Source organism: Mauremys reevesii, linkage group 1, assembly GCF_016161935.1.
Source record: "Mauremys reevesii isolate NIE-2019 linkage group 1, ASM1616193v1, whole genome shotgun sequence".
NCBI lineage: Eukaryota > Metazoa > Chordata > Testudines > Geoemydidae > Mauremys > Mauremys reevesii.
The window spans coordinates 224,788,243-224,847,909 of NC_052623.1; the positions used below are offsets into that span (position 1 = coordinate 224,788,243).

General features: G+C 49.9%; 1 protein-coding gene and 1 long non-coding RNA gene across 2 annotated transcripts; one reads left to right on the forward strand and one right to left on the reverse strand.

Annotated features, from left to right (window-relative positions):
• Nucleotides 1-7,854: 7,854 nt before the first annotated feature.
• LOC120404386 (alpha-2-macroglobulin-like protein 1) lies at nucleotides 7,855-46,867 on the reverse strand. The gene is made up of 36 exons (XM_039536827.1): nucleotides 46,437-46,867; nucleotides 45,613-45,796; nucleotides 44,525-44,687; nucleotides 43,363-43,415; nucleotides 42,600-42,620; nucleotides 41,901-42,060; nucleotides 40,951-41,035; nucleotides 39,572-39,686; nucleotides 38,507-38,621; nucleotides 37,546-37,655; nucleotides 36,839-37,006; nucleotides 36,150-36,380; nucleotides 35,434-35,497; nucleotides 34,855-35,000; nucleotides 33,485-33,634; nucleotides 32,697-32,813; nucleotides 30,576-30,714; nucleotides 26,215-26,338; nucleotides 20,907-21,132; nucleotides 20,636-20,762; nucleotides 20,206-20,327; nucleotides 19,561-19,615; nucleotides 18,475-18,558; nucleotides 16,509-16,685; nucleotides 16,199-16,280; nucleotides 15,595-15,751; nucleotides 15,300-15,374; nucleotides 14,583-14,745; nucleotides 12,864-13,078; nucleotides 12,329-12,544; nucleotides 11,009-11,133; nucleotides 10,365-10,455; nucleotides 9,819-9,887; nucleotides 9,420-9,522; nucleotides 9,288-9,329; nucleotides 7,855-8,367 (listed from the first exon to the last, which is right to left on the reverse strand). Exons 1-35 carry the CDS (start codon nucleotides 46,493-46,495, stop codon nucleotides 9,289-9,291), a joined length of 4,332 nt encoding a protein of 1,443 aa, XP_039392761.1. The 5' UTR covers nucleotides 46,496-46,867; the 3' UTR covers nucleotides 7,855-8,367; nucleotide 9,288.
• Nucleotides 8,734-10,679, forward strand: LOC120404405. Its single transcript, XR_005597976.1, has 3 exons — nucleotides 8,734-8,854; nucleotides 9,873-9,911; nucleotides 10,356-10,679. It is a non-coding gene; the product is annotated as an uncharacterized LOC120404405 (long non-coding RNA).
• Nucleotides 46,868-59,667: the final 12,800 nt, after the last annotated feature.

The following is a 59,667-nucleotide window of genomic DNA, read 5'->3' on the forward strand; positions in this document are numbered from 1 at the left end:
CCTGGCCTGCTCACACACAACCTCCAGCATGTAAATTACCCTCAGCTTCCCTTTCCATGGAGGGTTGCTCAAGCAGTCTCAGCTATTCCAATAATCAGTTAGCACTTTCTTGCTCCTTTCTCACTGTCCAGTGATTTCCCCTTGTCAGGGAGAAGGGGAAAGAAAAAGGGGTCAGACTCCTGGCAGCCTGGTCAAGTCTTGCCCACAGTCCAGGCCCTTCCTCTGTGGATTTCTCTGTCCCAGATTATACTAACTGGCTTCCTTTCTGCAGAGTGCCTCTCCTTCACTCTCCCACCGCTTGATTGCCAACCTCCTATTTTAAGCAGGCCCTCCATTGGAGCATGCTCTGCAGCTGCTGAGGGATGCAGCCTTCTTGGCCCGAGTTTGCTCCATCCCTCCCCCTTTAGTTTTAATGAGAGGATCTGTTAACCCCAGCATCTAGTATTTATCAGTTACATTTTTACTGTTACTGCTGGACTTCTGAAATAACTTTATTGCTCAATATAATCAAACATCCTAAGTGAAGATTTTCTGTCTAAAACTAAAGTTTTGTTTTCTAAGCCACTGATGAATTTTGACATTTAAAAAAAATGTCAAGCTATCTGGCATGTTGCTAGACATAAGGATTTAATTAGACTTAGGCAATCTTTATGATTTATTAATTATTTTTCCATAAAGCTGGGGCTAGAATAAATTGTATCATTTAAACAGTGGTACAAACATCTGCAGTAGGAGGAATCTTTGTTACAATCTCATTTTTTAAAGCAGCGCACTGAGTAATAGGCAGTGAAAGAGAGTAACTCTTTTACCATTTTGTTTCAGGGTCCATCTTAGACATAAGGGGTCATGAATGTCCCTCGGCTGCAGTGCCGACAATTTCAGAGCCACCTGCTGGTACTAACAGCAGTGCTACAACTAAATATATGTCAAAAAGTAAATTACCTGTATCAAAATAAAAAGATTTCCTTCATCATCCAGTAAAAGCGTAGATGAGTTTGTAGTCAGGCCCAGCAAATTCCAGCGAGACTCCATAGATGAAGAAATTGCTCAGTTCATTTATGCAACTAATTCTCTCTTTTGTCTTGTCCAGAACAAATATTACATTGACAAGGTTCAATCATTATGTCCTGACTACACTCCACCTGGCAGACATTGCTGGAAAGTTGCTGGATACAGTGTATGAGAACGAAATTGAACAGTGTGCAAAACATATTGATGGGAAATTTGTTAATCTGAATTTTGAGGGGTGGAGCCAGGGCCATCCCTAGCAATTTTGGTGCCTTATGCAGCCCCTGAAAAATGAAGGAGGTTTTAAAAAAAGTCTGTACTGTTTTCTGGTCTGTCGATTGCTGAACACCCCTGGCCCATTTCCAGTGTGTGCGCAACCATTAGTGTTACCCACTACACCAAACATAGCAGATAAGGTGATTTTGGTTCCTGCTGCAGGTGCTCTCAACCCCACATCTGCCCAGCAATTAATTATCCCACTCATCCACCCCTCAGTTCACTCTTCCAGCCCCCAACTCATTAGTTCGTCCCTCACCCCCACAATGCAGCCCCCAGCCCCACCTCTGCTCCTCCTAGGGTTCTTTAGCCTTCTGTCTTCTTGCAGCAGCAAATGGGCACTCTGAGGGCCTAATTTTAGTGGAAATTAGGCATCTGGAAGCTGCTCCAGCCAGCCCACCCCCTCAGCCATCACCCATCCACTCCAGCCCTCCCCCGCGTAGGCCCTTCACTCCCAGTCTGGCCAGGCCTCCACATCTGGCCCCTCCCTGCAGCCAGGCAACTACCTCAGCCAGGACCCTCTACCCTTAACTCCAGCCACACCCCCAGCCAGGTTTCTTGCCCCCAATCCATCCAGGTACTCCCCCAGCCAAGCCCCTGGGCCCTGCACTCCAGTCAAAGCTCTTATTGATTTTAGTGACATTGGAAAAGCTTGATTTTAGTGGGCACCAGGCTTTGTTGATGTCCCAATTTTAATTAAAATCAAGAGGGGTCTGACTAGAGTTGGGGAGTCAGGGACTCAGCCACAGTGTGGGCAAGGGCACAGTTGTGTATACAGCTTGACCTACATAAGCAACCAAGTATGCGACCTCCTAATCATAACTGCATAAGGTGGAGTGAGGGATGGGGGGGGGAAGCAGATGGAGGTGTGATGCTTTCTGAAGACACTGGAGAACATACTTTCACTGTGAAAGACACAACTGAGGAGGGGACAGGAAAAATGTAAAACATAGTCCATGTTACTGTGGACTGTGAATCCTCGGGTGAGGTTCTCTGGCCTGTGTATGCAGGAGGCCAGATTACATGATCACCGTGGTCCCTTCTGGCCTTCAGCTCTAGTAATCAAAATCCAATACATGACCAAGCCAGTTAGGAAGAAATCAAACCAATTTGGTTTGACCCATCTCTTCCCTTAGCCTTATGCTGGGGCCACAGCACTGACTCAGAGAGGAGCGCACCTTTGCTGAGTAACTCATATTACTCCCTGCAGAACTGTGGTTTTTCCCCTCACGTTTTTTACCTGAATGCTGCTTATCTTGTGAAGTGATGAGACCTCAGCCATCTGAGGATGGAACAGTGACAGACATTCACTCCAAGGGATGGCTGAAAGGTGTCCCATTCAGGTAAAGGATATGGCGCATAGACACAGACTCTGTGGGTGCTCTGGGGCTCAAGCACCCATGGAAGAAAAATAGGGGGTGCTCAGCACCCACGAGCCATAGTGGTTCCTCCCCTGAGTTTCGTACCTGAGTTCTGCTCACAGCACATGCCCTAGCCCCAGACTGAGCTTGAGTGTGGAATGTGATAAATTCTGTGCTGCTCCCAGCTTCTGCCCTTGGGCAGGGAGTTTGTTTATAAACAGAGGCAGAGTGATTATAACAAAAGGCTTGTCATTAAATTAAAAAAGGATTGTTAGATGATCCTGAAAGCATTGCCAGGCACTCCAGTTAAAAGATAAGAAACAAAGGGTAGGCATAAATGGTCCATTTTCAGAATGGAGAGAAGTAAAGTGGTGAAGTGGTGTCCCCCAGGGGCTTGTACTGGGCCTAGTGCTGTTCAACATATTCATAAATGATCTGGAAAAAGGATAAGCAGCGAGGTGGCAAAATGTGCAGATGATAACTATCTTGAGTAATTTTATAAGTCCAAAGCTGACTGCAAAGAGTTACAAAGGGATCTCACAAAACTAGGTGACTGGGCAACACAATGGCAGATGAAGTTCAGTGTTAAATACAAAGTCATGCACATGGCAAAATATAATCCCAACTATACGTACAAAACGATGGTGCCTAAACTAGCTGTTACCCATCAAGAAAGAGCTCCATGGAGTCATTTGCAGTACTTTGTGTGACGGTGCCCCCCCATAAGGCTTTATGGAAATATGCTTATGAATATATATGGCATAACTGGAATATGTTCTATGCTACATATGCCATGTAACATATCTATGTAAAGATTATGATCTACTGAATCTATTAATCCTATTTGTATGCATGTATCATTTTTGTATTCAAAGTTATGAATATTGGCCATGTACTGGCTTGATTTCTAAATAACCTTAGTAGAGCATTTGGTCTTCAGCTGGCTAAAGAGAGAGTCTCTCCACCCCCAAGGATACCTGAAAGGAACTGGAACAAAGGACAGTAAGTACAGGGGTTGTGAGCGATTGCTGGACCCAGAGTAGCAGGAGACTAGTCTGTAAAAGGAAGCTTACTGAAACTGGTGAGGTTTTATCTGTATTCAGTTTCTTAGACATAGACTTGCGCGTTCTATTTTATTTTACTTGGTAATTCACTTTGTTCTGTTTGTCACTACTTGGAACCACTTAAATCCTACTTTCTGTATTTAATAAAATCACTTTTTACTTATTAACTCAGAGTGTGTATTAATACATGGAGGGGGGACAGCTGTGCATATCTCTCTATCAGTGTTGTAGAGGGTGGACAATTTATGAGTTTACCCTGTATAAGCTTTATACAGGGTAAAATGGATTTATTTGGGGTTTGGACCCATTGGGAGTTGGACATCTGAGTGTTAAAGACAGGAACACTTCTGTAAGTTGCTTTCAGTTAAGCCTGCTGCTGTTAGGGGACGTGGTTCAGACCTGGGTTCGCAGCAGGCTAGCGGGTCTGGCTCAAACCAGGCAGGGCACTGAAGTCCTAAGCTGCCAGGGCAGGAAAGCAGGGGCAGAAGTAGTCTGGGCACATCAGTTGGCAGCCCCAAGGGGGTTTCTGTGATTCAACCCGTCACACTGTGGAAGCACTATGTTTTCAGCATACTGCAAATTTATAAGAATCCTTCTCACTGTGATGATACAAGTATCATCCTGAACTGCGGAACACTCATTCTCCAGCTCCAACAGACTTAAAAATTATCTCCAGTCAGTAGTGGGACAGACACGATTGAATAATGTAGCTGTCTTTAATGTGCATCAAGACCCTACCAGGGAACTAGATATAAATAAGATTGACAGTTTCATCCAGAAAGCTACAGTGAGATGTAAACTGTAACTGGGATGTTCATGAAGACAGCTTGTAGGTGATTGCAATGATTTTACTATACTGTAATTCATGATAAGGTAATTTTGTAGTTCATAACAATTTAATCATTAAAATGGTAAAGATACCACTGATAGACACCATATTCAATAACTAGAATATGAAAGAAGTGTATAAATATGCTGAAAATGGCCTCTCCCAAAACCGGCAGAGCCGCCTCCCCCCAATACATACACCTCTTCAAAAGCACCCACCAACAAAAACAAAAGTCAGCACCTATGATATGGTGTATGAGAGAAGGAAGGACAGATGGCAAACTCCCTCCCACCACACTGAGCTCTCACCTCTGTGCTCATGCAGCCTACGGGAGTTTTGGAAACCAGAACGCTGCCTCTTTTATACTCACCTACCCCCTGAAATATTCCCCCTCACTCCAGTTGTCTGTTTTATGCTGGGATGAGAGCAGCTGGACCATAGGAGATACCACAGGACAGATTCAGCCTCGCACTGATGCAGGAGTGCAAAATCAGCAGGGCACTGCCTCAGAAACGGGACTGGGCACCCTGAAAGCTATATACAGTAGAACCTCAGAGTTATGGTCACCTTGGGAATGGAGGTTGTCCGTAACTCTGAAATGTTTGTAACGCCAAACAAAGCACAGTTCGGGCTCCAGATCCAACAGCTGACACTCCAGGCCAGGTTTCAGCAGCAGCAGCTGAGCTCCCTACTCAGCACCAGCCTGAGTTTGCAAGGCTTGTCTCCCTCCCAGTGGGTGAATATGAAAACAAAGTGTCCCCCTACTCTGGGAAGGGGAGAAAAACAGCCCGTCCACCTCCCAGCAGGAGGGAGGGGTGAAAGCAGAACAAACCCCAGCGCTGCTCCTGCTCTGGTGGCTCTGGCTGCCTTGGGCTGGCAGCCCCAGTATCTTGCTGTAAGTGGCTGCCCAGTGTGTAGGGGCTGGGGGGGGGGGGTGGAATAGGCAGCCCAGATGTGCCTATCTTTAAGATGCAATACAGGCACAGTACAGTGTTTGAATTTTTATTTATTTATTTATTTATTTATTGGTCTCCTGCTGCCTGATTGGTTACTTCCTGTTTCACATGATGTCTGGTTGACCGGTCAGTCCATAACTCTGGTGTTCATATCTTTGAGGTTCTACTGTACTCCCAATTGCAGTCTACACTGAGCAGGATGCTGAGGGCACAGATACAAATGACCATGACTTGATCACACTTATCCTGTGCAAACAGAATAAAGTCCAGACCAGTAATATATATACTTGATGCTTTAATAGGGCCAATTTCATAAAGCTGAAAACAATTATTAGGGAAATCAGCTGGGAGAAAGAATTTAATTAGAAAAATTTGAATGATAATTTAGGAATCATTTAAGAACACTTTATTAGATGCCCAAAAAGCTGCAATCCCACAATTGAGGCAGAAGGCCATGCTGGTTAAAAACCCACCTGGTTTAGAGAGGAAGTGAAGGCAACTATAAAAAAAAAAATACAAGAATAATATGTAACAAATGAAAGAAAGGGAAGCTGATAATAATGAATATAAAACAGAAGTTAAGAATTGTAGGAAACTGATAAGTGAAGCAAAGGGACACAAGGAGAAATCTATCGGCAGTAGAGTTAATGACAATAAGAAGGTGTTTTTTAAATATATTAGGAACAAAAAGAATTCTGACAATGGTATTGGTCCATTACTAGATGGAAATGGTAGAATTATCCATAATAAAGCAGAACAAGAAGAAGTATTCAGTAAATATTTCTATTCTATATTTGGGGAAAAACAGATGATATAGTCTCATCATAAAGTGATAACACTCTTTCCATTCCACTAGTGGCTCTGGAAGATATTAAACAGAAGTTACTAAATTTAGACATTTTAAATCAGCAGGTCCAGATCACTTGTAGCCAAGAGTTTTAAAAGAGCTGCCCGAGGAGCTTCCTGGACCATTCATGTTCATTTTCAATAAGTCTTAGACCACTGGGGAAGTTCCAGAGGACTGGAAAAAATCTAATGTTATGCCAATTTTTAAAAAGGGTAAATGGGATGACCTGGATAATTACAGGCCTGTCAGCCTGACATCAATCCTAGGCAAGATAATGGAGCAACATATACAGGACTCAATGAAGAAACAATTAAAGGAGGATAATGTAATTAATGCAAATCAACATGGGTTTATGGAAAATAAATTCTGTCCTACTAACTTGATATCTTTTTTTTGTTGAAGTTACAAGTTTGGCAGTAACATGTAATAGCGTTGACATAATATATTTTGACTTCTGGCATTTGACTTGGTACTGCATGATATTGTGATTAAAATACTAGAACAATATAAAATTAACATGCCAAACATTAAATGGATTAAAAACTGGCTAACCTATAGATCTCAAAATGTGATTGTAAATGGGAAATAATCATCAAGCAGGTGTGTTTCTAGTGGGGTCTTGCATGGACTGGTTCTTGGCCCTATGCTATTTAACCTTTTTATCAATGATCTGGAAGAAAACATAAAATCATCACTGATAAAGTTGGCAGATGACACATAAATTGGGGGAGTGGTAAATAATGAACAGGAGAGGTCACTGACTCAGAGCCATCTGTATTGCTTGGTAAACTGGGTGCAAGCAAATAATATGTGTTTTAACACAGCTAAATGTAAATGTGTACATGTAGAAACAAAGAATTTAGGCCTTATTGACAGGATGGGGGACTCTGTCCTGGGAAACAGCGACTGAAAAAGATCTGGGGGTCATGATGGATCATCAGCTGAACATGAACTCCCACATGTGATGGTAAAAAAAGCTAACGTGATCCTGGAATGCATAAACAGGAATCTCGAGTAGGAGTAGAAAGGTTCTTTTACCTCCATATTTGGTGCTGGTGAGACAGCTGCTGGAATACTGTGTCGAGCTCTGGTGCCCACAATTCAAGATGGTTGTTGATAAATTGAAGGGGGTTCAGAGAAGAGCTACAAGAATGACTAAAAGATCAGAAAATAGACTAAAAAAGCTCAATCTATTCAACTTAACAAAGAAAATTAAGGGTTGACTCAATTACAGCCTATAAATATCGACAGGGGGAACAAATATTCAATAATGGACTCTTCAGCCTAGCAGAGAAAGGTATAACATGCTCCAATGGCTATAAGTTGAAGCTAGACAAATTCAGACAGGAAATAAGGTGTACATTTTTAACAGTGGGATTAATGAACTATTGGAACAATTTACCGAGGATTGTGGTGGATTCTCCATCACTGACAATTGTTAAATCAAGATTGAATGTTTTTTTCTAAGAGATCTCCTCTAGGAATTATTTCTGGGAAGTCCTATGGCCTGAGTTATACACTTGGTCAGACTAGATGATCACAATGGTTCCCTTCTGGCCTATGATTCTATGAAATTATCATTGGGAGAACAGAAGTGAATGTCAGGGACATACCAGCAGTGTCAGTCTCACAAATTACCCACAAATTTCCTCTGGGATGACTTTATGGAGCCCAATCAAATACCGCAGTGTCTGGGGTATGTGATTTCCATTTTATTTGTATTCTTTTCAGACTCAAGAAAATTCGCAGATTCAAATGATCAAAAATAATCAGACATATAAAAAATTCACCAGGAAATGGCTACTGGGGTGAGGAACGTTAGCCTGAGCCTAGCCCTGCAATTCAATATGGAGCCCATGGAGATCCCCCACCCACCCAGTGCCAATGCCCCAGCCCCTTGCAGGTGGGGCTGTCGGGGCATCCCTTGTCCCTCAGCCCAGCAAGGACAGCTCAGGAATCCTGCTGAATGGGGGCAGGGCCTGCTGCTGGGAGCACGACTTCCATCCAACATCTTCCTCCCTGTGTGCTGGAACAGAGAGGGGGAGATTACCCAGGAGACAATTAGGGAGGGGAGGGAATCAGAGATAAAATGAGAGTAAAGGAGACTGAGATGGTGAGACTGAAGAGATGATACTGAGCATAGAGAGAGACAGAGAGCAAGAAATTATACCACCCAAATCACCATCCACTCTCTTCCACCTCCACTTAGGAACCCTCTACAAGCCAGTACAAAAAAAGGGGTGTGGGCTTTGCAGTGTGTCTGGAAAGTGAACTCAGCTATTCAGACTCGGGGGTGAGAAGCGAATTCCAGAGCTGTGGGCTCACAATGAAAATACCTCTCTCATTTAATCTGAAGGAGTTCCAGCTCTAATGACTCTGCTCTCTCAGCTGCAGCAGAATGGCCCAGGAAGAGAAATGGGGCTCTCTGGGAGCCAGGTACCAAACCATTTAACGCTTTCTGCACCATGATCTAGCACCATGAACTCCACATGGGAGCACTACTTGGAGCCAAGGTGATCATGGAGTATTGATGTCAGATATGACACACCACGCAACACATGGGCAGCCATGCGCTGCACTACCTGAAGCTCCCAGACATCCCCCATGCACAGCCCCAGGAGGAGCACATTACAAAGGTCTAACACTTGGTAGCAAGGTCCCACTGCTGTCATTGGTGTGGTGCCTGCCCCAGGAACATCCCCTATCAGATGGGGAATACACTAAAGACTCCTCTGCAAAGCTCAATATGACAAGGGAGAGGGAGCCCCTGAGAGCTGGGAAGGCAGACATTTCCAGCACAGAGACACTGGGGGCTGTTCCTAGCAGCAGGAGGGGCCATCGTGCCAACCTGGGGGGGACATTGTGTGAGGGGCACAAAGGCTAGTGCCAGATGCACACGGGGCAGGGAGGGGAGCAGAGAGTCACGTCCATGGACTTCACACCTACCTCAGCTGCAGATGGCGCTGTAATTAGCCAGGGCCTGCTCCTCTGCACAGGGAGACAAGGAATCCAAGTTACACCTGCACAGAGACACCCCCTCCCCGCCAGCCCAGATGCCCCAGCAGCTCAGCAACCCACCTGGCTGGTAGTAGTCATAGACTCTGATGTGTCCTGGCTTCAGGTTGATCACCTCGATCTCCTGTTCCAGTTGCAGGGCATATGTCTGAGTCGTATTGCTCAGCTGAGGGTGAGGGGTGGGAGGGAGGGAGAGGAGAGGCTTTACATTACTTCCCTAAATTTGGCTCCAGAAACTGACTGTGTTAGTTCTGCTGGAGTCTGGGCAGGAATTTAATGAGAATCAGGAACTCAGGTGCTGTGATAGGGTTACCCATGAAAAGCCTTGATTAATGCCCCACAGTCCTGCCCTGCAGCCCCCCTGCTATTCCAGTGCTGGGTGCCCCACACAGCTCTGCCAATGCCCCTCAGTCCTGCCCTGCAGCCCCCTGCTATTCCAGTCCTGATCTCAATCAGACCTACCTGGTCCAAGTAGATGGAGACACCACTCTGGCTCACCTCCGTTTTCCTCACCAGGGGACTGCTCTGCAACTGGGACAGGAGAGAAGATGAAAGGTAATGGCTGAATTGGGTATCTAAGGGGGTGAGGGTGAGAATTCCTATTGAAATGTTCCCCTCCAGGCCATGAGCAGCCTCCCTGCCGGCAACCTCTGTAGCCAGAAAGCAGGTGAGCTCTTATTACCCCTCCCCGAGCCAGGCCCTCCTCAGAGCTCTCACCCTTCATTAGGGCTGATCTCTCCACATGGTCGCTCAGCTCCTGTGGGATGAGGGACAGGGATTTGCCTGGGTCATTGGGACTGGGCTCCTTCTCAAGGCATGTGTCTGGGGTTCTACAGCCAGCTTTCTCCCAGTCCGAGGGAGACAGGGGGTGACATCATCATTCAGGGTGGAGCCCAGGAACCCGTCTGTGGAACCTGCCTCCTCTCCCTGGCTAAGGATGGATCCCACCAGCACTGACTGGATGGGGCCCTTTCACCATGCCCCCATTCTGCTCCACAGGTGCCTTACTGATGTGCGGGAGCCAGAAGCCAGGCTGAATCCGGACAATAGGGAAACCTCCACGATCACCATGTTGGAAGTGACTCTGCTCCCGATGTAGCTGGGCACGGGGAGAGAGGAAGGATGCAGATGGTCAAAGACTCCGTGAGCAGGGGCTAAATGAGGCTATAAATCTTCCTCCACCTCCTCCCTACCCCCTCCTTCCTCCTCATGCAAGCACCAGGCTCTGTACAGTTCCTTGGCATACACGCTTGCTGTAGGAGGGTGTTTAAGATGGTTTCCCTGCTCTGAACAGATGCAGCCTCCCTGTGTCTCCCCGAGCAACTCCCCTCTCTGTATCTCCCCACACCCTTCTGTCTCTAGGAGGATGTTAAAGGGGCACCTTTCCCTCCTTGCCGTCCCTCTACCAAAAAGCAAGTCAACTCCAACCACACTTCCTGGTTACAGCCCCTCCCAGAAGCACCTAGTCCCTTCCTCCCTCTTCCCTCACAGCTGCCAAATTTGCCCTCCACCCCTTCCTGTGCAAAACATGCAGTCTCTCCCTCCCTCCCAGCCACTAAACCCAACCAGCTCTCTGACACTCCCTGATCTGCTCCAGGCAGGGGCTCCGTCCCAGGTCAGCGGTGTATACACAAGGGAAATCTTGAGGTCACCTGACATGGATGCGGATGGTGACAATGCGCATGTCACCCTTGATGCAGTCGATCAGCTGTGTGGTGATGCGCACAGAGAAGGTCACAGAGACCTGTGGGGGAGGCTCATTGTACCTGAGCACCGTCTGCAGAGGAGAGAAACAGGCTGCTACAGAGACTTTTTAGTTGGATCATTTGGAGATAAAGATTTAATAGAATCCTAGATTTTAGGGCCAGAAGGGGCTATTATGACGATCTCATCTGACGTCCTGCATGACACAGGCCATAGAACCTCACCCAGTACTTGCTATAGCAAGGCCATACCTGCTGTTTGAGCTAGAGCATGTTTTTGAGAAAGACAGCCAGTCCGGATTGAAAGAATCCATCCCATCCCTTGATAAATTGTTCCAATGGTTAATCACCCTCACTGGTAAAAATATGCACCTGGTTTCTAAAGTGAATTTGACTAGCTTCAGCTTCTAGCCATTGCATCTTGTTATATCTTTGTCTGCTAGACAGAAGAGCCCTCTCCTATCAGACGTCTGCTGGCCACATGGGTACTTGTGGACTGTGATCAAGTCACCTCTTAACCTTCTCTTGGATAAACTAAATAGATTGAGCTTCTTTAGTCTTTCCCGGCACAGGAAGGCTTCCTAGGCCACAGGCCATTCTTGTAGCTCTTTTCTGAACCTGCTCCAATTTATCAACGTGCTTTTTAAAGCTAACAAGATTTGGACCATTTTTACTAATACCCAGTAGCTGCCCATATACTCACCAGTAAGTCCTCCCAGATCAGAGTGAACCCAACTCATCACTTGGATTCCCTAATCACATTTCATGCTCTTCCACTGGCTCTAGTTACTGCTCAGATCCTTAAACCCCAGACACAACAACTACATAAACCACACATGGGGAGCTGGGCTAGAACCCTGCTGTTTCAGTCTCAGGAACGCAGACCTCTAGCCCAGGAGCTATAGGGGATCTCATCTAGTATAGCTGGGACTAGGGTTCTTCTCCACTAGGGGCAAACATCACACCCACACACAATCTCCAGTTCCCCAAGCACCTTGGAAGCAGTGTGAGACCAGCCATCTTTATGTTTACCCACATTTTGTCACAAGATCACCCTTGGGGGGGCAGGGGTACAGCAGTGGGGAAAGGGATGGTAAGGAAAGCTGCTGTTAGTGAAGACTCCATGTGCCTGAGCATGACCTGGGACCGGGCTGCTGAGTAAGCAAGGGAAATGGCTCTCTTTGACCATGAAAATGTGTTTTGCTGATGAGGCCCTGCACAGGGGCACCCATGGGGACTATGTCCCTCCCCAAAGAAGGGGCATCTCACCTGGGCATAGATGCAGCCGCTGCCCTGGGCCTGCACTGAGAACTCCCCAGGGATTTCCGTCAGCACCGCTTGCTGCAGCAGCAGCCGGTTCTTGTGGGTGACCTGGAACTTCCTCTCAAAGCTCCCCTTGGACTTCACTATCACCTCCACGTCTCCCTTCTCGTTGTACGTCAGGGCCGCGTATTTGGCCAAAGCCTGCAGGGCAACCACCGTGTCCTGGAGAGAGAGAGAGAGACAGTCACCTCGCTGTTTGTATGTGAGACAGAAAGGGGTGCTCTGTGGAGCTAGAAGTGTGAAACACTCAGAACAGTGGGATCTCAGCAATTGAGGGCACTGAAATCAGGATTCATCCCTTCAGTGTACCCCTGCACTCCAGGGCATTAGCTCCAGGATTCATCCTCCCAGTCCCTGCACCCAGAAGCATTCTCACCCCGGAGCACTGATAACTGTCATATTCCCACAGCCACAGCACAGAGACTCTCTCTCCAGTGGGATCACAACCCATCACCTCCCTCAGCAGTCAGGCCTTTGTTACCTGTGTGGAGGCGAAGCCACCATAGGCATTCTGCTGCTTGGTGAGCCAGGCCACAATGCCAGAGGCTATGGCAATGTCAGCCCCAGTGACGTTCAGCTTGGAGAGCAGGGCCAGGAGCACGTAGGACGTCAGCTCCACATCCACCGACTGGGGTTGGGACCACACACCAGCACTGGGTGGCTGGGAGGGGGCCTGGCTCCAGTGAATCTGCCCTCCTGGGAAAGAGGGAATAAAACAGGAGAATAGAATCGTCAGACCTTGGATGGGTTAAGAGTTACTGTGGTGTAAATGTGACCCAGTCAGTCAAACCCTTCACTCTAGTTCCCATAAAGGTGCCCTGGGGTGGCACAGAACACTGGGAAAATACCGCTCAGCTACCTGGGTTACTGTGTGAAAAACCCATCACTGCATATTACACCAGAAGGACCAAGGTTCCTAGGTAAACACCTTGCATATCAAATACCTGCAATTACACACACTACTAGGTAAATACACCAAAACTACCTACATAAGAGGTAAAGACCTCCTAGCTACACAGAGCCTCTGGCCACTACCCAGAGTGCAAGGTGGACAGCCACCCAGGCTGCCAGATAAATGCCCCCCAAGCAGCCACACAGACGAGTAACGAATATGATTCTTGTTCTCTACTCAGTTCCTCTGCCTGGCATATCACAGACCTAGACACACAGGACCAGATTTTCAAAGAACTCAGCTTCCATTTAGGCACCTAAATAAGGGTTTATTCTCAAAAGAGCCCAGCACTTCCCTGTGATAAACTGAGAATATATCTACAATTTACGAATTCTGCTTGATATTGTGAAGTTGTATTATGAAATACTGCTGCATCATGGATACCTATACGTATATGGATCTACAACTGCTGACAGGACCTGTTCAGGTATGCAGCAGACAGGGACAGTGGGGATTACTTAGACCGCATGTAGGTTAAACTTAAAAGCAGCTGCATCCTTAGAAAATCAGTTTTAGCTTTCCCTCCTGAATGCAGGTAGGAAGGCAGGAGCAGTAGAAAGTTACCCAAAAGACAGAACAAAGGACGGGGTTTACATAGTGAGACACACAGAAACAGAGGGAGCCAGACTGGAAGGGGAAGTGTGGGGCAAGAGAGGGTAAGGTCACACAGAAGCTGACTGCATGAGGGAGAGAGGTCACCCACCATGTAACAGCCTGCCTGAATCAGGTGACACCCTGCCTTCCTTCCTGGCCACTGATGGTCCCTAAGGACTGCTAAGGGAAGGGTGAGACATTACAGAAAGTGATGGCCATTACAGTTTCAGATGTTTATTGTTTTTATGATCTTTACTTTCCTATTCAGGCTCTGTAAGCTTAAAATGCCCTGGGGACCCAGGGACCCTGAGGCTTGGATTCCCCTCACAGCAGTTTGATAGGTGGCTTAGAAGGGCGCATCTAGCCAGATCCATGACTCTCCCACTGTGATGCCCATGGCCAGATTTTCAAAGAGCTCAGCTCCCAGCAGACTGGGTGCTTTTGAAAATTTGGTCAAATGCTCTGGTGTGTAAATGGGAGCTGGGCTCTTTCAAAGATCTGGCCCATAATGTCCAGTCACAGCCCAGGTTGTGGGGCCCAGACATAGGCCAGGGGTGGGAGGAGTTGGGGTGCAAGACACATGTTCTGATCTATCACATTCTCCCTGGCATGCTCCATCTCTGTGTGTCAGTCAATGCTGTGCAGTCCTGGTACCTGTTCTGATGGCCTTTTGGTCTAGTTTAGTGAGCAGCTCCTGTGTGCGCTGGGTGTCGTGGGCCAGAGCGAAGGCGTAGGCCAGCAGTGCCTGCGTGTAGGTCCTGGTAATGTTGGGGAGGGCACTAGTGAGACAACTCAAGGCCTTGTTCACCACAGTGCTCTGTGGAGGGAGAAAGCACACACAGGCAATGGCTGCACAGACATACAATCATATACACGTGTGGGGGTACGTGCACACAGGCAGGCTGACACACACAGAGGAACAAGTGCACATGGGTTTGTATGCAAGGGCATATGCTGGCACTTGGGACGATCCTCACACTGCTTTGCCTGGGTACACATGGGTGCCCCTCCACAAATAGCCACCAAATTCCAGGCCGATGCCTTGTACCACCACTGGGACTGTACTGGGATGTTAGTGTGATTACAAGCAACAGGACTCCATCCACATGAGCTCCCTCCCAGTGATGTGCTCCCCATGGGGCACTGCAAGCTGTCCCCAGCAGTGCCCTCCCTGTGGAGTGGTTGGACTTCTCTCCCTACCCCAGCAGTGCCTTTCTCTTGACTGCAGGTGTGAGCTCCTCCCCACAGGAGTGCCTTGCCCATGTCCACCCCAGCAAGGCAGGCAGGCGAGTGAAGTGCCGGCACTGAGCTCTGCAGGACTCAACATGTCCAGAGAGCAGGAGTGGCACGAGGAAGGGCCTTAGTACTCACATTCAGTGCCTCCCCTATTTCCAGATGTGCTGCAGTGATGTAGGCAGCCAGGGGCACCTCCCCATCCACGCCGCCCTGCAAGAAGCACAAACACCCAGAGCTAGGAGAGGGGCTCAAGCAGGATGGGGACCAGTGACCCCCCTCCCTCTCTATAAAGGCCCCTGAATCCCCTCCCTCCCCGGAACTGATCCCCACAAGGGCAGAGAAGGAGGAAGTGTCAAGGAAGCCGAGCTGAGTCAAGCCCCATGGCTGCCTGTGGAGCTCTGTGCGGGGCCTGCAGGTGCCACACCATTACCTTCATAGCCGTGTGGAAGAGCTTCCCCACACTCCTGAAGCAGCCGCTGGGCAACTGGTAGATCTGCAGCCAGCTCAGTGCATCCCGGATGTTCCTGTCATCTAAGAAGATGTATGGCCTGGCCTGCCCAAAGCACTTGGCCACAAACGCTGTCAGCCTGGGGGTAGGGAGAGAGAGCGTGGAAGAGGGGGACGAGGAGAGAGACAGAGTGAATGAGAAATGTGGATAAAAGAGAGGGAGAGAGGAAGGAAGAAAGAGAAAGAACGAGGCAAAGGAGTGAGTGAGGAAGAGGGAGCAGGAGGAGGAGGAGGTCAGTCCTTGGTCAGAGCTCCCCTCCCCATTGTTGTGCCATGTGCTCAGTCCCATTTCTCTGCCCAGTTACTGTCCTCTGTCCCAGAGGCGGCTGCATTCCCATGGCTTGTCTGAGGCACTGTGGGCCTATCATAAAGTAGGAGGGACATGTACAATTCACAGCAAGACACTTATAATTTTCCCCATGCAGCGCTGGGAAGAGTCCTGAGGGGTCAGTGACAGCCCAATCCCCCAGTTCATAGGCTCCTGGCTCCCAGACTGCAGGAAATGAGAGAGCTACCCCAGAACTTACCAAGTGTTACCTTCCTGGTCTATGGTACCAAATGCGCTGTAGGAGCCATCATGGTGTTTGTAGAGCAGCTGCCTCTGGTACCCTGGAGAGAGGTGCAGAAAATTACACTGTCACCCACCAGAGCCAGGGAGAGGATATTTACAGAGTGGTCACTGAGTGGGGGTAATGAAATGTTTACAAAATCATTGACAGGTATTTACATGGGTGCCAGACAGAGGAATGGATTTGAACAGGGTGGGTGCAGGAGAGGGGCTATTGGCATGGCCGGTGCCAGACTGGATGCTAGTGGAGCTGGGCTCAGGGTACTTGCCACTGCGCAGGAATCCCGTTGCCCTCTCCCTGATCTCCGGGGTCAGCTGCCCCGTCTTCTCCAGATACTGCAGCACATAGATGATGGGGGCAAACAGCACCATGTTCTGCTCCCCACAGCCACTGGGCATCTGCACCAGCCGGTCCAGGTTCTGCAGCGCCGTCCCCATGATGTCACCTGCCAAGGCGGGACAAAGCAGAGAAAAACCCAAATGGTGCAACAGGGATAAATCTGATTAGCTGAGCGGCGGGGAGGTTAGTTCTCCTGTTGGAATGTTCCATTATAGTAGGCCTGCACACCTCATAAAGCGGCGAGGGCCATATTACCCCAAAGAAAACAGCTGAGGGCCGAAACCCCCCCAGCCCCACTGAAGCCCCCCCTGAGCGCCGCCAAAACACCCCCCCAGCGCTGCCCAGCCCCCCCGAAACAACCCCCCCAAGCACCACCCGCCCCACGGAAACAAACCCCCCTTCCCTAGTGCCACCCCACCAAAACAGCGGTATTGAACCTTGGTAATATGTTATAGCGAGCCCCTAACGTAGTATAATTAAGGTAACAGAAAAATGTCTTTTTGCTAGAAGTAGTATAAGATCGTCCCCCCACTTTGTAATCAATTGCCCTATTGAATGAATGAGGTGTGAATGAGGAAGGCGTGGGAGGCAGCACCTCCAGACAGCTGCAACCCTTGGAGAGGGGATGGGAGCCCGACCAGATCAGTAGAACAGGTCAGCCACCGACTCGTAGCTCGTCTTCTCAGCCCTCCTCCCCCACTGCCGGCTCACCCGCCCTCCCGCCACTGCCTGCCCAGTCGCCTCCTCAGCACCCCACACCCCTCGGCTCACCTGCCCCCCACTGCCACTGCCCACCCGCTCGCCTCCTCAGTCCCCCGCCCTCACCTGCCGCTTGCCTACTCACCCCTCCCCCGCCAGGCCGCACAGTGAGCCCACGCGGGCTGCATGTTGTGCAGGCCTGCATTATAGCACGGTGATGGTAGCCCCGTCCCCTGGTGGAATTGCAAACTGAAGTATGTTTTTTGCCCAGTCCGTTAGCATGTTCCATTATTTATTGCACTGAGAGTGGAGATGTTGTTCTCACTCTGGTGGAATCTTCCCTTAAAGGGTATTTTCATTTCCTTGGGAGGACTCCATTGCTGCATGGGGTATTTCCACCCAGCAGAATGTTCTGCTACAGTGAAGGTTTATATTTACCCCAGGAAAAGGAATGTTCCATTACACTGGGGGTTATTTTTTCCTCCCACTGCAAATATTCCCAGAGGGTGGGGTGTTTTACATCCCTGATAGAATATTCCATTGTGTGCATGTGTGCGGGGGGTTATTTTACCATTAAAGTAATGTAGGGGCGGGGCGGTACTTTCCCTCTCAGGTAGACCTCTCTCCCTCTCTTTTATCCACATTTCTCATTCACTCTGTCTCTCTCCTCTCCCTTTGCCTCTCCTTGTCCCACCTCCCTGTTGGACTGTTCCATTATAACAAGAGATGGGTTCTCTCACTGGTGGAATGGTCCATTAGATGGGGTGGGGAGGGAGAGGTTCCCTTCCCAGTGTTCAGTGCCTGGGCTGGGATCTGCACTTGGAAGCTCAGTGTCTATAATTCAGACTTTACCGGAACCTCTCAGGGCTGACACCGGGGAGAGGAGACAGGGGGATCAGGCCTTTCCTCGTGCGATGCCCTGGGGTGGCGGCTGCTGCTTTTGGTCACTGCTGGAGGTTCCCACAAGAAGAACAGCCTCTCTCCTGCTGAGTATTTTGGTGCATCCAGCCCCAGCCAGAACCAGGAAACACAGACATGGAAATGGGAGGAAAATGGCCGGGACTTTGTCAAATATCAGTGGAAGTTTTGGGGGTTCACAGTTTGGGCTTCCCCAGGGCCATACTCAGAGACATAAGGCCTGGATCAGCGTCACCTCAGAACCCCCTGCCCATGGTGCCCAGGGCTGAATTCCTTACCCACGACAGAGATGGTGGCTCTGGCTGAACCTTCAACCACATCCGGGGGCAGCTCCAGGGACACAGAATCCTGCGCTGGAGTTACTGAGACCCAGGTGTCAAACAGGAAGAGAATCAGAAAAAATGGCCTCCAGAATCCCCAGAAAACTCTCCCACTAGAGCCGGCTGTGCTCCCGCATCTCACATACTCCTCCACGGAACTTCCAGCCGAACCCACAGACCCTGTCTCTGAGTTCTCTCTTCCTCCACTTTATTTCCCCCACTGTGGGTGCGAGAGCCTTCTCCCCTGCAGCCCCCACTGTCCAGAGCAACCTCCCTGATTCTTCCTGCCTCAGTTACTCCATCACAGTTCAAACCTCAGAGGCAAATACATGTTTAGTCTATTTATCTGGACCTCTAGATCTCTCTAACTCTGCTAATGGCCTCATCATAAACCATGGAAAACATGGAGATGGGAACCGAACTCTGAAATCCCCTCCAGTCCATCCTCTAGGGGCCAATGCAGGACTGTTCCCTATAGACTGGATCAATCCAGAGCTGTATCTATGCTATATCTAGTCGCCCTAGGGAAGGAGCTTTCACCCTTGTTTGCTAGCAGCAAGGACATTTATATTATAGGCTCAGTCCTGCTATCCTTATTTAGAGGGAGCGCCCATTGCCTTTCAAATTGGAATCAACTTGTATAGCTTGGCCAAGATGACAAAGCAGCAGACATGATTGCGGTCTATGAAAACCCAGGAGTTGGTTAGCAAGGGGCCTTAGAAGGGGTAAGTCAGGTGAAAGGGGAAAATTTGAGTCTGGATATGAGGAAGCATTTCTTTGCAGTGAGACAGTGGAAACGTGCCCCCCAAGGGAAGGGGTGACACCCCCATTACTTCAATCATTTAAAGCTAGGCCTGGACAAAACCCTGAAGAACAAGGAACAATCCTGCACTGGGCCCTACACAGACAAGATGTGATCTTCCCTACCTCCTTCAGATAAAACACAAAGGCTGCTCCTGAGCCAACTTTCCCAGGGCAACAGAGTCCCCACTACACACCTGCATCTGCGTATGCCCCCTTTTCCCATTGGAGCAGCCCACCTACCTCCTTTAGGGCAAAGCAGGGAGCTGTGAGCCTTCTCCACAAGAACTCCCTCTGGCTATTGGGGAGGAGACAGCAACATTGGGGACCAGAGAGGAGGTGGAGAGAGGAGAGACAGAGAGTTACAAATAGGTTATGAACCACATGTGTTTTCATGGCAGGCTTGTGTGAGAACCCATCCTTTTCAGACATCTCTCTGGTTTCTTGCTCCATGCAACTCAATGACTTCGGAGCTCCTGACAAGGCTGATTCCCAGGCTAGGGCCACTGCAGAGGGGCCTATGTGCAGGGATCAGTTGGCTGCGTCCGTTATCCCAGCATCTCAGACAGGGCATAGAGGAGGCAGGATCAATGGGCACAAGGCAAGTCCTGATGCCAGGGCATGAAGGGGATGAGGTTGCCCGCAGAAGGGGGCATAAAGGGATCGAGGGTTGGCATAAAGTAGAGGAAACCTCCTTCAGAAGCATGTCCTTTGATCCTTACTGGAGGGACCCAGTTAGACTCTGGCTCAGGCCTGGAGATGCCAGTTAGTTTCCCTAAATAAGAGGAGGCAATTTCAGACCCCAAACTTCACCCCACTGAATATGGGGGCTGAGCAAAACCTCCCCTTTAGCTATGAGAAAAGAGCTAAGTCCAGTCCCAAACTGACCTGGACTAGAAGGGGTTTGATCAGTGTATCTGTCCGTCCTCTCTCTGGTACAAATGGTACCTCCCCTCCACAGAGATCTTTGGTGGCCAGGGCCTCTGTGCTAAGGGTGATGTTCACCGACCCTGAAAACAAGAAATGACAGATTGTCCAGCAGCCATCCCATGTGGAAAACACCCTCCGTTACTGCTATAGATGTCACCTACCAGAGACAATTAATGGAACCAGTGGCCTAGAGATGAATGGCTCTTTGGCCCATTCCTGATCCTGCCAGTGCCCCTGACCTGAGGCTAGGTGGCAATCGGTGCCCTAAAGCTAAAAGGCTACATACTCCATTCTTCTTATCCAGTGCAATCTGCACTGCAGCCCAGTAACTGGCACAATTGCCCCCTCCCTGGCTGTTTCTCCCTCATCCCCACCCCATTCTCCTCACCTAGTTGTTTAGCTGTGACTCTCCAATGAAATGTCTTGGCTTCACTGGCGCACAGGCAGCTGGTGTAGACGCAGCCCTCACATGGCTCCAACTGGAAGTTTGGGGACTCAGCCAGGGTCACTTTGATCTAAGGGACAGCAGTGGTGCAAACAGTCCAGGAGATGATGAGGAACATGCTATCCCCACCTGCTCCCAGGTTGAGTCAGGGGCCAACGTAACCGCTCACCCACCCTGACCCCTCACTCCTTACAGAGCCACCAGCAGGACTCACCTTGATGCACTGCAGCAAGTAGTTGTAGACAGTGGCTTTCAGGATGAAAGTCTCTCCCCGGATCACAGAGTATGGCAGTGTGGGTTCTACAAAGAAGGGCTTGAAGGCCAGGAGGCTGGTGGTTGGGGCAAGTCCAAAGCCCACCTCTGATGTGCAGAACATCCCAGCTTTCCACTCAGTGATGGTGTCAGGCACTGTGACTGGGACATCCCTGTTTCCAGTGGGTCTGAGAGGAAAAACCATGCAGAGACAAAATCCTTTACTGGAAGGCACCAGGTGGTCATGTCTCAAGAAGGCGCAGAGCCCTTATTCCCAAAGCACCCAATCCAATGACTGCAATCAGAACAACCTGAACTATGGGGCCTTTGAAATCTGGATCCAAACCCACATCTCAGTTTTGTGGCTTGGGCCCATCTCTATTCTTCACTCATACCACAGACAAAATTTTCAAAGACTCACTGTTCAATTGTGTTAGACACATCAGTAAACAATCCTATCCTGCAAAATGCTAAATACCCTCAACTTCCATTGAAGTCAACTTGGAGTCAATTGTAGATGACCTCTGAATCTCTAAATTCCCCACTGAGCCTTGTAGAGCTCAGAGCTGGAACTTTCACTGTTAAAATGTCTGACTGGAATAATTCTGGCCCCTGATTATTATGAGTCAGACTGTCTTTAGTTAGGGCAAGGGTACCCTGCCTCAGGTGCTCACACCAACAGAACAAGATTTTTCCACTAGACAGAGAGATTTCATTAATAATGATGCCTGGCACTTTCCACAGACAGCATTCACCACCTGTGGATCTAAAAGCCCTTTACAAACATAGGTGAATATTATTACTCCTATTTCACAGGTGAGGAAACCAAGGAACAGAGAGGTGAAGTGACTTGCCAAAGGGCAGGGAGAATTAGTGGAAGAGCCAAGCAATAGAATCAAGGTCTCATGACTCCCACTCCTGTGTGCTAGGAAGACAGTTAAAATGTGAGGGCATGTTAGGAGCCTGGCCTGGCCTGTAGAGTCTATGTAGGGTTGCTGGGTGTCCAGTTTTTGACCCGAACGCCCGGTCGAAAAGGGGCCCTGGTGGCTCTGGTCAGCACTGCTGACTGGGCTGTTAAAAGTCCAGTCAGCGGCGCAGCGGGGCTAAGTCAGGCTCCCTGCCTGCCCTGGCTCCACGTGGCTTCCAGAAGTGGCTGGCAGGTCCAGCTCCTAGGCGGCTTGCCGCTCAGACATTCAATTCTCCGGCCAAACCGCCACCTCTGGCTTCTACACCGAGCCAGGCCACTACTTCTGGGTGCAACGAATGAAGGGCAGGCACTGCAGCCAAGAGGAACTCGGAGGGAGGCGGCCAGTGCTGCACAGTGCCCCTTGCAGCTGGTCCAAACCGGCAGTGAGGATCCCACGGAGATCCAGCACCACAGCAGGGCCGCTCAGAGGGGGGGGAAAGTGGGTCAATTTGCCCCAGGCCCCGGGCTCCACAGGGGCCCCCAAGAGAACGGCTGAGGCTCCTGCCCCGGCCCGACCCCGCCTCTGCCCCTCTCCCAGAGCCTCAGCACAGCTAGGAGCTTCCCTCGACAGCGGTGCAGCGTGGCTCCGGCAGGGCCCCTGAGCTCCGCCCCGCTGAGAGCAGCGTGGTAAGGGGGCGGGTTTGCGAGCTCCAGCGGGGCCTGAGCTCCGTCCACTCGGCCTGGAGCTTGCAGCCCCGCCCCCTTACCATGCGGCTCTGAGTGGGGCGGAGCTCAGGGACCCTGCCGGAGCCACGCTGCACCGCTGTCGAGGGAAGCTCCTAGCTGTGCTAAGGCTCCGGGTGAGAGGGGAGCTGGGGGTAAGGGGACAGGGCCAGGAGGGTTGGCTAAGGGGCAGGAAGTCCCGGGGACAGTCAGGACACAGAAAGAGGGCAGAGGTTGGGGGACAGGGAACGGTGGGGGGGTTGGACTGTTGGCGTTCCGGGGGTGTGTCAGGACTCAGCGGGGAGGGAGTGTGGATAGGGGTTGGGGCAGTCAGGGGACAGGGAGCAGGGGTGGGGTCCTGGGGTGGTGGTTGGGGCTGGGGTCTCTGGAGGACAGTGAGGGGGCAAGGAGCAGGATGGGTCGGGGATTCTGGGGGGGGGTTGACAATCGGGGGGCAGGAAGTAGGTGGGGGTCAGATAGGGGGCAGGGCCAGGCAGTTTGGGGGGCACAGCCTTCCTTACCCTAAAGCTCATTCAGCAGTTTGAGGCTTGCAGAAGAGCCAAGCTGTCAGCTTTTCCATTAGGGCTACCATCCCTTTCACTTCTCAAATGCCAAATTATAGTCTGTATTTAATTTCAGTGCCATAGGGAGATACATGTCAGGGGAGGGTAGCTTCATTTAAAATTAGCCACTGGGGAGGGATCACATGAGAAGAGCAATATCCTACACCACCTACCTCCTTCCCAACCCTACCAAGGGAGATCCCTCCTCCCCTGCATTCCCTGAGGCTTCAGAGGGGTTAATTCAGTGGTTCTCAAACTTTTCTACTGATGACCCCTTTCACATAGCAAATCTCTGAGTGCGACCCCTCCCTTATAAATTAAAAACACTTTTTAATATATTTAACACTATTATAAATGCTGGAGGCAAAGCGGGGTTTGAGGTGGAGGCTGACAGCTCGTGACCCCCAGTAATAACCAGGACTCCCTGAGGGGTCCCAACCCCCAGTTTGAGAACCCCTGGATTAATTTAATTTTAGCACCCTGTGTCCATTCACATGCATGTGCTATTTTGAGCATTTCAGTGTTCACAACATAGGCTCATCACAGATTCTGGAACAAGCTCAAATGCTCAGTTTGTGGAGTATGAACATAAGCTATACTAAAGACAAACCCACAGTAACTGTCTCCAGTTTGTGAGGGACCCCACGGAGCCAGTCTCTAGGAAACAGATAAATGAATGGAGGTTAAGTCCATTAATGGCTATTAGCCAGGATGGATAAGGAATTGTGTCCCTAGCCTCTGTTTGTCAGAGAGTGGAGATGGATGGCAGGAGAGAGATCACTTGATCATTACCTGCTAGGTTTACTCCCTCTGGGGCACTTGGCATTGGCTATTGTCGCTAGACAGGATACTGGGCTGGATGGACCTTTGGTTTGACCCAGTTTGGCTGTTCTTATGTTCTAACCTAAATGAACCCAAAGTTACGGAGACAGATATGAGTCAAGGAAGCCAGCAGAGTATCAGAAACCTGGAAAAATCTCTGCCTGGATGGGCTCAGGTGTTTGGTCACAAGCTGAGGTGGTTCAAAAGTTTTGGATTTTTTTAAGCAGAATTTTTTTATTATTTCTTTAAACAATCAAACACAGCAAGCAGCAAATATTTGGCCACACACTTCTGAAACCTCAAACTATATTCAGGTTTTGGCAGACTAATTTCAGCTTTTCAATTAAAAAAACCACAACAAATTTTGAAGAAAAGCAGACATTGTCCATGTTTTTTTTCTGCTTTTTAACCCCCGCCTAGTTTTCGATCCAGAAAAAGTTTTGACGGAAAATATTTGTCCAACCCTTTTAATGAGCTTTAGTGCCTTTTAGCACTAGCTGATGCTGAGAACCAGTGATACCTTGTAAAGAAGTTTTCTCAAAACTGGGTTTGTGCCGAGATGCAGAAGGTTTATTTTTCCCAGGGCCACCCATGGGGGGGGAACAAGTGGGGCAATTTGCACCAGGCCCCGCAGGGGCCCCCACGAGAATATAGTATTGTATAGTATTGCAATTTTTTTTATGGAGGGGGCCCCCGAAATTGCTTTACCCCAGGCCCCCTGAATCTCCTGGGCGGCCCTGCACCACAGGCCGCAGTGACACCGCCCATGTGCAGCACCGGGCATGGGGTGGGGAGGCAAAGCGCTTGTGCCCCCCACAGCTGGAGATTTACCAGCCTGAGCCTTCCTGCACTGGAGGCTGGTGCCAGACTCCCCTCAGGCCGTGCACAGGGATTCCCTGCTCTGACTGAGCCTCTTCGTGCAGCCAGCTGGAGAACAGCCAGCACTGGGGCAGCGCTCCAGCATTTGGGTCAGCAGACTGCAAGTCAGGACACAGAGTTGGTGCAAGCCCATTGGGTGCCAACCAGCGCCATTTGAGGTAAGCCCCGCCCGGCCAGAGCCCACACTCCCTGCCCCAGCCCTGAGCCCCCTTCCACACCCCAACTCCCTCCCAGACCCTGCACCCCCTCCTGCACCCAACCCCCTGCCCCAGCCCTGAGCCCCTCCCCCCACATTCCAAACCCCTCGAATCCAGCCCTGAGCCCCCTCCTTCACCCCAAACCCCTCATCCCCAACCCAACCCCAGAGCCTGCACCCCCAGCTGTAGCCCTCACCCCCTCCCACACCTCAGCCCCTGCCCCAGCCCAGTGAGAGTGAGTGAGGGTGGGGAAGAGCGAGCCATGGATGGAGGGGGAATGGAGTGAGCAGGGAGTGGGACCTCGGAGAAGGGGCAGGGCAGGTAAGGTGTTTGGTTTTGTGCTGTTAGAAAGTTGGCAACCCTAAGTCCATGCCAAGTTTACAACACATAGTAGCAGTGATTCTGTACTGAATGAGTGTTGCTGAGTTAGTCAAGAGATGACATCACAGTGACTATTAAGACAATAACCCTATGCTTCATCACAGAAGAGAAAATAACCTACCAATAGATAACTAGATTTACGTCTCCAACAGTAGGAAATGTTTTCTTTGACCCTAGAGAATCATTTTTGGCCAGAGATGTGTATAATGAGAATGTTCTGTGGAGTAAGCACATAACAGGGATGTTTTCTATGAGGACAATGGGTAGACAGGATGGATTTACAGGCAGCTGCCCCAGAGCAGGCAAGATGAGCAGAACCTGGGCCTTATTTCTCAATGATCTGAACAGAACCCAGACTGAGATACAAAGGAAAACAACAAAAGAAGAATTGTAGGAGATAGAGACAGAATAGCTCTGTTAGTTCCCCTGTCCTTCTGCGGGGGCTAGGGCAGGACAGTTCCTAGAGGGCTAAAACAGGCTGCTCTCAGTAGTGGGATAGTATAATATCGTACCCAAACAAACACCATAATGATACAACAGGTTTGTTTCTCTGCATTCACACATCACCAGCCTCCAGTGAATGGATTCAAGTTCTTATGATCATAGACATCTAACAAAATAAAACTGACTGAAATTTCAGCCTGACAATTAAAGAACCCATAATATATTCATCTAAACATTTCCTTAGGTGTGTGACTCAGCAATTTCCCCCACTTTTGTAGAACACTAAAATCTGACTGGATCTTTGGCCATCCAGGATCATGCTAAGACGACCAAATTTGGCACTGCTCTACTTACCCAACCGAAAACAAATCCCATATCCATGTTTCTGGGAAATACTTGCGAACTTTCTCCTCAACTGGAGGTACAGGTGGAGAAATGGTGGTCCTATGTCCTGTTGTTGTGACACTCCCGATGAAAGCTGGAGGTTACAAAAGAGAGGTTACTTACTCTGTGTAGTAACTATAATGAGGAGTCTTGTGGCACCTTAAAGACTAACAAATTTATTAGAGCATAAGATTTCATGGGCTATGACCCACTTCTTCAGATGTATGGTGTGAAAATTACAGTGGGCAGGCATAAATATACAGCACAAGAAAAGATGGGAGTTGCCTTACCAAGTAGGGGGTCAATGATTCAATCAGGGTGGATGTGTCCCATTCCCGACAGTTGACAAGAAGGTGTGAATGTCAACAGAGTAAAAATTACTTTTTGTAGTGCTAATGATGCCAATTCCATCAGAGTGGATGGCCCATACTCAACAGTTGATGGGAGATTACTTCCTGTAGTGACCCAGCCGTTCCCAGTCTTTATTCAGGCCTAATTTGATGGTGTCAAGTTTGCAAATTAATTCCAGTTCTGCAGTTTCTCATTGAAGTCTGTTTTTGAAGGGTTTTTTGTTGAAGAATGGCCACATTTAAATCTGAAATTGAGTGTCCAGGGATGTTAAAATGCTCTCCCACTCGTTTTTGAATGTTATAATTCTTGACGTCTGCTTTGTGTCCATTTATTCTTTTGCATAGAGACTGTCTGGTTTGGCCAATGTACATGGCAGAGGGGCATTGCTGGCAAATGATGGCATATATTACATTAGTGGATGTGCAAGTGAACAAGCCCCTTATGGTGTGGCTGATGTGGTTAGGTCCTGTGATGGTGTCACTTGAGTAGATATGTGGACAGAGTTGGCAACAGAGTTTGTTGCAGGGGATGGTTCCTGGGTTGGTGTTTCTGCTGTGTGGTGTGTGGTTGCTGGTTCTTCAAGATGTGTGTCCCTATCGGGACTCAACTTCAGGGTGTGCGTACATCTCATGTTCCTTTGACTGGACATTTTCATTAGCAGTGTTTGTTCAGCCTGTGCATGTGCCCTTTACTCCCTTGTGCCCCACACCAAGACTACATAGAGCTCCGCAGGTGCACCATCCTCAGTTCCTTCTCTATCAAAAAGTCTCAAAGAGGAAACTCCAAAGAAGAGGGGCAGAAAGGCAGGTATTGGAGCACCTGCAGGGACACACATCTCAAAGAACTACATTTACTGCACAGGGTGAGTCATCTCTCCTCTTTCTTTGAGTAGTCCCCCAATCGGTGCTCCCCTTCAGGTGACTCCTGAGCAGTATCCCCACAGGGAGAAGGCAGCCATGGAATGGAGCCCAGAACTGAACAGAGAACCGCTTTTCCATCTGCTGCATTGGATCTAGAGACAAGTAATTTTAACTTGTTCTTTCTCTATTTTAGCCTCAGATCCTACCTCATTTAGACTGGTGATCACTATGCTAGATGTCCAATTTCTACTCACCTTTTTTGGTGAAAACTGAAACAAAAAAAACATCAGCCATTGACGGAGGAGGAGACATTACCACTTCATCAAGTGAAGAAGATGAGATGGTAGTTTGGGGGGTAGCCTCTTTGTTTGTCCTAGCCAGGGCCGGCTCTAGGCACCAGCAAACCAAGCATGTGCTTGGGGTGGCACATTTTCAAGGGCGGCATTTTGGCCATCTTATTTTTTTTGCTTCCGGTGGCAAAAGCCCAGAGTCAGCCTTAGCAGCAACAGTGCGTCATGCGTGGGGGGTGCCCTGGGGCCGCTGCGGTTCACGCCGCAGGGGAGCAGTGCCGCACCTTGTGGCTGGGCTGGGCAGGCTCCAAGCGGGGGACACTTGGGCTGGGGGCCGCCCCATGGGGTACATAAAGCTGCCTGCAGGTGCCGCAGGCTGGCCGCCCCCCAGCGTCACAGCCAGGGCTAGGCGAAGTGGCCCGAGCTGCCCAGGGTCTGCGGCAGGGTGGCCAGAAGCAGCAGCAGTGGGGCCATTCTCCGGGGGTCCGCTTCCTCTGAGGATACCCTGCCCCAGATCCTGAGCCCTCTACCAGGGCAGTCCCCTGGCTCTGGCCTCCCGGGTCCTGGCCGGTCCTGGAGGTGGGAGCCCTGGCTGAAGGGACCCTGGGCTGAGGCACGGCCAGGGAACCCTGCTGCTTACCCCAACCCTGCCAGCGCTGGACCAGCTGGAGGCAAGGGGGGAGCAGGCGGAGTCAGCACTGGTGGGAGGAAGCCCAGCACTGGGTAGGCAGGGGGTGCAGGTTGGGGGTGGTGAAGAGACCAGGGCTGGGGCAGCAGGGGGTGTGGGTGGGGAGGGGAAGAGAGATCCCAGGGCTGGGGCAACAGGGGGAAGGGGGGTGAGAGCCTAGGGCTAGGGTGGGGGTCAGCCAACATTTTTTTTGCTTGGGGTGGCAAAAAACCTAGAGCTGGCCCTGGCCCTAGCCTCCTGTTCCTCAAATGTCTCCTTCTGTTGAGATATGTTCTGAGGAAGGGAAGATGGTATCTCCCTATCATCCAGTGGGTGGGGCTCAGGGCCCTGGAGAATTGTTGGCAGTAAGCACCCCAGGGATCCCAATATGGCCACAGAGACCCATACAGGAGAGGGAGTGGAATCCAAAGTTGTTCCCAACAGCCATGATGTCTTCCCCGAAATTCCTCTCTCTGTGTCTCTTCAGTGATCAGAGAAGGGGTTCTTGTGTGGATAAGTAGGAGAGCCCTGGACTGATACTGAAGATACTGCAGGGAGGTCCCCATCTTTTTTATCTAGTGGAAGAGTTCCCATTGAAAAGGGTGGTGAGTCAGATGGTATTGAGGGTGGATGTGGGTCCAGAGACCACATGAGTCTCAGTACTGAGAGGCACTCAGTGCCCATAAGCAGTGGAGACTCCAGTTAATCTGCCATAGATAAGTCCTTTGAGTACCTAAAATCTTGCGGTACTGAATGGTGTGGCAGTACCAATGCGGTGCTCTGACTGTCTCTAGCTACAGACAGTACCAAGGATTTTGTGCACTCCGAGGTGGGCACTGACAAAGATGGAGGCTTAGCTTTGTGAGGTACCGATGAACCAGTCAGGGTAAAGCTAGGTCTGATGGTGCCATTCTTCTTTGTATGGAATACCTGCCTTATCTGGATGGTACCAAAGCTCTCTTGGAACCATGTTTGCTCTCAGACAAGCTATAGGGTTTCCTGGCCCTGCCAGCACAGGAGGAACTCTGCTTCTACAGTACTGGGTTGCAACATCAAACTTCTGATGTGGTTGAGCTACTGGGAGAGTGAGGTCTTTTGGAAGCAGACTCCTTAAGAAGGGAGTCAGAGCTCGTTTTCCTGGGACTTCTAGAGGTCTCTAGAGATTTTCTCTTCCTGGGAGAGTGTTGAGCCAATGTTGAAGACATGCTAGATCTGCCTGGAGAATGTTGTACAGTGGGGTTCCCCTGGTCGGGCTCTGAAGTGGAGCAGAGGGAACACTCCATCATAAGAAGCTGCAACTTGATTTCCTATTTTTTTCTTGCCCTGGATTTGAGGGCTAAACAGATGTTATACTTCTGTGGTATGTGCGACTCTTCAAGGCAGCAGATGCCCTTCGAGTGTCCATCACAAACTGGGATGGCCTCCCAGCAAGTGAGGCAGCATTTAAACCCCCATGAACCAGGCATGCCCTACTGAGGAAGGCAAGCCTCCATAAGAGAGGGGAGAGGAGAAACAATCCTCAAAATAATAAAATAAATTAAACTTGCTAACTGATAAACTAGATTAAACTAAAAACTAGGTACAACATCTAGCCAAGGCATGCACCAGGCAGACACACTAAAGCTCCATCTCAAGCTGAGGTGGTTGAGAAGGACCTGAGTGCAGTTTGCCTGCCCAGCACTATATAGCTTCAGGGCAGGGCACGAGGTAATGAAAGGTGCATGCACAGGTCAAACAGACCCCGTTATCAAAATTTCTGATCGAAGGTGCGTGGGGCACATGCATACCTGAAGTGGAGCAGCTATAGGGACATTACTTGAAGAAGACGACTCAATTACTATAGGAACCTCAGAACCATATTCAGAGTAGCTGAGTCTCCCATTTGGCTCAGAGACACAAAGTGTGAATGTCAGCTAATCAGATGACAGACATGTCTTAAACAACAGCCAATTCACTGACATTTCAGAGGGATGAACCCCTCAGTCACAGACAGTCCAGAAAGCAAGTTCAGAGCAAAGCAACATTTTGTCTCTCTGTTCTTCTCTATCACTTGCATCACAGCATGGACTGCTTACCTTGAACTCTGTGCTGGTTTCAGCTACAAGACTGAGCCCTCTAGTGAGAAATAAGAGGAGGCAGAAAGGATAGCAACAATGTGCTCACTTGTGAGAAATGTAGGTCTGGTTAGCATGGGGACTGTGCTCTCCAACTCAGTCACCGCCATTGTTGTCATAGCCACAGTAGTTGTGCACTCTCTCGGCTTCTTGATATGGGTGTTGGATATGATTTTCAAGCCCATTTCCTGAAGAAAGAAAGAAAGAAAGAACATGTGCTGAGAGTTTAGATATCAGAAGCCCATCCTTCCCTTCCCTCTGTCATCAGCCCTTTGTCCCCCAGGCTGCTCATTTCCCTTATAAAGCAAGGACCCAGTTCTCCCTCTGCTATATGATATAAGTCTCTCACTTTGATTCAAGTGGGAATTACTCATAACCCACAGCAGTGAGACAATGGAGCCCCTTGAGTTGATTTATCAGGCCTGACTCAACCAGTGCAAGTTTATTCTCCTTCAAAGTCTATAGGACCTATGGGGAAACAGCAGTGTTCCTGTTGGACATCTTTCCCATATACATCTCTTATAAGTGGGTTTCTCATTGCACAACAAGACTGTTTCCTATTGGCCACTAATGTCAGATGCCCTAGCAAACTGCCTAGTGAGGCATTGGTGCTGAATTGGCCATCTAATTGTAGGCATACTAACCCACTAACCCGCAGAGAATGAAGAACTAAAGTAAAACTGACCGATAATGTTTGGAGCCCTGAACCATCCCACCAATGGTATATCAATGTGCAATAACCAGGGCCGGCTTAGGTTTTTTGCCGCCCCAAGCAAAAAAAAATTTTTGGCTGCCCCCTGTCCCAGCCCTGGGCTCCCCCCCGCACCTCCCTGCTGCCCCAGCCCTGGGCTCCCCCACACCCCCTGCTGCCCCAGCACTGGGCTTCCCCCTTCCCCCCCCCACCAGTGCCCTCCCCCACCCCTGCCACCCCAGCCCTGGGCTCCCCCATCCCCCCCCCCACTGTGCCTCCCCACACACACACCTCCTGCCGCCCCAGCCCTGGGCTCTCCCTCCCCCCCCCACCTGCACCCTCCTTCTGCCGCAGCCCTGGGTCACTGGTAACTTGCTTCCAGGGCGGGTCATTCAGCAGGAATTTTGGATGTGCACAGAACACAGACAGGATTGGTTCCCATATGGTTACAGAACTGCAGTAAAGTGGAACAATTTTCAGCTTGTGTGATTGGAGGATATCTGGATGCATATTATAAGACTGTCCTCCATAAATGAGGAAAAGTTGAGGTGCCTTTATTATTCTTTTGTTCCACTCTTTCTTTCTATGGGGAATTTGCCAATGCAATATCACTGTCTTCCTTTTAAACAAACAAACAAACAAAAAAGGCAATGGCTGTTGAAAATAGCAATTCCAGTCCTAATAACCACTGGGAAGCATTTCTTGCTCAATTTTATCCTACTTTTTCTACAGCAAGGGAGAATCAGGGGACTAGGAGCAGCGGCACTTAGATAGAGGGTGGAGTCCTGGGGGGAAGTTAGGGGCAGGGGTCCTGGGAGGGGGCAATCAGGGGACAAGGAGCAGCGGCATTTAGATAGGGGGCGGGGTCCTGGGGGGTAGTTAGGGGCAGGGGTCCCAGGAGGGGGTGATCAGAGGACAGGGAACGGGGGGAAGGGGGGGTTGGATGGGTTGGGGTTTCTGTGGGGGGCAGTCGGAGGGAGTGGATGGTGGCAGGGTGGGGCTACCCTCCCTCCCCGTGGAGTGTCCTGTTTTTTGAATGTTAAAATATGGTATCCCTGCCATTCACAGTGCAGCTCTCCACTCACAACACACGCTGCCGCATGAGGTCCCCCTCCTTCCTTTCCAGTTGGTAGTGGCCAAGGGAATGCTAGGAAATGTAGTTCTTTCCCTGCTCCAGGGCTGGCTCTATAGGCAGGGAGCTAACCAAGGAACTACAGCTCCCAGAGTCCCCTGTTGGTTCTCAGCTCCCATGCTGCATCCCTGCTGCCCCTGCAAATGGGCTGCCCCAAGCAGGTGCTTGCTTTGCTGGTGCCTAGAGCCGCCCCTGGCAATAGCTAAATTTCCTATTGGCACTAATATCAGGTGACTCATCCAGCCAATCAATGGAATATCAATGATTACTAGAGCTGTTTCCTAGTAACCTAAAATTTCAGAGGCCCTGCTCCACCTAGCCAGTGAGGAAGAATCAAAGTTCATTACTCTGAACACCATAAACACATCAGGCTGGTGAGGTTCTCGAGACCAGCATAAGAAGTCATCTTCAGACACTTGGTAAGGGTATCCTCCACGAAAAATATGGGGGAACAGCCCATAGATCTGGGAAAAGCAAGAAAGAGAAAAAAAATACTAGTCAGTGGAAAGATGAATCAACATACACCTTTTCTAACACACCAAAGATCTGTCTGAATGGTTGTTCCATGCTATCATGTATGGAAAACTTAGACCCAACATATGAGATAGAGTCTCCAAGCAGGCTCTCAGTCACTCTTCTCCATTTCTCCTGTTTTCTTCTTGGTGAGGCAACATGGTCTGGTGTACTGAGCATGAGGCTGGGAGACAGGAACTAATCCTGGATTTACCACTGTGCACTGTGTGCAGACCAATGAATTATGAAGTTTGTTTACCAAAGAATGCTGCTACATGGCTGATGATCATGTAATCACCAAAAGCTTTGGTGGCGCATTAAGATCAACAACTGAATATCCAGCCAAACCACCTTAAGGACTAAGCAAAAAATGGATCCCAGTGGCACTCTGTCTGTCCCTTTGGGATTGATGATGGCTCTTGTGACCTTGAGAAAGTCACTTCCCCTGCCGGTGCCTCACAGTCCCCATCTGCACAGCAGGGATAATGCTACTATCTCCCTTCATGGAGCACTCTGAGCGCCTTAGAAGGACAGCACTGTATAGATGCAATGTAGTTTTCTTATTTTCTCTCTCTCACTCACTGTTCCTTTCACAGAGACAGATAGACATACAGTAATTTACCATGGAATTGCTCAGTTCTTTCTCTGGCCTCATCAGTAGGACACTCTGATCCACGACTCGGACAGCGCAGAGGGATCTGGGAGCTGCCTGCAGCTCGAGACTGACCTCAGATCCAGGGAGGGCCTCATCCTCTGAGAACCCTATCGTCACCTTAAAGGGCACAAGGGGAAAGAACATGAGAGGGGAGAGGAGAAAGGCAGAGAGAGAATCCCCTCTGCTGATCCGCCTGCAAGGTGGCTAGAGCAGAGAGGAGCCCCACATAGTCCAGGTGAAGGTAGTCCCCTGGGATTCCCCTCATGCTTCAGGAGAGAATGAATCGGCTATGGACTCTGAAGGGATGGACAACTGAGGAGTAAGGACAATTGGGGAGTAGGGAAAACATGCAACTAATGATATTAGAGGCACCTAAACAGCAGAACACAGCAGCACAGCCTTCTGAGGGCCCATCACTCCAGTGCTCTTCTCTCCACACCAGCTTGTCTCTGAATACCAGGTCAAATTCAAAGGACTCAGACCTCCTCTTCAAACCCTCCATGGGACTGGCCTAGGTTTCCTAAAGCCGTGGCTCTCAACCTTTCCAGACTACTGTACCTCTTTCAGGAGTCTGATTTGTCTTGCGTACCGCTAAGTTTCAAAACTACTTGTTTACAAAATCAGACATAAAAATACAGAAGCGTCACAGCACACTATTACTGAAAAAATGCTCACTTTATCATTTTTATCATATAATTATAAATTAAATCAATTGGAATATAGATATTGTACTTACATTTCAGTGTATAGTACATAGAGCAGTATAAACACGTCATTGTCTGTATGAAATTTTAGTTTGTTCTGACTTTGCCAGTGCTTTTCATGTAGCCTGTGGTCAAACTAGGCAACTATCTAGATGAGTTGATGTACCTCGTACAAGACCTCTGCATGCCCCCAGGGAGTACGCGTACCCCTGGTTGAGAACCACTGACCTAAAACACTTGATCACCTTGCCTGATCATAGCTCCCCATGACAGCTCCTGTGGAATAATGGAGCTGTCAATCCTCAGGAATGAGATTTGTGTGTGCAGGACACAGGGCTCTCTCAGCTTGTGGTTGAGGAACTTGATTCCAAAAAACATTGAATGGTCACAGATCTCGGACCTTTCTGAGCAGAGGGTAAAACCCTCTTCTTCAGCTCCCCTTCCCCTAAGTGCCTCACCAAAAACCACATATTGAAATACAGGTCCCTACATTCCCAGTGAATCATTACCCCAACCACTCAGTTACACCCAGCCACCCACATTTATCTACTCCTCACACCCTCATAACCTTGTTGCATTCCTTCCCCAGACGCACACACCCACAAACCCAGAGCTCTCAGCCATGAGTCCTACCTCATTTTTGAAGCACATGGAGACCCTGAAGGGGGCGCTATCAGCTATGATTCCTCCAGTGGGGAAGATGACATAAACTACAATCGTAGGAGCTGGGGCGTAGTCGGAGGTGAAGACCAGACGGATGAAGAAAGTGCCCGTCATCACTGGATTGGGGGGTGAGGGGAAGGAGAGAAAGAGAGAGGAAAAGAAGGGTATATTTCCACTACCAAATATACCAAGATCTTCCCCTTTTGCCATCACTCTTCCTCTGCCATTTTGCTCCCTTTCTCCCTGCCTTTGTCGCATGGAATTGGGTCTCTCAGAACCAAGGAGATTTCCAGAGAAGCCCATGAAACAATCAGTGTCCCCATGAACTCCTCAAGCTCTGACCTGCCATTATAGATCAGCCAGAGGATCTCCCTGACTCTAACCATCACCTGAGGGGGCTGAAACCTTCAGTCCGCTGGATGTTAGCAGATGTCAGCCTTGCAAGGAGGGAGATTCCCAAAGTTACCCTACATGGCTTACATCATGGAGCGGAGCTTGTGGGGACACAGCACAGAATGATCACTGTGTAGAAGAGGTGCCTGCACTTACTCTTTGATGACCCAACCAAGAAAGTCTTCTGACCTGAAAGGACAATCCCCACTTTCCCAATGACCTAAGGGAGAAGAGAGAAAGAGGCATGAGAGAAGGGCTAGGAAATGCCAGAAATATGGTCAATAGCTTGATAGCATTACGCAGACCAGGCTCTCCATGGATGGTGACTTAGGGAGAATGGGACATACAGCCCTTCACCTTCCATGACACCAGCTACAATTGAGCCACTGGGCATGGGGGAGTAGATGGCTCAGGGGGATAAAGAGACTGGGATATGAAAACTTTTACCTGTCAGGCACCAGTTCTGATCTAGTCCAGGGTCACTAGTGAGTGAAAGTCCTGCCCATTTGACAGCTGACCAATGGACTTTATTATTGAAATTATTTCAGTGGCTCTGTTCCTAATGGCACAGTTGCCACATTGAATAGAGGGAAACAATAAATAAATGGTCACTACACTGGATATCTTAGTATAGAGACCAAGGACTGGTTGGGCCATGGATGTTGAACTTCCCTCTCACCTCCCTAAAGGTGCTTTCTCAAATGCAGAGCTGAGGAACACTAGCAGGGAGGCAGAGAGAGAGAGTGTGTGTGTGTGCCTGCGTGCACACACATTCTCTGTTCTGTGCAAACAGGGCTTGAATCTCTCGAGGTTTCTGATCCAGCATCTTTAACCCATCACCATCACCCCCTTGCATTTCCCTAGTGACTCACATAATAGGAAAAATCCACACTCTTGGGACCATAACTCAGGTCTTTCTCGTAAATTCTGAAGTCCACCTGCACCCTCTCATTCTTGCCACAGGGCACTGTTCCTGGCACACGTACGATCCTGAGGAAGCTCTTGCTGGTGGTGTACAATGGCTGTATGAAGTGGTAGGCATTCTGGTAATACACATTGACTGTCCCTGGCACATATACTGGGTCCTGAAGCAGGAATCTCCCCTGTCAGAAAATAAACAGTGAACTCTCTGGGTGAGTCCATGAGATGAGAGAGATTCTGGGACTAGGGAGGTCAAGATCCTAGACATGACTTAGAGATCCTAGGCCAAATTCATCCCTGGTGTAAATCTACACTACATACTAACTTGCTCACACATATTTTTGCCAGTATGAGAAGCTCATGATTGGAACAGCAGCAGGTCAGGATTGAGGGATGCCAGCAGTTATGTGAGGATCCCATAACTTGGATCCACAGTTTAGGAATAATGTACATCAAAGGAGCTGTTTGGTGGGAAGCCAAGAACTGGAATATCCAGAGGTGATGCAAGTCTGAAATATGGTTCTCCGTTAGAACTGGTGGGGGTGGGGTGGTGGATGCCTGCAGAGCAATAACCTGGTTCTGGAAAGTGGTATTAGTCCCTGACTTTCACAAATCATGAGATGGAGTCTTCCTCACTTACCTCCAAAGAGACTGAGTCACCATTCCAAGCATTTGTGTTCAGCTCAAAGGAAGCTCTTCCAGAGTCATCTGTGATGTACGTCTTGTTAAACCGCAGCCTGGTGTAGCTTAGTATAAGGTAAACTGGTGTGTTCTTCACTGCTTTGCCTTGGTGATCGACAATTTTAATCTGAGAATCACGTGGGGAAGAGAGGAACACAAAGCAGTTTCATCAATGTATGGAATCTCCAGCTCCATCTCACCCAACTCGCCGTCAGTATCTCCACTGGCAGAGAGAACACCCCAGTTGCCATCAGCATTACCAGCATTGCATTTAAGAGTCATTGTCTCCTTTATTGCCATATGAAGAGAAGCATGCAGACTCATCTGAGGGTTTGCTTGGGAGCCTGGCCTATGGAATTCTATACTTTCAAATGTTTGGGGTTTCCTTGAGGTCTAACCCTGAACTCTGAATCCCCCGGATTTTTAGTCTTTGGGTTTTTTTTTAGCAATTGACATTCTTGTACAGGGTTTGTATTTTTTACCCTGAGTCACTGATACCTCAGTTTTAACCCCACCTGAACCAAGTGTTTTGGCTGGGAATTACTCAGTTTCTGGCATCCCAGAGCTTGTGTTGGGGACAGAGCAGGGCGAGGAGACACAGCTGAGGAGACAGTTGGGAGCACATTATTTCTGCTGTACTCTCTGGATGGTTTAGCTAAGAATTACCTTCCCTCTGTAGATCTCGCCAGTGTAGTAATAAGGATTAACCTCCTCAAACGTAGCTGTCCCCGCTGTCCTGGAGATGAAGAAGCTACGGGAGGCATTGACCTGCACCTCTGAGTGAAAGGGACAGGAGAAGAGATGGGAGGGAGAGAGGCAGGAAACAAAGAACCATCCCATTGGGCAATTCCACTAGAGAGCAGGCCCTTTGGTGACACAAACATGTGTTAGGCTGCACACATTTTATACCCCCAGGGAGATGGTGCTCACAGGACCCTGGCTATCTGATCTCCCCACCTAATTACAGATGGCTATAGGAGAGCTGTCAGTGACCCACCATGAGACTAGACCACACCACCCCTATGGACCCACAGAGCAACATGCCTTATGGGCTTGAGCCCATAACAGGGTAACTCCAGTCAGGGGCGGCTCTAGCAATTGCGCCGCCCCTAGCAGGGCGGCACGCCACGGGGGGTGCTCTAGCGGTTGCCAGTCCCGCGGCTCCGGTGGACCTCCTGCAGACGTGCCTGCGGAGGGTCCGCTGGTCCCGCGGCTCCGGTGGAGTATCCGCAGGCATGCCTGCGGGAGGTCCACCCGAGCCGCGGGACCAGCAGACCCTCCACAGGCATATCTGCGGCAGGTCCGCCGGAGCCACTGGACGACCGGACCCCCCGCAGGCACACCTGCAGGAGGTCCACCGGAGCCGCCTGCCACCCTCCCAGCAGCATGCCGCCCCAAGCGCGTGCTTGGCGCGCTCGGGTCTAGAGCCGGCCCTGACTCCAGTGCCTAACCACAGAGACCCCTTTGGGCTCAAAGAAGGGCCAGTCCCAGAGCCTCCTGTGTGCCTGTATCTCAATGCTCCCAATGGATTAAGAACAGGGCTAACAGTCTCTGATGGTCCTGATAATACTGGTGCATGTTTATTCAAGTGCCTTTCCTATACCCTCAAAGACTCCTCTGAGGTTACCTGTGCCATCCTCTACCAATGTGACCACTGCATCTATGTTGCTGCGGTAATCGGGGGAGGTCTGGTTGAAGACAGAAAGATACACAGACGTGGAGAAGCAACCCATCTTATCAGTCTGAAAACAAGAGAGAGCAAAGCGATTGGTGCTGGGACAGCACCGCACTGCAGGAGGGACAGATGTCACGGAATGAGCTACCTCTGTGTCAGAACAGAACCCCTGCTCCTAGGGAGCTCAGCCTGCTCTGTGCTGCAAGGCACTTGAAAGGGGTGTCTACGCTGCAGCTGGAGAGTGCTTCCGAGCACGGGGAGACACAGGTGCTAGCTCTGCTCAAGCTAGCACGCTAACCATAGCTGCATGGCTGCAGCCACGCTGCTACTTTTAGGGCACTAGATCAGCAGAACTAGCATGTGTCAGTCTAGCCATGCTGCGACGCACCCCCACCCCCAGAGGCTGTGTAGACACACTTCAAGAGTTAATGAGATAAGTCTCACTAAAACACCGTTGTATGCAGATAGTGCTGAGCCTTTGGCTTCTGTCTGCACCACCACACAACACAACGTGGTGTCAGAAGTGGGTGGATTTCAGCACCAAAGAGAGCAAGACATTGAGAGAGGTGGTCGGTTGGTGGTTTTGGAGAGGAAAGGGGTGTCAATGCTGAGGTTGTCATTTTTGTGGTGGAAAGGCCTCTCGGAAGAGGAGTCTACTCTGTTGCCCCTGTTAAAAGGCTTCTCGGGCTTTCTGACATTCATATGTGTTACGTTAAATCTGAAATGGTTCAGTGGGAAAAATCATATAAAACAGGCAAGGTTAAAAAAGAGAATAGGCAAGGGATGAACTACCAAATAAGGGACAACTGCCAAGATTATTAACAAGAACAACAGAGGCAATGGCAGCTGGTTATGGGGCCAGGGAACAAAAACAGGTTTTAGGCATGGGGTGAAATCAATTAAAATAACATGTCTTGCATCGTGTCTCCTTCCCCTTGTCCCACCTCAGCTGGCATCGCAGCTCCTGCTTCACAAGATTGTCACCCTATGGGGCTCAGCTCTTCCTAAGTGGCTCACCTGGTTGTTGTAGTGTTGACAGAGAGGAGGTCGATGGGTACCGTAGAAATACCACCAACTCGTCTGGCACAGGCTCACCTGGATCTTCCCCTGCACGCCTTTCCCATAGGTGTATCTATGTGAGAAAGTGTGGGGGGTGGAAGAACACATGGAAAGGGGTGTACACACACACACACAAAGAAAACAGGGGAATCTCTCTGGGTGGGTGTGCTTTACTGTATCTCCAGTTCTCATTTATTTCATGGATATTCACAGTGTATCAAGGTAGATGCAGCTTTAGAAGCAACGAGAACGATCTTGTCCAATCTCAGGCACTAAGCAGGGCTGGCCTGGTCAGTACTTGGATGGACGACCTCCAAGCTGCTAGTTTTGTTAAGTCTTCTCAAACTCTTCCTTCTGAGTCAATGTCCCAGCACCTCTCTCTTATCTATCTGTGTAAGCTCTTACCCTGCACCCATCACTATGGTATCTGAGCACACAGTGCTAGGGGAGCCTGTGCTGCAAGATGTGAAGAGGTGTAAGTGATGTTCAGCAGAGACCCTCTACCCTTTGAGTCTGTGCTAAGGGCTTATCTACACTGGCAATTTACAGTGCAGCAACTTTCTTGCTCAGGGGTGTGAAAAAACAGTCCCCTGAGTGCTGCAGGTTTCAGCGCTGTAAAGCACCAGTGTAGACAGTGCACCAGCGCTGGGAGCTACGCCCCTCGTGGAGTTGGGGTTTTTAGAGCTCTCTCCCAGCACTCTGCCACGACCACACAAACCACGTTAAAGCACTGCCATAGCAGTGCTTTAGCATTGCCAGTGTAGACTAGCCCTAACTCCAGTGCCCTGAGAGATAGTAGAGGCATGATACTGCAGGGTCTGATGAGGCTGATCAGTGAGGGGCTGCTCTTCTTCATCAAGCTGTAATCCACATGTCCTGGCCAAATTCCATCTGGAGCCATCCCATTCCCCTCCCTAGAATTTCCCCTCCAGTATCATCTAGTGAAACTGTTCTTCCTTTCCCCTCTCATTGTCTTGTTCTGTAGTGTGACTAGCACAGATTATCTGCTGTGCTCCACCCCAGAACTGGCTGTATTTCAGTGGTTGGGTGATCCCTGCATATGCACTCTGTCAAGAGCTCGGAGATCCTTTAGGCTGAAGGGAGCTAGAGCAATGGGAGACAATTAATAATTAGGGTGATTTTTCTAGCTATTTAAAGATGTCAAAGGGTGGCCAGGAATGAGCTTGGCCTAATATAACTGAAACATGGTGAAATATATTTACAGTCACTCAGTTAAATTCTCCCATTGAGGTTCCCCTAATAGATGGCGGGGGCGGTTGCTCATCCCAGGCTGGAGTATATTAGCAGCTCCCTCCCCCCCAGATCAGCCATCTCACCTGCCACACACTCGGAGTGGAAAGGTTTTATCCAAAGCATAAATCTGAGTTGGCTCCTCAAAAACCACTTCAAATTTTGGCAGCACTGGAAGGAAAGAACCGGAGAGAATGGAGGGAAGAGTTACACCCTGGTGAGGAGCAGGCTGTGAAGAGAATGAATATGGGCTGGACCATAGTAGAGTTGGGGGTCCCATTTTTTTCTTTTATGAAATGTAGGTATAGTTCCACTCCTGCCTGATGCTCCCTGTTGGTGTTGGATCTGTGGCTCTGTAGGGGCCCAAATAACAGTGAATTTGTCTGTTAATGTCCCTCACCTTATGACAGCTGTTTGTAATGAGTGGAGAGGGAAAGAGGCTGCCATAGCTATCAATGTGCTCCTGTTGCCCCTCTATAGTGACCAGGCAGAAAACACTGAGCTATGAACCCCTTCTCCAGCAGTTTTCGGAAGGGGAGTATACAAATTCAACTTTGCCCCCTAGAAATAGCCAATGCACTCACATGATTTAGGAGCATATGTCCTATTGAAAGTCAACGTTCTCCTGTGTCACTTGGGCTCTTTTGAAAATCTCCCCCTAACATCCTTGGTACAGTCAGCTTTGGAGATCAGCCAGCTGTGACAGAAAGCTCCAGTGCTGCTATTGTCCTGTCATAGCCTCTACAGTCTGTACCTAACCAGACTGGTGTGTACACCTAGCTCTCTTTGTCCACACTAAGCTGGGGGTCAGAGAATTATCTCCTTTCTTAGCAATATCCAGGGATATCTTCTCAGATCAGACCAGATTTGATTCCCTTCCTTATCAGAGGTGACTACCTTCCCTCCTAGAAAGCACTTCCCCATCCATCCACAGGAGATTTCTCATATCAAGATGCAGTTCCTCTCCCCAGGTGTGATCTGTCTCCCACAGATTAAATTTCCCCTGCCCTATAGCTCTCTTTCTCCCCAGGCATACCATACTCCTCCACGGAAAAGCTGCTGTGCGCTTTCTCTTTGGCCACGCTGATGATGTACGTCCCCAGTGGGGGCTCAGCAGCTAACTGGAAATACAGATCTGCAATGCCTTCCTGTGGAGCCACATCCAGCCATTGGCCAATCCGGTTATTGTTAGGGTCCTGCACCCGCAGCAGAGAGGCATAATTAATTGTTCCAGCATCTAAATGATCCAGAATCCACAACATCCAGCTCTTTCAAGGGTTCTAGATGATATTACCTAACAGGTTTTAAACTGGCCTTGGCTCTAGAACCTAAGTTCTAAAGCTTCTAGAATCAATTGTCTCTTGGGCTTCATATGGCCTAGATATTCTAGAAATCCTGAAGACTACACAGTTGTAGCTTCTAAGACCAGAGATGCTCTGATCTAGAGAAAAGATCTCTTAAAATTCTAAACTGTAAATTATAAAGGTCCAAAGTGAATACTCATTCATACTGGTGTAAATCTCCAGAAACTCAGATTTGCACTGGTGTAACAGAGCAGAACTTGGTTCAAAGTCTCTAGAATACAGAGGGAAGCCCTGATAATATCTATTTTCTAGAACCATTAACTTCTAAAATTCAAAACAGAGACCTGTGGCATCTATACAGTCAAGAATGTAAACAAACTATTGCAACCTGCACCAAAAAATACCATTTTTTTTGTGTGTGTGGCACTCACCTGAAGGAACACCAGCGGGTACTGGGGAAAAAAAGAGGCAGCAACATTAGAAGAGAGAAATGCACTCTCAGCAGTGTAAACAATGCATTAGAAACACAAAGCTTCTCAAGGAGAGCAGTTTGATCAATGACCTGGGAGCTGAGATCCCTGACAAACAATACTAATTGCGTAAGGGTCACCAGAGAAATTGTGGCACAGCCCATTACAATGAGGCCTGGCGAGAGGAAGGGTGTAAAAGCCAGGTTGGTAATCACCCCATGTTTGCAACTAGATTCTTCTCCAATAGTCCCCACATAGGGAACCCCCTCCCAGTCCCAGGTAAATTCTAGCTTGAGGGAGCCCTCACTACAAACAATCCACTCCTCACAGTACATCCAAGAGGAGGCAGTGGGGCACTCCTAACAAACCAGTTTTCCTGTGCCATCTCTAGAGTGGAGGCTGCACGTGCACAGCCAGCAGAAGGAGCTGATAGACTCTCCATAAGGAATCGGCATTTACAACATTTCTGTGTTGGGCAGCCATTTTGCTAACACAGGCAGGGCTCCATGCTCAGCAACTGGACACCATTCCCATCTGCCTTTAACACTGAGTTACCAGTTATTATTCTGGGTGTTACTCTTCTTCAGACACTTGACAGATAAGGCCCATGTATGTATTTGGGAGCTAAAGAAGAGGCAGAACTTGGACAAGGATGGGGGGAGAGTAAGACAAAAGGGATCTGAAACAGGGAAGACTCCTTCACATCCTCTCATACATGTCTCACCGTGTCATTGAGTGGAATGAAATCCTCATTCAGGGTCACAATTCTAAATTTCACTGAGAGGGGAAAAGAAAATGGAGAGAATTTAGAAGATGGAGACCCATCAGCTATTTACCTCAGTCCTGCCCTGCAGCTGCCCTGCTATTCCTGTCCTGGGCTCCCCACACAGCTCTGCCAGTGCTCATCAATCCTGCCTTGCAGCCTTCGCTGCTATCCCAGTCCTTATTCACCTTTGTCCCTACCCTTGTACACACATGGGGTATCCATTTGTGAGTAGTATTGATTACGTCACCAGTACACACACAAACATTCACATGTACATTCCCAGCACGTTCACCTACAGATACTTAATGTGTGGCCTCCTGGAGTTTCACACTCATCACAAATGCTACGCACTGTGGCCATTCAGAACTTCACAGCAGCAGCAAGGATATAACTCAGATCCTCCTGTTTCAAGAGCCCTGGCTCTATCCACTTGAGCTATAGGCGAATCTCCACTGATTGTTACCCGTATAGGGCCTATGGCATACTGCTGAGCAGTTTGCACTCCATCCAATAGAGGGCAGTGAGGCTCACACATAGACTAGGCTGTACTCAGGGCAGCTATGGTAGGGGTCTCCCTGGGTGGGGTAAAGTGGCTGTGGCTGGTGGGGTAGTGGCACATTGGGGAGAGGCTCAGGCTGGAAAAAGGCCTAGAGCACATTGTGCTCTGATGTTCCTAGACTAGTGAAATGGCCCTTTGGGACGGAATGCACCGATGTATTCACATCCTATGCACCATTGTAATAATCTTTGTACAAAATATGCCTTGGGAGGTATCATTTGAAAACTAACAACTTCTTTGTTGGGAGCTACAGAAGCAAAGCATTGTGAGGCACCCCGGGTTGCAGGACACAGCCCCTCTCTGATCTGGACTGCACCCTGGAGTGTCATACCCTTAGTGGGCTGTTCAAGCCAGTACGAGTTAAAACAGCCTAGAGGCAATTCCAACTTATGCCAAAGGCTGAAATGACCCCCAAGATTAGAGAAAAGGGTGGAACAGTGTTTGAAAACCAGCCAGACCCCGCTTCTCAAGAGGATCTGCCCCAGGCTGTGTACAGGGGAAGTGTATGTGAGTGGACACCCACACATATGGGCACTACCTGCTCCTAGCAGGAGCTCTCACCTGTCTGTCTTGGTTTGTAAATAGGCTTGTCTGTCTGGATGAAGGTGCCACTGTTGACTCGACGGATCAGAACCTTCTTCTCCTCGTGAATATCAATCCTGCGGCCAGTGATGAACAGTCTGATGCGGGCAACCTCCTCAGTGCTGTTAGCTGGAAGCACAACCTGAATATGAAGAGGGAGAGTGATCAGCCCCCAGATTAACTCCCTGGGGTCCCGGCTAGGAGTGGGGGAGGGGAAAGGAGAACAGTGGTCCCTGCCCCCCATCACCCAGTGGAATGTACTGAAAAGTCTCCATTCCCCAGATCCAGATTTAGCTAGGAACCACCAGGCATGGGCTTCATCCACTTCCTTACTGGCCAGGAGACTGCAGTGGCAGGGAAAAGGATGCAAGTGATGCATCTGAGCCCTGGCACGTAGTGGGGGAAGGTGGGCAAAGGCCCGAGGAGACAGAAAGGTGGGAGAAGTTAGCAAGGAAGCATAGGGGAGAGAGAGGGCTGCAGTGTAGTCAGCAGCCACTTCCATGGTCTTTAGTGTGGTGCTAGCCGGCAGCCCAGGCCATGTCAGTCAGTGGGAGAACCAGAGAGATCCACAGGGTCTGCCTGTGTCCAGCAGCCTCAGTAAAGAAACCACAGCTAAGTCCTAGCTCTTGTGTAGATTCTCTCTTCCTGGGAATCAGCCATGACAATGCAGCTTGTACATAACATGCACACACATTCTCTGGCTGCTGTCAGTGGCCTCTGTGTGAACTGGACTGCTGGGTCTCAATCCCCACATCACACAAAGCACCATCACGCTTTGGCACTAACTGGCCTCCTCATTGGTTCTCTCAGGAAAGAGGCCAGGGACGGAATAGGAGCATGGAGACAGACCTGTCCTGCTTCCCACTGCAATGGGTCCTTCCAGGGCAGGGTGAGGAACTTTAGTGGCGGTGGTCAGTGTGGGAAACGTATCCACCCTGTACCTGACCTAGGGATAACTACAGGGTACAGCCTGAAAGGGCTACCAAGCCAACACTTTTCCCTGTGCTAAGATCCTTGAAGAGAGGGAAATGGAGGAGGAGTAAGAGCATTGGCAGAGGGAGGCTCACCTGGAACTTGCCACACTCAAAGGTCTTTTCCTTTGTGATCTCTTTTCGCAACAAGACATCCTGTCCCCCAGAGCGCTCCAGCAGCAGGGTCGCATAGAGCTTCCCCGCGTTATAGTTGATATGCATGCAGGCGGCCTGGGATGACGGGTAGTGGAGATCTGCAGGGATCACCACCATGTAATGTCTGCAGCAGGGAGGAAACGGCACAGCAGTGAATCAAAGTGAGGATTCAGCAAGAGGAACGGGCACTCCTGTACACACACCCCTATACACACACCCCTGTGTACACACGCTGCCCAACAGCCCCAGGCAGGACAGTCCCTTTCAAGGCTGCGCTTTGACACAGTGTTAATGTCAAAAGCAATGGGGATCCCATAGAGTGGATTAGTTGACCCCTCACTCATAGGAAATGTTTCCCGCTGATTCAGGTGGGAGATGTCTCCATGTTCAGTTTCTTGTCTTTACTCCTTTCTTCCTTTCCTTGAGCTCCCCTAAACAACTCCTCTCCCTCCTTGGTGTTTATACCCTCCAGATACCTGTAGCCTCAGACGGCTGCAGTCTAGATGGCCCAGTGATGTGCCCGAGTGTGACAAGGGCAGGATGCCAGGCTCCATGGGTTCCATGGGAGCGCAGGAGGCAGGATGTGTGAGCTGAAGGACGAATGATCTGATCTAGTCTGGAAAGTGGGATCCCAGACTCAATGGCCCATTGGTCTGACCCGCTGTGGCAGGAGGCATGGTAGCAGACTAGATGGGAAAATGGCCCATCTGTTTAAGTTGTTCCCCTGATGACTGGGATTGAAATGGAGTTTTGGCATCACTCACAGTATGGGTGAAGTGGCCGTGAAGTGCAGCAAGCAGCTTAGGGTGATGGCTGTCCACATCCTCCCAGGAGACTCTCAGTGTGTGGGGAGCAGAGGCTGAAACATTCCTCTTCCTTCAAGGTCTCTGAAGCTGCTGCTGGGTAATTTCTTTTGGGGGCAGCCTGAGCAAAGCGATGGGAGGGGGCTTTGTCTCCCCCTCCCTTCTCTCCCTCAGTCTCCTTCCCGCGATTATACTCCTCAGCAGCAAGGGGGGTGTACCATACAGAATGTCCCTTAGCCAATGACAGCCTCCTGTATTCTGTCCACCAATCAGTACATGGTGTCCCCCTCCAAAGTCCCCACGGAGACAGTTGACCAAATGCTTTTCCTAGATAAACAGCTTGAACGTTGCTGCTCAGTGACCCGGGCCTGGTCCTGATCACCTGTCACTTGTATCCCTTTGTTCTGGCTGGAAATGAATTGCCCATTGTATTGTCTCCTGGGAGGGCTCCTCCTTGGAGCAAAGAAGGCAGTTATGCCATGCAATTCGGGCAGAGGGATCTGGATATGAGATATGGAGCCCTTCCTCTAGGCTAGAGGTTTTCAAACTTGGGGTCAGGACCCCTAAGGGGGTCGTGAGGTTATTACATGGGGGGAATCACGAGTTGTCAGCCTCCACCCCAAACCCTGCTTTGCCTCTAGCATTTATAATAGTGTTAAATATAAAAAAAGTGTTTTTAATTTATAAGAGGTGGGTCACACTCAGAGGCTTGCTGTGGGAAAGGGGTCACCAGTACAAAAGTTTGAGAGCCACTGCCCTAGGCATTCTTGGGGTCCCTCTGGACTCAGAACTGTAGCAGGTGGAAGTAGTTCCCAGCAAACCGCTTGTCAGTGGGCTCTGTGAAATGATACAGCGAGTCCCAGTCCATATCCTAGTGCCCCGAAGGAGAGCCAGCATCACAAGCAGCTCTGCCTTGCCCCCTTGTTGACGGGCTCAGTAGAGAAGCCAGTGGTTGAGTGGGCCAAAAAGAACAAACAACCTTCTTAGCTGTAGGGCCCCCATCAACAAAAAAGCATTGTAGCAAACCAGTGCTTGGGTTGCCTTAAGCCTGCAGTGCCTGCATAGCACCTGGAGTCCACACACCACAGCAGAGCCAGACATTTTGCCAGCACTGGTTGTGCCAATTGTTTGCAATGCCTGGGATGAAGGTCTGTGCTCAGGTCCAGCTGAATTGGTGTCATCTAAAATAGTTAGTACCCAGCTTTGGTGGGACTTCATAAGGGTTACTGCTGTCCAGGGGCAGCTGATCCTCAGACTCCATCACACAATGCAGTACTTTGCAGTGGAAAAGTCCCTTGAAAGCTGCTTCTAACAGCACTGGGCACAATGGAATAGGTGCTCCAGGAGTCTGAGAACACCCTGGAAAAGTAAAAGCTGGAAGGCACTAGTGTGCGTGGATGCACACAACCAGTTCTGTAAAAAACTTCAGTGCTGCGCACAGTGCACTGAAACATACAAGAATAAGCAAGACCACTAAACAGCGCATGCCAGCAGTGTCCTGGCATCCCAGCCATGTTTCCCTTGCCCAGACGCATCCAAGGTAGGTGATCCCTGTAGATCAGAGTGAGACACATTGCTTGGCAGTGTGGGTGCTGGGTGGAGAAGGTTGTCCGTGATGAACTTGTTCTGCGAATACACTGAGTACTTTGGTCTCTAGTGGCTGTTGATCCACCAGCTGCTAAAATTCACTCATGAAAGTGAGAGAAAAAAATTATAAAGAAAAGATGTTTGGGAAGCTAGAATCAGGCCTGGCTTTCTGTGGACTGCCCAGCAGAGACTCTGCCTCTGGGTCTACAGTGAAGTGATGAGAACGCAATTGGACAAACAAAGCAGCAGGGACAGAGAGCTGCCTTGGGAACAGAGGCAATCCATTCTGTTCCCTGCATGTGGCACTGACACCAGCACTGGCAACTCTCACCAGTTGCTCCCAGCCTTTACTTACTTGTTGGAGATAGACCAGTGCCAGGGCTTCCCACTGCAAAACCACAGGTAAAAAAGGATATTTAAATACCAGCTGGACACCACGGTTCCCTCTGATCTTACTGCATCCACAGCTGCCCACTTGTCCCTGAGCCACTTGCGTTTGGCCTGATGCCTACAGCTGTCTTACTGGGCTGTGGAGCTGGGGCCAGTTCCTGTTCATTAATACTACCACACATTTGGACCTTTAAAACTCTCAAGGTCAGGGATGGCCAGTCCCTTGTTTTGGTTCAGCCCAGTATTCAGACAGGAGCCAGCTGTAGTTTGGGAGTCAGGTCTGAACTCCAAACTCCAGAACTTCCATGTGTTTGGAATCGACCCAATGGTTGGTGGGCCAGTGGGGATCTCTTGGGTTTGCAGAGTCAGAGGAAAGCTCAGTCAAGAACCAGGCTTTTCCTCCCAAGCTGGCCTGTGGAGGCTGAACTCCCCTGTAGTCCCTAGTGTTGGGCTGCTCTGGGGTAGGGCTGAGACACATTGGCAAGGAGTAGCACATGGGGTGGAGAAGACTGATGCTGCCTTTGTTCTGGGTGAAGATTTCACTGTAGAGTCTGAGCTCTGGATCTGCTGTCTGAGGTTAGGGGTGAAGGCTGAGGCTCATTCTCATTCAATCCAAACCATTTCTCTCTGCATCCATAGGCACTACATCATGACGACAACGTTACTTTCTCTTGGGGAGGACATATTCTCCAGATTCCATCTCTTCATAGAAAAGGGACCCCTTACATTCTGAGCGTCGGGCATGTTGGACCCACTTTAAACCTGCCCCTTTGCCTGAGATCCATGATTCTCCCATGAAAACTGTCTGTGTGGATCTGCAATGAGCTAATAAATGACAGCTCATGGGGAGCACCAGGTGCCAGCACAGGTGTGAGTACCATGAATAGAGTGAGGCTGGGCATGCACCTGTGAGAGCTCTCTGACCTGCCCATTCCTGCTCCCGCTGCTTTGTTTGCCCAGCTGTGTTCTCTACTCAGTCTCTACCCAGTGTTCTGAGCCAGTGACCAAGTACAGGTCTCAGTTACAGCTGTGTAAATCTGGAGGTGCTCCAGTGAAGTCACTGACTGACTGAATTATAGCAGCGTCACTGAGAGCTTCAGTGTAGCCAATATGGGAGGGGTTCTCCCATCAGCATAGGTAATCCAGCTCCCTGAGAATTGGTAGCTAGGTCGATGGAAGAAGTCTCCTGTCAACCTAGTGCTGTCTACACTGGGGGTTAGGTTGGCTTAACTACAAGCCTCGGTGATGTAGCTGGTCAGACCTAACTTTTTACTGTAGACCTGGCCTAAGATCTCAATGTGGCTGGAGACTCAGAACTGGATGGAAATGAGCAAGGATGCACGTGGCTCATGTCTGTGTCATTTCTTTCTATGAATGTGTTTAGCAGATTTCTTCCCTCTGAAAGTTGCTGGATTAGACAGCCCCAGGGAGTGAAGGCTGCAAATCCCTATCAAGAATGCAAACAAACTAAATACACACAAACTCCTAAATGCACATTTTAATTTAAAAATGAAAAGGCAGAAGAAGAGGAGATTCAAAGTTGAGGTTGTATGTAAATATGAAAGGCATCATTTTATGGTCCAAGTTCAAGACTGGGAGTCCGGGGATGTTGGCAAATCAGTTCACATTTCTGTGCTTTAGTTTCTCTATAGTTAAAGTGGGGGTAGCAACACCGAGCTAACCCATCAAGGGCATTGTGTTTGTAAAGATGGAATATGCCGGAGAAAGGCAAATTATTCCTGTTTTTTAAGAGCCAAACAAATATCTGAGAGTCTAAAAGTGCAGAGTAAAAGTCACTGAGCAACCAAAGCAATTTTAATTCTCTCAGACCCTCAACACATCCTTATGATGGCATGTGGAGCTTATCCACCCTTGTCTCCTTTGCCCTTCCTTCGCACCACAATGTCCATCCTACTAACCTCCAACACCTGTTATTTCTTCCCACTTCACCACCCTCTACCCCCTCTGTGAAAGATCTTGCCAACTTCGTCAAAGAGGAAATCCACACGATCTTCCCTTCCTCCCTGAACTCCCTTGTTTTGCTTAATATTAAGTGGAAACAACACAAATCATTTTTAAGAAACAGATTCATGATATTCTGTGGTGTATTATTGATTTTCTAATACGCTATTTTTCTCTAGCAGTGAAGTATTCATGTACTTTTAAACTAATGTTGGGATCCACACACAGTTTATACTATCTGCAGCATCCATAAACTTTCACAGTCCACAATCTGGTAATTATTACTATGCAAATATTCCTCTACAGCATCTCTCTACAGCCCCCCAAGACAGCACTGGTACAATCCCATTCATGTTATTAACCCTCACATATATGCCTCACCCAGGCATTCTCCTCTAGCATGAAGATAGGCATTCAGTAAACATGACCGATTCAATCCTTGACCTCTCAAGCTGAGACTGCCAGCAAGGGGAGGGGGTGCCAACTAACCACAGCCCTACTAATTTACAAACACGGTAGGTGTTTCACTGGTTCCCAGCTGGCTCAGAGTTTGTGTAGCCCAAAGCAGCTTCACCTCTGCCCCTCTCCTTTGGTCTGTGCTACATGTCTAAGAAGTGCAACATAGAATATGTCCGTTTATCACCTCTGACTTACTCTCCTCCCTAAATGGCTCCTGGGTGATCTGCCCCTCTCCTCTGTTCTGACACACAGGGAGGAGGATGTCAGATGGAAGTCGTGCTCCCAGCAGCAGGCCCTGCCCAAGTTCAGCAGGATTCCTGAGCTGTCCTTGCTGGGCTGAGGGACAAGGGATGCCCCGACAGCCCCACCTGTGAGGGTCTGGGTTATCGGCACGGGGTGGGTGATGTTCACAAGGTGCATGTTGGATTGCAGGGCAAGGCGCAGGCTGAACTAACGCTCCTCACCCCAGTAGCCTTTTCCTGGTTAATTTTTGGGGTCTGATTATTATTGATCATTTTAATCTGGGACTTTTCCTGAGTCTGAAAAGAATGAAAATAAAGGGGAAAATCATGGACCTGGGTGCTGTGGTATTTGACTGGGCTCCAGAACAACTGTCACCCCAGAGATTTTGGGGGAAACTTTCCCTTGGGGGACAGTGCGGCTGATGCTACTAGTGTGTCCCCAACGTGCACCTCCCCTTCACGCGGCACCTCCAGCCCCAAACATTGAGTGGTTCTGTAAGAGAGTAACCATGTGCCCTTCTCTGGCCATCCACAGGTCTCAAAACACTTTGCAAACATGAATAATTTATACCCACCCCATCCCCTTGTGGTTATTATCTCCACTTCTAACATGAGGAAATGATAGCACAGAGAAAAGTGACTCGCTCAAGGTCACTTTTCACTCAAAGTCAGGGGCAGAGCCAGGATTAGATGTAGGTCTCTTGCCTCTCGGTCATGTACTTTAATCACAAACATTGAAATGTGCCCTGCACTTTGACTCTCCTGGTTTGCTGACTTTTTAATTTTTGGAACTAGAATGTTCTTTCAAGAGTTTGTATCTATGTATTTTGTTCTCATTACTGATATTTCTTTGCTGCAGTTTAACAAAGATTGTTTTTATCAGGGATGCACAGGGCCCTTCACTCCCCATGACTGTTGATCCAGCAACATTCACAAGGAAGGAATTCACTAAAAACATTCCTAGGAAGAAAGATATGACACTGACGGGGCCCTGCTGGGCTCCAGCCCTGACAGTCGGGCTACACTGAGATCACAGTGCCACTTCTGTAACTCAGTCAGTCCCTGATTTCAGTGGAGCTCCTCCTGCTTTACACTGCTGTAACTGAGTGCACTGGCTCAGAAAGCTAAGTAAAGGGTGGAGAACAAGCTGGGAAAACAAAGCAGCAGGAGCAGGAACACGCAGGTCAGAGAGTTCTCTCAGCTGCAGGCCTAGCCTCCCTCTGTTCATGGCACTGACACCTGTGCCGGGAGCTGGCGCTCCTCGGCTGCTGTTTATTGGTTCATGACAGATCCATTCTGGTGGTTTTCATGGGAGAATCATGGATCTCAGGCAAAGGGGCAGGTTTAAAGTGGGGCTGTTGGCATCCATCCCTCAGAGCGTAAGATCTTTTATAGAGAGACAGAAGCTGGAAAATGTGTCTCACTCCCTCCGCCACCTCAAGTGAAAGTAACTTTGTCTTCATGATACAGTACGCAGGGGTCGAGTGAGAGAGAGTTTGGAGTGAATGAGAACACGTCTCAGTTCTCACTCCCTAAACTCAGTCAATGGCCCCAGAGCTCAGACTGAACAGTGAAACCTTCACCTGAAACAAAGGCAACATCAGTGTAAACTCCCCACATACATGCTATCCCTTGCCAAAGAGTCTTCTCCATGACCTGGAGCTAGAGAGTTCAGTCTGTGTCTACACTGCAATTCGACACCTGCAGCTGGCCCATGCCAGCAGACTTGGGTTCTCGGGCTAAAGGTCTGTTTATCATGACCCTCCCACATCGCAGGATCCTAGAGCCCAGGCTCCAGCCCAAGCCCAAACATCTACACCTCAAATAAACATCCCCTCAGCCTGAGCCCTGTAAGCCAGAGTCAGCTGGCCTGGGCCAGTTGTGGGTTTTTAATTGCAGTGTAGACATATCCTCTGTGGCCCATTAATCCTTGGTTCTCTGCTGAGCCCACACACAAAGAGGCTGAAACCTGAAACCAACTCAGAAACCGTCATCAAAATTGAACTCCTCCCCTGCAATCTTAGTCCAACCCAACCCCCTAAACTTTAAAGCCCAGACTAGAACAGTCGCACGTAGCCTATAGGGCCAGCCTGCTTGCTTGCTTTAGTAATTGGTAGATTATTTGATTATTATTTATTAGTCCATTACTGTTCCATTTATCTCAATAAAAGGCTTAAACCTGCCTTTTGTTCTCCATGTGAGTTTCCTTGTCATACATCTGTAAGCAGGGTATGAATGTATTCTTTCCTGACAGCTAGCTGGGAGCAGGAGAGACTTTAGGTATGTTTATGTACATACAGTTTGCTCCTGCCCTGCTTAGATATCTAGCCGATAGAGCGGTGTTGCGCAAAGTAATCAACTTTAGCTGGTGTTGGGTTACAAATCACTGCGGTACTGAGTGCAGGGGTAGTGAAATGCTGTTACCAATGTTGTCATTATTGTGTGAATAAAGGGGAGCAGGACTGTCCCAAATCATGGGGTCACCCTCAGCTGAAAGGACCTCATTAAGCCAGGGACTCCAATGCCAGAGCCCTGTGGAAGTAAGAGAGGTGGGGACAGGTGCTCAGCCAGGAGATGTGGAGCCTCCCCAAGGGTCCTCCCAGACTGGTTTAGTATGTTCCTCCCCACTGTTCAAAGAAAGAGCTAAACAGGCTTCATTAGGACCTTCTTTGTTATTTTAAATGCTCACTCAGAGCTGAAATCAGTTGTGATGGGACTGTGTTTCTGCCCAGCCTGAAAATTACTAAGAGACTGATGTGCAGAGGTCATAGCAGAGAGGCAGATGGCAGCAGAAGGTGACTGACAGTCAGCTGGTGAATGAGCAGCTGGTGAGGCAGCAAGAAACCGCGGCTGGTAGGACGGCCAGCAGTGAGGAGCAGCGGCTGGCGGGGTGGCTAGGTAGCAAGAAGCAGTGGCTGGCAGGGCGGTGAGGAGCAGCGGCTGATGGGGCAGCCAGCCAAAGAAAGTGCTCTGATGGCAGAGAAAGCAAGATGCCTTCTTCCCCGGATGGGAGGTGAACACACACAGATGCGCCTCTGAACCCTGGGTCCTCACTGACCAAGGACAATCACTGTGAATGGGGTGTAGTAAAGGAAAAGAGAGGGGCACAGAAAAGGAACCTTTGGTTGTAGAACTCAAAAACATGAGGTGGAAGGTATGAATCCTGCTTGGGGTATTTTCCCTAATTAATGGAGGGTGACTCCCCTCCATTCATTAAAAGTTTATTTTCTAGGCTCAGACTGTGCTTGCGAGTGGGCAAGTATTGCCTTTCAGAGGTGCCCAGGGGGTGGTGTGTAATTTTCCCAGGTTACTGGGTGGGGACTCAAGCCAGTTCTGTATTGTGTCGATGGAAAGGAACCCCTAGATATTGAACTCGGCCCTGGTTGCTGCCGACTCCACCTGGAAGAAGTGTTACACACATCCAGAGGGTCCCTGTAAATTCTGTGGAGCCTGATTCTCAGACAAGAACCTTATTAGCTTCTGATCAGATTACTTGGTGAGCCTACAATAATATTGTTTAGATAATATGGGTTAATCTTCCATAAAATCAGGCAACACTCTGAACCCTCAACTGGAACTGAGCATCCTGCCCAAATCCCACACAGGAAGCCCCAAATCTTCTGCCTAACGCAGCTGAAGTTTGGAAACCTTCACCCAAAAACTCAAAGCAAACTCGAAAACCAGCCACCCACTCCCTGGAACCTTTGTCCCAAGCTTGATTGTGAATACCTAACCTTTAAACCCAAACCTTTGCTACCAATCACACTTTGTCATATTGGTGTGATTCCAACCCCTGCCCCCACATTACATTCTCATTTCCACAGTTGCCTCTGCACTGCCCAGGACGGAAATCCAAAAACATCAGAAGAGCCTATTCTACAAGGGCCTCCCCCCTGCAGCTGGAGCATATCTTGTGGGGGAAAATCCTCCTTCCTGTTTGAAATTTCAAGACCTTGAATTTGCTGATCTGAGAGATTCTGACCAACACCTCAGCAGCTGCAGGCATCTCTGAACCAAACCTCCCAGCTAGTGAGCCACAAAATTCAGAGCTGGATATTAAACAGCTGAAGTCTGCAGAAGTTCAGATCTAGATCCAGCCTGTGAAGCTGGTAGAAGAGGCTAACTAAAAACATGGGATCTGGACACCCCTGAATTTGGGGATGCTGAAGACCTACATCCAAATCTGTATGTTGTGCCTTGGGACCAATTCTAGTATTAATGAAGAGGAACCAGAACCAGGTCCAGAAATCCATGGGAGAAGCAAAGCTTCTGCCCACATGCAGAGCATGTGGCATAAGGATAGTGGGGGCTCAGCTGTCTGTGGATGCATCGGTGAATTGATCAAGTGCACTAGGCCACGCGCTACGTGAGATCTGTGGTTCGGGGAAAGCCATGTGTTCAGATCAATCAAATATGTGACAGCTAGGAGTGGCTTCTATACAGGTGGCACCATTTACCAGGGAAAGCAGATATGGGGAACAGACTGAGCCTGGCTCTGCTCCCAAGCCTGTCCCTGCTCCTTTGAGAGTCGAGGTGCATTCTTCCCATTCCACTGTTGATCCAGAGGCTGTGATTCTGATAGATGTAGGTCTTAGGAGAACCAGCTGAACTGGGGCAGATGCAACCATTGTGGCTTCTCATCAGCACTGGGGAGACACCATTGTAGAGGGTGCCAGTCCAACCAGATCTGAGCTGAAGACCTGATCCCAGGCACTAAAACCAATTGGTAGAACCAACACTTGTAAAATGCCTGGGATGGCTGATGTGTGTGGACACAAGGCGATGTACAGCCTTTACAAAGTCAAGACATTCCTAGAAACCACTTATTGCGATGCTTATTCATCTGGTATAGAAATCGCCTAGAGATGAGAGAGGAGCCCAGTTCTTGGAGCCCATTCCACCATTGGTTTCTTTCCTAAGGACTCCCAATTCATCAGCAGCCAGAACAAAGGGACACAAGTCACCATTGGTGGGGACCAGGCCTGGGTCACTGAGCAGCAAAGGGCTAGAAGTTGTTCAAGAAAAGCCAGCTTGGCCATTTATAGGACTGTCGCAAGCCAATTGGTGGATGGAATCCAGGACAGCTGTCATTGGCTAATTCTGCATGATATGCCACCAATAAACATGAGGAGATGGGGAGGAGAGAGACTAAGGCAAGGGTCAGCAACCTTTCAGAAGTGGTGTGCCGAGTCTTCATTTATCCACTCTAATTTAAGGTTTCGCGTGCCGGTAATACATTTTAACGTTTTTAGAAGGTCTCTTTCTATAAGTCTATATTATATAACTAAACTATTGTATGTAAAGTAAACAAGTTTTCAAAATGTTTAAGAAGCATCATTTAAAATTAAAAATGCTGATCTTACGCCGCCAGCTTGCTCAGCTCGCTGCCAGCCTGGGGTTCTGTTCACCTAGGCCAGCAGCAGGCTGAGCAGGACCTGCGGCCAGGACCCAGGGACCCCAGACCTGGGGGGGGGGGGTTCAGGGGTCAGGGAGGAGGGCTGGGAGAGGGGGTTCAGGGATCAGGGCAGAGGGTTGGTAGTGTGTGAGGGGGGTGCAGGGCAGAAGGTTGGGGGTGTGTGGGAGGGGTCAGGGAAGAGGGATGGGGCTGTGGGGATGCAGGGCAGAAGTCTGGGTGTGTGTTGGGGTGGGGGGGTCAGGGCAGAAGAATGGGGGGTTCAGGGGTCAGGGCAGAGGGCTGGGGGTTTGGGGGGCTGCAGGGCAGAAGGCTGGGAGTGTGGGGGGTTCAAGGTTCAGGGCAGAGGGCTGGGAGTATGGCGGGGTCAGGGCAGAGGGCTGGGGAGGGGGTTCAGGGATCAGGGCAGAGGGTTGGTAGTGTGTGTGTGGGGGTGCAGGGCAGAGGGTTGGTAGTGTGGGGGGGGGTTCAGGGCAGAGGGATGAGGCTGTGGGGATGCAGGGCAGAAGGCTGGGTGTGTGTTGGGGTGGGGGGTTATGACAGAAGAATGGGGGGGTTCAGAGGTCAGGGCAGAGGGCTGGGGTGCTTGGCTTGTGGGGGTGCTGCCAGCCCCCTGCCCTGAGCGGCTCATGGCAGGGGGCTGGAAGGGATGTGCCCTGTTCCACCCTCTTCCCCCAGGCTCCGTCCCTACCTCTCTCTGCGTCCTCTACGGAGCTGTGTGCAGGCTGCCGCTCTTCCCCCTCCCCCTCGCAAGGGCCATCAGCTGATTGGCGCAGGGAAGGAGAGGGGGGCAGGAGAGCACCATGCGGGGGGAAGAAGCGGGGGAGGGGGAAGCTTGGCTGCTGCAGAACCAACCTTCTGCCTCCTGCCCCCGCAGGGGAGAGCGGTGGGGGCTGAGTTAGGCTGGGGGCCGGACCGCGGCAGGCAGCTGCGTGCCACTCAAAATCGGCCTGCGTGCCGTGTTTGGTACGCGTGCCATAGGTTGCTGACTCCTGGACTAAGGGGATTCTCTCCCAGGGAAGGCAGCACATGGGAGTTAGAGGTGTCAAAGGAACTAGAGTAATCACCCCAGTTCTCTCACCCTCCCTTCCTCAGACCCTCCACATGTAACCTCCCTCCCTCTGCTGAGCTGTAGGGGGGTGGACTTGGCAGACACCTGGCCACACTAGAGTGAACATGCTCAGGAGAGGGGAACCAAGTTTCCTCAGCAGTTGAAGAGGGAGTAACCAGGGCCGCCCGGGGGGGGGGCAATTTGCCCCGGGCTCCGCAGGGGCCCCCAAGAGAAGAGCGGAGGCTCCCGCCTCTGCCCCTCTCCTGGAGCCTCGGCGCATCAAGCGTCGAGTCTCCGGCCGAGCCCGGGAGCCCCGCCCCTCTCAGAGCGGCGTGGGGAGGGGGCGGGGCAGCTGCCTCCGCTGGGCGTGGAGCTCCCAGCCCCGCCCTCTCACCACGCGGCTCTGAGTGGGGCGGGGCTCAGGGGCTCGGCCGGAGACGCGCTCGGGTAAGGGGCCGGGGCGGGGGGGTTAGAGGCTGAGGCCGGGGGACCTGCCGCCGCCGAAGCGCAGCCCGGTCTTCGGCGGCGGGGGGCCCCTTCTGTTCCGGGACCCGCCGCCGAAGTGCCCCGAAGGCCCGCGGCGGGGACCCCCCCCCCCGCCACCGAATTACCGCCGAAGACCGGGCTGCGCTTCGGCGGCGGGTCCCGCTTCGGCGGTAATTCGGCGGCGGGAGGGGGGTCCCCGCCGTGGGCCTTCGGGGCACTGTGGCGGCGGGTCCCGGAACGGAAGGGCCCCCCGCCGCCGAAGACCCCGGGCCCCCGGAATCCTCTGGGCGGCCCTGGGAGTAACTGTCAGTCAGGGCAGTCTCTGGGCCAGGGCGTGAGCTTAAGAGCGACACACTTGACAAGGGCGCTAGCATGTGCTGTCTTTAAAGAAACCCATTTCTCCGAGTTCAATGTTTAGCCATTTTTTTTATCCATTAAAGAGTTTCTTTTTCATTTTGGCTCCTCTGTGCTCAATATACTGAGGGTGTGCTGCCCAGCTGAGGCACTTCCTAGTCCAGATAGCATTTGAACCCAGTGGGATTGTGCACACCAGCCTGCAGCTCCATTATACCCCATCTGCTCAACATTGGGGAGTCAAATTGAAATCAACACCCCCAGTTCCCTGGCATAGGCATGTTGTGCCACCTGGGGCTCTACCACCTCCTTACACGCTAGCAGCAGTTATGGGATTGAATTAACTTCTCACTCAAGGATATTTATTGGTAACCCATCTACCTGTGGTGGAGGGTAATGTACCCAGCACTCTGTGTAACTCCTGGGTATTTACACAGTAAGATGTAGAGCTACCTATAAATCGGTGAAGGTATGAGGGTTTTACTGAGTAACATGGGTGGTTCTGGCTATTTCCCTAATGGTTTGATATTTGCCATTCAACCCTACTCCCCACCCTGCAGCCTTGACAAGCCGAGTTGTGGGTCCGCTTGTCAGGAAGGAGAAGGAAAGTCTGTCACGCTCCTGTGGTATATTAGCCCCAATTGGCACCCTTCTGTCCAGCTCTTTTCCACTTGCCTACAGGAATCATGGAGCAGCAGGCAGTCCTCCTACTCCTTCCTCTTTCCCTCTAGTCTAAAGACCCAGGAGAAGATGAAGGACAAGGAGAAGAAAGAGGGAGACCTAGATAGGAGCCTTTGGGGAGAGAAACAGGGAGGAAAAACAAAACAGGCACAGGAATGGGGAGAAGTAGCTCTTCCTACCACCTCCTAGGCTCCAGCAGCCCAGAGACAGCAGCCTAATGTCTGCCATTACGGGCCTCGGCTTCTGTCCTGGGGACAATTCCCACCACCATATGGCCGCTTGATAGGTATTTGTGCCCCTGCCCTTTGGCTAAAGGGCCCCTCTCACTCCAGAGGTAGGACTTAGCCCCTTGTCGAGTCTCCCAACCCTGCCTCGGCAGCAGTAATGTCCAGCCTTCAGGAAGTGTCCAACTCCCAGCTGGAGGTAACTCAGTTGTCCAGTTCTGCATGGCAACCAACCTACTCTGCCTTCTGAAGACAGCAGGGCCCCTCATCACTTCAACCTTGGGACTGGTGCCTCATTTGCTCCCCCTGCGGATGGGTGCTATACAGAAGAGAACAGCAGCAG

What these genes read in the sequence shown, in the direction of transcription:
- LOC120404386 (XM_039536827.1), bottom strand. Translation starts at nt 46,495, where the DNA reads ATGTGGACAGCCATCACCCTAAGCTGCTTGCTGCACTTCACGGCCACT. An exon ending in GTCAACACTACAACAACCAG is followed by an intron (nt 38,622 to 39,571) that starts GTGAGCCACTTA and finishes TCTTGTTTTCAG; the next exon opens with ACTGATAAGATGGGTTGCTT. An exon ending in AGTCACAGCTAAACAACTAG is followed by an intron (nt 20,328 to 20,635) that starts GTGAGGAGAATG and finishes TCTTGTTTTCAG; the next exon opens with GGTCGGTGAACATCACCCTT.